Genomic DNA, 72,089 nt, shown 5'->3' on the forward strand with positions numbered 1-72,089 from the left:
GTGTTTGGTGCTTAGCGGTGGCATTCAGGCTGCATTTGAAGAAGTCTGGACCACCGCAGGCGCTCCCGGGAGGCAGCTGCGTGAACCTGGCTCTGGGCGCTTCCCACGTGGAGCCAGAGGGCAGGGGAGCTTCAGGGCACAGCGCAGAGTGGGGAAGGGTAGAGTGACATCTGGCAGGGCACATGGAAGATGTCCAGCCCAGCAGATCCTGTAGCTCCATGTCACAGGTGAGCAAGTGGAGGCATGAGAGACCACCTTATCTAACGCTGAGTACACTGTCAACAACCAGAGGCAGGATTTGAACTCAGGTACATCTGACTTCAAAGCTGGTGTTCTTGAATTGTCTTAGCCTTGACCTCCTTGCAGAAGTATTGACATCCATTTGACAGCACAGATATGCAGTTTAATTCCCATGGCACCTGCTCCATTTCAGCAACTAACCTTTGGGTCATGGTGGCGGGGGATCCAGAGTGTTGGAGAATGCTACTGTAAAGTGACAGGCTGGGTCCCAGGCTTGGTACAGAAAAAAGAGAATCCAAAAAGGTGCCAAGCATCTTTAAAATTAATGAAGGGTCTAGGAACCAGAAGATGAAAAAAAGAAATAATAATTATAATAATTGCATTTTGGTAAGTGCTAGTCAATATTGAAACACTTTACTTATGTTATCTGAATTTTCACAGCAGCTCATTGAAATGGGTATGATTTAATATCGTCCCTGGCACAGAGAGGTTCATTAACTTGCCTAAGTTCACACAGCCAAGAGAGTGACAGGCAGGATACAAAGCCGGGTATTTCCGACTTTAGAGTCTGTGCACAGACCCTTCACAAACCGTCTCTGAAAAATGTCAAGTAATCCTAAAGAAAAGACATAGACTCCCTAAAAATGAAATAAGACTCTTTAGGATTTTGGAGGTTTGTGCTTACTGCAAAATCACGTATCCCATAGCTATCTAGAGACGGCTTTTTCCAAGGTAACCATTCATTCTTTATGTCTCGTCAGTTTGCTTCCTTTCACTTTGTCTCCACAAACATACCCCAGACACTGTTGTTCGTTCTGGCCACTGTTCAAACCCACCTGTCTCCTATTCCTGGAACCGAGCAGTCATGCTCCTGGCACTTTGGGGCTAGCAGCAAAAAGACTGAGTTTCTTGAAGCAGGAATTTCAGGGTCCACTTAGACGTGCCCCCCCCCCCCGCCCCCAGTCTTCAATAACAGCATTTTCCTCCCAGTGGCTTCAAAACTTTGAATCTGGAAAATTTCATCTCTCATGGCATCTTTCTATTGTGGATGGGGACAGTCAACCCTGAGGCATACCTGGCTCTTAGTTCTTATTCGTATCAGCTCATTTATCCCCAGAAATAACCTGATGAGATGATACTATTGTTATCTCCAATTCACAGGTAAGGAAACAGGTTCTGGGAAGTTACTTTATCTCTTGTTCCCCGCTCACGGAAATGTTGGAAGCAGGCAGAATCTCTGTGAGTTGAGTTAGGGCTCATTACGGTTTACTGGAGCCCTGGGAAGTCCCATGATGCTGAATATTAACATGATCGTATCTCTGCGTGGGGGATGGTTGGTAGCCCTCACTCTTGGTGACGCCAAAATGCGTGGAACCACATTTAAATCACTTTACAAAGTCCCAGTCGTAGACCTAATGGTTTATGATCACAGTTTATAATACGTGGCCCTGTATTATATGAGATGGGAAAACTGACCCATATCACTTGGATCAGCAGCACAGCGCCTAGCCTGCCGTGATGCAAAACCACGTAACCTAAGACGGTCACCCCAGATGGGCAGTGATTTGTGGCTCCTGAACAGTAGCTTCAGTAGCAAGATGCACAAGCCACCGTGTGGTTGAGATTTGGCTTTTATTAAATCTCCACGTTCTTAGCAAATGGCCTTATCCTATCTGGAATCAACTCAGATATTGACCAAAATAACAGTGTTTCATTTTTATCTTTACTTTGTTATGGACAGAGGCAGAAACAAATCTATTCAGATAAACTGATTTACAAAGTCAGATTTAAGAAAAATTGAAAAGAAGTAACAACCTCCCATCCTTGAAATTCTCCTTCATGCAAAGTTAAATAACACTGTCTTACTGCCCTCATCTGATTATTTCTTTAGTATACGTTCCTGGAAGGAGTACTGTTGTGTCAAAGGATATGTTAGGAAGGCTTATGCAGTTGACATAAGCCTTTGAACAACAGGCTTGAAATGTGCAGGTGCACTTACAAGCAGATTTTTTATAGCACTGAAAATGTATTTTCTCTTCCTTATGGTTTTATTAATAACATTTTCTTTTCTCTAGCTTACTCTATTGTAAGAATACAGTATATAACGGACAGAAACCGTACAAAATATGTGTTAATTGACTGTTTTTGTGATTGGTAAGGCTTCCGATCAGCAGAAGGGGAGTCAAAAGTTATACTGGATTTTCCACTGTGGGGGTGGCGGGCGCTCCTCACCCGCAGTGTGCAGGGGTCAACTGTAATACAGTTCACCAAACTGTCCTCCAGAAAGGTGTCTCCCGGCATTTCAGAAGAGCTCTGCTTTCCCACCCTCACCCGTGCTGGTATTATCCAGATGTTTTTGAATTTTGCCCCTGGAACGTGTTCAAATTCTGCTTGGTCTATTTTTCTTTACTCAGCAGGTCTGCAATGCACACAATTGAGCCCCGCCTACCACTCTGATTCTATTCACACTAGCTCATCACAGCTCAGCTCCAGCTACAGGGGTCTCCTTGCATTTCCTTCAAAGTTTCCTATCTCCACACCATCTTTGCACATGCTGCTCCCTCCTCCTGGAATCTCTTTCCCCAGGCTCTGCCTGGCGGACTTGTACTTTTCCTTCAGCTCTGCACTTGACCATCTCTTTCTCAGGAATGCCATCCCTCTTTCTCACATGAAGATCAGACCTGTGTGAAGCGCCCTTCAAAGTACCTCTCAGGTGAAACTTAACCACTCTGTGATTTACTTATTAAGGTTCTATCTCCACGACTAAATTGTAGCTCTGTGAATCCATAGTGTTCTGTTATTGTTGTTACCTGTTGTGTTCTTAGCCTGTAAGTGCCTAGGGCATGCTAGACACCCAACAAATAATATTTGAATAAATGAATTAATGAATATTAACAAACAAATAGAACTTACCTTCAAGCTGCTGTTACACAGGGAGTATAAGTTAAACCTCACTAAATAGACTGATTGATGAAACCCTGAAGAGCCTTCTTAGCTCTCAGAGATTTTTTTCGTTTATAATCAGATGAGGGCACTCCCTTTAATTACTTGGAACCCTTCTGATTCCTCTCACTATATCCCTCCTTGACATTAATACCTAGATCCCATCCCCCAAATTTTTCCATTGCCCTTGCTCTGTAACCCAACCATGGACTTCCTTCCTAACACAATGAAAAATCCTGGGATCGCACTCCAGTGACCAGGGATGACCTCTTTCCAGAGTATTTGACCGTCTTCCTGGCTCAGATATAATCTGTCATAGCCTGGAGTCCAAATAAAGAAAACAATGGTCCGTGTGTAGACTGGTGAGTACTAGCACTAGCCAACAAACCAGCCCTCTCTTCTCCCCATCTCCTAAGTGATTTTCTGCCTGAGCAGTCACTTATCTGTCAAACCCTGAGCGTGGCTTCTGTAGAAAAAGAAGATGACTTAGATTTAGAAACAACCCAATGGCTTTTTCCATCATTTCTCCTATCAGAGTAGATCTACTCAACGCTGGACCACAATTCCAGCTCATTATATATTTGGTATAACCCAAGAACCAACCAGATTCAGGGGTTTATGTCAGGGGACTCAAACTGACTGCCCCTAGGTTGAATCCAACCCCATAAAAAGCTTATGTTTGTCCAGAACAGTGTGTAATCAAATGTGAATGTCTGCAGGCAGGGCATGTCCTCTCTAGCCTGTCATGGCGCCTCCACATCAATGCTGTCCTACAGAGCAGCAGGCACCCCCTTCTCACGCACACTGCCCATCAGGGAGCCCCTGGGATAGAACGCAGCAGATTATACTAATTTTCCCACTGCTGATAACAATGACCCCTCTTCCCACACGTTTTCCTTTATTTGTTATTGTGAGATCTTTTTACCTCTCCCTTTATTTTAAGAGGTCTTTATAATATTTTCTTTCTAGCCTTTCCTCCCACCTTTCATCATACATCCCCTTTCTACTGTTTACTTGGCCACAAAATCCAATTATTTTGGAACCTGGTTTTTGTAGAGAGGGCACCAGCTTGAATCATGAGACAAGGCTTTATTCTGGACTCTGTCCCTGATAACCTATGTGATGTTGGACAAGTCACCTTGGACCCCCAGCCCCCACATGCCCATCCCAAAGTTAAGAAACAGGAATAGATGACCTCACTTTCCTATCCACTGTCACATGTTACACTTCTGTGATTTTTGGGGGGGGGGGGATCACAATCCAAATAGAAAATGTCAGGAGAAGAGTAACATTCACTTCATTTACTCAACAGTTATTAGTTGAACAATGAGTAAGTACTGGGGATAGAGTGGTGAGTAATACAGATGAAGTCACTGCCTCTGCTAGAGGGAGGGATAAGCAAATAAACAGATTGTCAGATTGCGGTACATGCTATAAAGGGAATGAAGCATGGTCACTTCATAAAGAGCCACTGAGTCGTGACTAAGGAGGCCAGGGAGAGCATCTCTAAGGAGATGACATCTGAGCTGTGACCTGAGAGAGAGGAAGTGGTGAGCCACCCGAGGAACCTTCAAGGCAGAGGGAACAGCAAGCGCAAAGGCCACAAGGCACATTTGAGGCCGATGTGTCTGAAGAGTCCCAAGCAAAGGGATCAAAGGTACAAGAAAAGCAGAGGGAAGGAGAGGTCAGGTCATGAAGGGCCTTGCAGGCTCGGATGAGCGGGATGCTCTGACGGGTTGTAAGCAGCGCCGTGTCAAGGCTGCTGAGGGGGGTGTGAGTGGGAGGCTTGTCAGCACCCCAGGAGCTGCCTGGGGTCGTGCAGGTGGAGAAAGAAGCAAATCTGGTTCTGTTTTGGAGGAGGGCCGGGCAGGACTTGCTGACAGGCTGCAGGGATGCAGGTGGGCAGCGGGAATTCAAAATCACCCTTGGAATTTTGGATTGAGGGGCTGACTGGACACTGTGTCACAGAGCTGGTGGTTAGGAGATCCCCAGCCACAAGCATGAAGTCCAACAACCCTTCCAGTCTTACATCTCCCTGCTCACCTTATAGACACCAGTTAAGACAGCTTTGTTCTTCCATTCAGCACATAGTTATTAATTACCTACTACAGGCTACTTTTAAAGTAACGTGGCTGTTTGGTTAATTTTAGTATGGTTGGTTTAAACAGCTTAAATTGGAGCCCACTTAATCAGTAGTCTAAGTTACCAATGAAATGAATTCTTTTCTTAGCATTGGCAAGCTATTTGCAACCAAGGAAGATGCCTCAGCTTCGTACCAGCTGGGAGAAAATAGTTTTGGTTCTCAATTTGTAATATCCTAGAAATTCACGGGAGATAGCCAAGATGAGGCTTAGGAATGTCTTGCCCTTGTCAAACTCTGTCCAGCGGCACAGCTCACCTCCCCACTGAAAATCTCATTTGCTAGAGAGGAAAGGCACACATTCAGAGGATTCCTCTGGTATCTGTCATGGTGTCTGTTAGTAAGGGATGTCCTCGGTCTGGTCAGCTCCTTAGAACTGATTGTGGGCCCAGATCTGAGTATGCTCCACACAGTGGGGTTTTTTTTTTTAATTTTTTAAAAAGATGTATTTATTTATTTTAGAGAGAGAGTGCATGAGCGGGGAGAGGGGCAGAGGGAGGGAGAGAGAATTCTCAAGCAGACTCCCTGCTGAGCACGGAGTGGAACATCGGTGCTGGGAGGGGAGAGCTTGATCCTAGGACCCCTGAGATCATGACCTGAGCCAAAATCAAGAGTCATCCGCTTAACCCATTTAACCCAGATACCCCACGCACAGTGTTTTTAAATATTCAAACCTGCAGCTGAGATCATCACTTAGTAAAACCTCCAGTCATATGGAGTTATGCTGATGAATTATGTGAGACCCTTCCTAACTGGGGCAAAAGAAAAGTGAAGCCTGTTTAACTGGCTTGAAGGGAAAATAAATGAAATCTTGACCAACTCCTGACCAATTTGGGCCCTAAAACTCATAAATTTGGTTGTTTTATTCCACTCACGAACCCTGACTTGTTCAAGTGTATAAATATTTCTGCTCTCTTAGGATGATCATTTTAAGCGGCTTCAGATAAACAGGTGCAAAGTCATTTACTGAGCTTGGCTCTCTTCCAAATGGCAAAAGCCTCATCCAGACTTTGAACATTTTCAGCTGCCATTTGTGGATATTTCTGCTCATTTCCACATGAGAAAGGGTGGAATCCCAAGCTCATGTCCCAAGTTCACTCCCAGTATTGGTCCCTTGAATGGCTGCAGCTGTCCTGAAAGTCGTCTACTTTTCATGGCTTGAGTGGCTCACAAAGGCTTCCTCACACTCCAGATCCCACCTTCCAATATTCCCCAAATGATGGCTATTAGACCAGAGGTATAGGGCATCAGGTAGATGCTTTTTCCCATTGTAGGGAATTTTGCTGAGGCCAGGAAGAAATGGGAAAAGTCACTATCATATCCAGCAGCTGGAGTCAGCAACCTACCCACAGGGTTGATGGAGAAGCACCCATTCGAGAACTGGAAGTTCTGCTCCCTAACATACCCATCTCTACCCCCATTCGTTATAGGATAACCAGGTGGGAGAAGGGAAGGTGGTCTCCTCTTCCCCAAATGCTGGACAGGAAGGGAGTCTTGCCTCTCTTTTCCTCTGTTTAAATCGATCCGCCCCAGGCTGGTGGGGCTAAGGGGGGCAGTAGAGGGGCACCCTAGACACCCCCATTTGGCACAAGTATCCCTTGGAGGGAGGGGAACGTGGAAGGAGGGTCACTAGGTCTGGCTGCCTCTCTGACAGCCCTTCCGGGAGAGAGCCACCTGCGGACGAGGGCTTACTGCTCCTTCTGCCTGGAATCCTGCTTTATACACCGCTCCTTCTGGCCATTCATTGCTCAGTTGAGACATCATCTCTTCAAGGAGGCCTCTGCCCTCCAAATCTTATGCTCCAGAACAAGAGTAGTCATTCAGTTGGGGGGAAACATGGAGCATCCTGGAAAGTGCATCTAGGGTGTTCATTTTATTACCATAGAGATAGTCCTCAATAGCCTCAGTTGGAGGCCTAGAAAACATAGCTCTTAGAATATCGGGCTTCCGGGCGCCTGAGTGGCTCAGATGGTTAAGCGTCTGCCTTCGGCTCAGGCCATGATCCTGGAGTCCCGGGATCGAGTCCCACATCGGGCTCCTTGCTCAGCAGGGAGTCTGCTTCTCCCTCTCCTCCTCCTCCCTCTCATGCTCTTTATCTCTCATTCTTTCTCTCTCAAATAAATAAAAAAAAAAAAAGAATATCGGGCTTCCTCCCAGATAGTAATTCAGATAAAGGAAAGTACTTACAGATATTTCAGTTTGAAGATTCAAGTAATTTAAACACTAAAGAAAGTAGAGAGGATCATTAAACAATTCATAGGTCAGGACATCTCCATTCCTACCACCAGCGGTTTTGCATGTGGAGAGAAACAAGTGATATTTGCTGCCAAAAAAAATTTTCTTCTTACCGAGAAGCTGAAATCGCCTTTACCAGGATGAAATACTTCTTAATGCTTGTTATTTTGTGTAGACAAGTGAAATGTCTGGTGGGTTTTTTGTCTGACTCTTTAAGGACACTCTTGAGGCTAAAATTTGTACTTCGAAGATAAGCTTATGAGGCCCACCCTTCCAAGTGACATTGGCCTTGTGCTACTCTAACTTTAGTGTTTGGTGCCAATTAAAGATAAGACAAGTCCCACTGGAGAAGACCTTTTCCATAAACTCTATCATCTCTCAAGCACCTACACGTTGGTATTTTGATCATGTCACGTCACTGCATCCCACAAATGCTAATCATGTTCACGCATGGTTTCTACAGACAATTTAAAACAGTTTGGATATTACTTAGATTGTTTTATGTTGGCAGCAAGAAGTAAGCCATGCTCAGTCGGTAAAAGGCCCAGGAGTGCGGGTGTGGGGAAGAGTTTTATAGAATACATAGTTACAGAAGCCAGTTCAGTATGTATGTGCGAATACGGATTCGAAAATAAGGCACACCAGCATGTTCAAGTGTGAACCTTTCAACTGTACTTTGTGGTGTGAGTCAATATGATGTTCACTTCATATGATGCCTGCTCTGCAAGTAAGGCACATTTTAGTCCTTTTTTTTTCATTCATCAGCTTTTCCCCCCATATATTATTCTGTGTAGACTAAAAAAGTAATCACCAATGATAACGAGGATAAAGAACAGGAGCTAATCAGTTGCATGAGAGACTTAAAAAAAATGCTTAGGGCGCCTGGGTGGCTCAGTCGGTTAAGCGACTGCCTTCGGCTCAGGTCATGATCCTGGAGTCCCGGGATCGAGTCCCACATCGGGCTCCCTGCTCAGCGGGGAGTCTGCTTCTCCTTCTCCCTCTGCCGCTCCCCCTGCTTGTGCTCTCTCTCTCTCTCTGTCAAATAAAAAAAAAAAAATGCTTAGACTTTTGAGTGTGCCTCAGTTTTTCCATGACTGGTTTCTTGGTTTGGCCCTTCCTAATACACATTAATTCAGAATTTAGGTTCTGTATTGAGTGGTGTGATAGTCAATTCCTACTGACTGGGTGGACTATTACTTCAACGTTAGCATTTTGATTTCATTTGTAATACATGGGAGTCCAAAAGAAGACTTGGATGATACACACATGACTAATTTATTTAAAATATGTTTAGAAGCTACCAGATTCTTCAAAAAGCATTCCTAAGCTCATTGCAGATGAATGGGGAAAAGGTTGAGTATCAGACTCTGTACTCCTTGCATGACAGCCATGCAAGCATTTTGGTACAATGCAAACTACTAATTTGGCTGACGTTCCAGGTTAAACAAATTAGATTACTTGGTGCGGTCATTCTCAGTCATAAGCCTGGTGAAATCCTAGCCTACCCTGCGCTTCCTTATCCTCTTTTCCTCTGTTTTCTTTTTCTACACGGCATTGACCACTGTCTGGTATGTGATTTGCCTTTGTTTCTTACTTGTTATCTTTCTCCCCCCTCCCCCAGCATGCTCTCCAGGAGGGCAGGGACTTTTGCCTGTTTTGTTCATTGCTTCCCCTGCTCGTACAACAGTGCCTGGCCCTTAGCATTGGAGACAACCAATACATACTTGTTGAATTCATGAGGGAAAGAATGAACATGGGTTTCATCACCAGGGATAGGTTTAATACTGACTTATCCCACTTACTGGTTGTGACCTGGGAAAATTCTTATTTTTAAGTTGTAAGGAGCTTTTTATTTCTCTGATCACACACACACACACACACACATAATATATATGCTCATTATGAAATATTCAGAAATACAGAAAAAATATGGAAAATGGTAAAAAAAAAATAATAACTCCAACCTCCCAAAGTTAACATTTTTCTTATATAGCCTCTAACCACTGACCTTAGTTTTCATTCATGAGACATATAGTGGCCATTTGGTGGAACCGTTAGAGATAATGTGTAGAAAACAATCGCCCCTCGGTGCTATTCTTTATCTTGATGGAAGGCAAGCATGATACTCTTCCAGACACATAGGATACACTCTATTACTTTGAGACAAGTTCAAAAAGATTTAGCTCCAATTTCAGAGATTGATAAGAATTAATGTTATAGAAAATCGTCATCATCAGAGATCCCGTCCCAAGAGAGAATATCTAATGCTGTTGGTAATGCTAAGGTGGGAGGAAGAGGGTCCTCCTTTAAAAGATAAATACATATATTGGGAAACCTGGGTTGTTCGGTTGGTTAAGCATCTGCCTTCAGCTCAGGTCAGGATCCCAGGGTCCTGATCCAAGGGTCATCAGGCTCCTTGCTCAGCAGGGAGTTTGCTTCTCCCTCTGCCTGCCGCTCCCCCTGCTTGTGCTCTCTCCCTCTCTCTCTCTCTCTAATAAATAAATAAAATCTTTTTTAAAAAGATACATATGCAAATAAATTAAGCATATATTTTGAGATATGTACTCTGTGCCAGGCTCTGTGTTTACTGTTTTCAGGTATCTTTGCATTTTAGCTTCATAGTAACCATGTTACTATTATTATTCCCATTTTAAGGATGAAACGGAGGTGGAAAGAGATTTAGGCAGTAACCTGTCCAGGTCATAGGGCTTGAAAGTGAGGAAAACAGAATGTCAACCCTGGATCTGACTGCAGGGTCCTCGTTCGTAGAGCATTTCAGAACATCATCCAGTACGAACGTGTTACAGGCATATGGGGGTCTACGTGCAATGAAGAAGGATGCAAAATAGGGAGAATATTCAGAGGATCTGGAGGATATGGGTCATGATCAATAGGCATGAGCATTCTGTTCCATTCTGCTATCAACTTGTGAGGATTAATCGGTCAGTTGGCTTTTATTGATATGAATCTGCCCTTTAAATCCTGATCACAACTAGGTGAACTGATGAAAATACTGTTCCTCGAGGGGTGCCTGGGTGGCTCCGTCATTAAGTATCTGCCTTTGGCTCGGGTCATGGTCCCAGGGTCCTAGGATCGAGTCCCGAGTCGGGCTCCTTGCTCAGCAGAGAACCTGCTTCTCTCTGCCTGCCGCTCCTCCTGCTCATGCGCTCTCTCTCTTACAAATAAATAGAAAAAAGAAAGAAAGAAAGAAAAAATACTGTTCCTCAGACTCCTAAGTTCAGTTTCAGACTTTGGACTTAAAAAGACTTTACTGAGGTGCAGGTCCCTGCTGAGGCCAAGGCAGGACAGCTGCCCTAGCTCAGCAGCGATGTCCATGCCATTGATGAGACATTCTATATTCTCCAGCTGGTTTTTGCTACCTGGTAGAGAAATCAGAAAGATGGTTGGAAAATACATAGCTCTGATCAAAAAAACAATTTTATGCAGTGATCAGAATTTAATTCCTGATATGTCAGTTCACCCTTGGTAACATAATAGAAGGATCCTTTGATTGGCTGGGCATGCACAGGTCACCCTGATGACCAGTCTGATTAGAAGAGATCCCAGGAGAACTCCAAATGTTGCCTCCCCTTACTTTGCAGCCCGAGCCTACTTTCACCCTCAGGCCTCTGAACACACATCCGATTGATTTGCTTCCTGCTTCACCAACATTCCAGGATCCTTATTTCTAACATGAGTCCAGGACCCTGCCTTCAGTGTTTCATGGCTCCCTTTGCTTGAATGCATGCTATTAGTGCTCTTGACCTTGGGTCACACCTCATTGTACATAAATTCAGAACTTGGACTTCTTTTTTTGACATTGCTTAACCAGAAGGAAGGAATATTGTTGAAAGAAATAAAAGAACTTTGAGGTCAGACTGACTTGGACTCTAATGTGGGACTCTAAGCCCCACATTCGCTAGCCGTGCAGACATTGACTTCTTGTCCCCAGAACCAATTTTTTCTTTCCCTTGTGAAATGGAGAAAATACCTCTGATCCTGCTCACTTGTTGGGACTAGATGAAACACTGAGTGAGCAAAGGTCTGTGGCAGTGCTGAGACATTTTCGGCTCTCAGTAATCTTAGCCTTTTTTTTTCTCCGAGCTGCCTGCATGATTTTCTAGACCAGCAAACAACTGGTCTAGTTTTTACCCTTTTTTGGGTAAATATTTTAGACTTTTCTGTTCATTAACTACTCACTCAGGCCAGTAAAGCTCACTAGCTATGTAAATTGGCACAAGGGTTGTACATGAGCATTGCATTCCACAATCAAACTGCAACCCAATACTAGAATTACTATAATTCAGTCACTAAGAAGGTCTCTGACTCTTTCTGTTTCTCTTATAAGTCTTAGGCACAAATAAAAATTAAGCAGTTCCTTTCTACCTCATTCTGCTTTTAATTTAGAGGAAAATCTACAATGGCTCTGGGATGGCATCATTTATATAAGTTTTCTTTCTTTTTTAAAAGATTTTATTTATTCATTTGAGAGAGAGAGAGAGAGAGCGCGCACAAGCTGGGGGGAAGGGCAGAGGAAGAAGGAGAAGCAGACTCCCTGCCAAGCAGGGAGCCCGCTGTGGATGATGCAGCTCTCGATACCAGAACCCTGAGATCATGACCTGAGCCGAAGGCAAACGCTTAACCAACTAAGCCACCCGCGCACCCCTGTAAGTTTTCTAGTACTCACAGAATGACTCCTTTTTGTGGCAACACAGAAGTAAGGGAAAAAAAGCTACTCTAGGCATATTTTAACCATGAATCCAAAGTGGCTAGAAAAATAATCAGAGAAAGGAAAGCACGTCTCTATGCCTTTTAAGATTTATACGAACTTTTACAAAAAAAAACAAAAAACAAAACAACAGCAGCAGCAAAAAACCACAAGAGCTCACAGAAGAGTGTAACTTGACTTTTCAGCTTTAAGGAGCCTGCGCAGATGGAAGTCTGGTTGCGCAATGCCTCCTCCAGGCTCAGCTAAAAAGTAACCCTAGCTGATCTCTGAGATCAACGGCAACTAGCACAGCAATTCTTTCTTCCTTCCTGGTTATACAATTCATCACGGCTAGTGAACAATCCTGGAGATGTCACCTCAGCAAAGAAGAAAGATGATGTCTTAGGCTTAAAATAATGATAAATAGGAAGCAGGGCTGGCAGTATCATTGAAATTACCAAGCACCTACTCGATGCCATTTAACCTCTAAAAGAATCCTTCAGGATAGATTGTCCCCATTTTGCATTTAAAAATACGAAGGCTCAGGATGCCTGGGTGGCTCAGTCGGTTAGGTGTCTGCCTTCGGCTCAGGTCATGATCTCAGGGTCCTGGGATCGAGCCCCACATAGGGCTCCCTGCTCAGCGGGGAGCCTGCTTCTTCCTCTGCCTGCCTCTGTCCCTACTTGTGCTCTCTCTCTGACAAATAGATAAATAAAATCTTTTAAAAAAAACCAAAAATACGAAGGCTCAGAGAGTTTATAGTCTTCTGGCGAAATTCATCTAAACAGTGGGTATCAAGCTGGACTTGAAATCCTCAAATTCTCAGCTATAAATGATCATTCTGCTTGTACAATAAAGATGCCCCTTTCAAAGACAAGGAAAATAATTAAATAGCATAGTACCTTAGGAAATCCCACCCTCTCTTTACTTTGTTTTCTAATTAGAACTGATTTTACTTGATCATCAGCCTTCAAGCAAACAATGTCTTTAATTCGGTTGTGCCTAGTAAATTCTGTTTAAATAACTGTTTCAGCTACATTGTTATACAGGCTTTCCTGAACTAATCTGAAAACCTATCCACCTTTAAATTTATTTTCCCTATGATAAGTCCACGAAATTGCTGAGGAAACTCACTTATTAATACTCAGAGTAATGTTCAGTTACATATTATGGATTACCAATGTCAATGAGCAAATATTGCCAGAGTGTTACATAAAATATTAAAATTTCTGCATTACATTTACATCCATTCATTTTTATTAGACTTTTAATAGTTCTGAATGGCTGTGGCTTATGAGTAGGAAAGATAGGATAGAAAGTTAAGATCAATGTAAATCTCAGCCTTGCCTATACCAAGAAATCACCCAGGGAGCTTTTTTTTTTTTAAGATTTATTTATTTATTTTAGAGAAAGAGAGAAAGGGGAAGAGAATCTCAAGGAGGGAGAGGAAGGGAATCTCAAGCAAACTCCACATTGAGTGCAGAGCTGGATGCAGGGCTTGATCTCAAGACCCTGAGGTCATGATCTGAGCTGAAACCAAGAATCAGACGCTTAACCAACTGAACCACCTAGGCACCGCGACACCTGGGGAGCTTTAAAATGCACAGTGTCTGGGTCCAACGCTTAGAGATTCTGATATAATTTGGGTTGAAGCCTTGGTATCAGGTATCAAGCTTCCTGGGTAATTCTAAAAAGCAGCCAAAATTAAGAAGGAATAAAAAAAAGAAACAACAATAAAAAATACTCTGTAAAAAAAAAAAATACCAAGCAGCCAAAATTAAGAAGGAATAAAAAAAGAAACAACAGTAAAAAATACTCTGTAAAAAAAAAATACCCCATAGAAAGTATAACACTAGGAGTGGACCCTAATGTTAACTATGGACTTTGGGTGCTTACCATGTGTCAGTGTAGGTTTATCAATTGTAGTAAATGCACCACTCTGGTGGGGGCTGGTGATAAAGAGAGGTAGGCATTTGTGGGGGCAGGGGACGTAAGGAAAATCTCTGTACCTTCTTCTCAGTGTTGTTGTGAACCTAACTAAAACTGCTCTAAAAGAAAAGAAGTCTTTAATTTTAAAAAGCATACAAGATAAATATTTTGAAAAGAATTTCTTCTTTAATTTGGTTATAGGAAATGTCAATACATATGGAAATATGTCTAGGAAAATATATAGTCAAGATGATAATGTAAGCAGTTCTTTTAATTTTAAAGACTTTTTATGTGATACAGGAAAGCACACTTTTAAAAAGTCGTGCCTACATATGCCAGAACTTTCTAAGTGTCTTACATCTGCTATTTCATGTAACCAAAATCATACTTTAGGGAAAATGTATGGCTTGTAAGTGTATATACTGGAAAATAAGGAAAACTGAAAATAAATGATTCTAGCACAAAACTCAAGAAACCAAAAAATAACAAAGAAAAATCAAAGAAAAAGATAATGAAGGAAGGAAACAATGAAGATAAAGGCAGAAATCAATCAAATAGGAAACCTAAAGAAAAAATGAATAGCAATTAAAAATGAAAAGTTGAAGGATGCCTGGCTGGATTAGTCAGTAGAATGTGCAACTCTTGATCTCAGGGTCATGAGTTCAAGCCCCATGTTGGGCATAGAGCCTACTTAAATAAATAAATGTCTTTTAAAAAAAAAGAGAAGTAAAATTACTAAATCTAATCTGGCAAATAATCACACCAAAAAGAGATAATGTATAAGCAACATTAGGGATAAAATAGAGTCTATGGTTACAAATAAAGTAGGGAACAAAACAACTTGAAGACGATACCATAGTCAATAAATTTAAAAATCTATATAATGTTTCAGATAGTTTTCTAGAGAAACACGAATTAGGATTGGTTCAAAAAGGCTTAGGATACCTGACTAAAATAATAACCATAGAAGAAAACATAGAAGAAACTAATCATTTACCTGTAATAAGGACACTGTTTTCAAAATGAAAGATGTGTTGTGTTCTTTCCCTCTTTCCCTCCTAGGAAGGAGACTTATTCTTTTGTTGTTATTTTTTTAAGATTTTATTTCTTTATTCTAGAAAGAGAGAGAGAGGATGCAAGCAGGGGGAGGGGCAGAGGGAGAGGGAAAGAGAATCCTCAGGGAGACTCTGTGCTGAGTGCAGAGCCCAAAACAGGGCTCGACCTCATGACCCTGAGAGCATGACCTCAGCCACAACCAAAAGTCAGCTCCTTAACCAACTGAGCCACCCAGGTGCCCCTAGGAAGGAGACTTCTGAGAACCCCCACATCCAACTTCTGCTGCCATCTCATTAGCCCGAACTTAGTCACATGGCCACGAGAATTTGAAAAAGGTAATCTTTACCTGGAAAAGGAAAAGGAAAGGTAGAACAAAAGGACAAGGAGATATTGGGAGGTGGCTAGAAAGATCTACTGCAAGCAGCAACAATCAACTAGATAAAATAATGGGGAAAAGATATAGTTGGGTTTTTTTTTTTTTAAGATTTTATTTATTTATTTGAGAGAGAGAATGAGATAGAGAGCATGAGAGGGGGGAGGGTCAGAGAGAGAGGCAGACTCCCCGCTGAGCAGGGAGCCCGACGTGGGACTCGATCCCGGGACTCCAGGATCATGACCTGAGCCGAAGGCAGTCGCTCAACCAACTGAGCCACCCAGGCGCCCCGGGTTTTTTTTTTTTAAGACACAAATGTAACACGTCCAAGAAATGCATAATCATTGCATAAGAAAAAAAATCAAGTGTGTGCACCTGCAGGCCCAAGGGAATGTCAAAGTGGCTTTTGGGGAGGGAGCTTGGAGAGAGCTAGGACAGGCTGATGGCGGGAGGTGGGGAGGAGGGGGTGTAACATGTGTCTACATGAAGCCCTGCTGGGCCTTTAAAATACTTCGACATATGATGTGTGGGCCTCCCTTCATGATCTTGCTCCAGCCCTGGGTATGTTAAGGACAAATCTGGCCTGGGGATAAGCGTGGGGATTCCTATTTTATAAAATTAGGCCAAGGAAACCCTCCCTGTTAAGGTGAATGAGCAGAGAGCTGAGGGAAATCACATTTAAAGTCATACAGAAGAAGAAACAAATCAACCCAACCATACCCAAACCCCATATACGTTTATGTCAATGAAAGCCATGTGAGAAATGGTTTTTGAACAAATTCTTGGGAAATCTTGATTATGTCATGATCAAGTCAGCTTTTCAAATGGAATTATAAACCCCTAGCAAGAGTGACCCCGGCAGTGGCCTGAAACGGAGCAGCTGAGTGTGTGGTGAGGTCAGCAGCTATGTGTGGGGTGAGGGACAGAGGGCTCCATGACGCTGAACTATAATTGGCTGCTAGAAATCCCAGCAAGCTGGGCTGGCAGCATAAGAAGGGACTGAACTCAATAATCTCAGGAACAGAAGTGACATTCGCATTTCTGCCTATTAGTGAGAAGCACGTGGTTCTTTACAAAACAAACTTCCAGCAAAACGATTTTGGCATATTGAACACACTTACTCTTTTAAAAAGTACGTCAGTTAATTAAACCATGTGATTATAATTATGTGGCAGAAGCTATGCAAATATAAAAAGAATGAAAACTGACCCAAGTAAAATGATAATAGTTTCCCTTGGTTGTTGGGGTAATTTTTCTACATTTCTAATTTTTTCTCTCACATACTCAATAATTTAATACTTGAAAAAATAAACTAACAAATGAATTTGGTAAAATCAAAACTCTGTAGCTCCAAAGACAATCGATTAAATTTTTAGGCCTTATGAACCTGGTAAGATTGATAATTAGGACATAAACATTTATTTTTTTAATTTGTTTTTAGGAGATAAATATATTTAAATCAGCAGTTGTCCTGTATTGTCATAATCAATTAGAATGATGATTTGGAAAGAGATGTCACTATATGTATAGAGAGAGAGTTCACCCAGGAATAAACTTAACAAGAAATGTGCAAGATCTATGTTTGTGAAGAAATATTTTAAATATATATATATAAGTAGATATATATATATTATATGTATATATTATATATATATATATGGAGAGACATATCTTGTTTCTGCATGGAACACTAAATACCATAAAAATACTATAAAAATCCACATTAGTATATTAAAATACAATTTCGGTAAAAACAAAAAATTTCAGTTAGACTTTGCTTTAGAACCTGACATGGGAATTCTAAATTCATCTGGAAGAAAGTAGAGAAGAAATTTATTTTAAAAAGAAGAAAAACTAAAGAATAACAATAACAAGGAAAGAGTTGTCTTTCTAGAAGTCTTATAAAACTGCAGAAATTTTAAGAGCTTTTTTTAGAAAATAGTGATGCCTACGTTCTATCTCGGAACAAATAAGTCAGAATCTCAGGGGTTAGAACTGAGACACCCAAAGAAAGCATGGTCTGAGAACTTGTTAGAAATGCAGACTCTCAGGCCCCACCCCAGACCTACTCCATTAAAATATGCCTCTTCAGTCACATCCGCCAGGTGATTCATTTGCACATTAGATTGAGAAATGCTGACTATTTCATTTACTGACTCACAGTCCATTACGTAATGTCTGTAAACTCCACTTTCCTCAACTGTGACATAGGGAAAAATAATTATCTGTGAAAGCTAAGTGAGCTTGTGTGTATAAAGGGTCCAGTGTCCCACCAGGCACATAGAAGGGACTCAGTAAATGGTAACTCTTTCTGTGCTGGTCACTTCCAACTTTGCACCTCCAAAGTGGACGGCTCACCCAACCGACCTCCACTTACCAACTCACCAGAAAATCCTGTGCTCTCCATGCTGTCTATGAGACATACAGACCAATGTTCAGGATACATGAGCTAGTGGCTATTCTCCAGCGCACCCATGTGCTTCTGCTCCTGCAAGTTTAACTGTGTGTTTACCAAGAGGCAGCTGGGTGTGTTCCCAAACCTGTTTATGCCAGTAACACTTGTTATTGAATTACATACTTTAATTAAATACTATGTAAACCGATGAAATAGGAGTCCAAAAAAGAAAATTGTCTCTATGAAACACTAAATTGAAGGCTTTCAAAAGACCCAATAAATGCAAGTTTCTAAAAATGGGTATGGGTGAGATGACTATAGAAGACAAAAGAAATCATATACATGCATATAGCTATATTCAGGTTGCTTGGCAAAGTTTGTAAAATTTTCAGTCCAATATAAGGAAGCCAAAACCGATTTCACAGTTGATGTTTTGTGGGTGAGTTTAAGAAAGATCCATCCACCTGTGCTCACACAGAGGCCTTGGCTGTAGGTCAAAAGATTGGGGATGAGTATTTATTTATACGTTTCAAGTTAAAGTGTTTCCGGTATGGATGGGCATCTCTCTGAAAGATTTCCCAGGGGGTCTGGTCCCGGAGGGCTTGGCACTCAGCAAGGCCCAAAGAGACTGTCTCTGCCACAGCCTGTCCTTTGTACCCACCAAGTGTCCTGATTCTTTCCCTGTCCTTGTCTCAAGTCTCAGGCAGCTCTCTCAATCACTCTGGGTGAAATGTTCTGAGGTCACCTTTGGTCTTAAGGAAAGCCTTGTTTTAGTAATTAAAATAATCAGTTTAGTGTAATCATAAAATTCCTAATTTTTTCTCTTCTCCTCCCTAAGGCTTGATTTAGGCCAAGAAACTTGGGGTCTTGGGCGTCAGGAGCACAGGGGCCATCAGGGCAGGTTGATGTCCTTCCTCCTTCAGTGCCTCCGCTTACTAGCTGCCTTTCCATCCCCTCCAGGGTTGGGCCCAGGGCATGCAGGGTTAGACAAAGGGCACAGTCTTCCATGGACCGGTGCCTCTGTAATCTGGCACTGCTGCTCGTTGATCTTGGGTGTGCAGGCCCGACTCTCTCATGACGTATTTTCCCCTTTGAGACTCCCCACTGAAAACTGCATGATGAAAGCAGTAACTCTTCTACCTGTCTACTCTCACTGCCAACACTCAACCCTCAGGCTGCTGGTTTGAGGAACTCTTCAGAAGGCTTTGTTTTGGGTGGTCCTTCTTTTTATTTATTATTTATTTATTTATTTATTTTTAAAGATTTTATTTATTTGACAGAGAGAGACACAACGAGAGAGGGAACACAAGCGGGGGGAGTGGGAGAGGGAGAAGCAGGCTTCCTGCTGAGCAGGGAGCCCGATGTGGGGCTCGATCTCAGGACCCTGGGATCATGACCTGAGCTGAAAGTAGACGCTTAACGACTGAGCCACCCAGGCGCCCCTGGGTGGTCCTTCTTAAGAAGAGTCCAGGCCAGCTCCCTCACGTGAACCCACACAACCAACCAGAAAATCTCTCACCTCCTTGTCCCAGTGTTGGTGAAAGTGCAATTTGCTTCCTGTGTTATTATATAACTGCAGTACCAGCCACAAGAGCTTGCCTCTTTGACACCCAGGGTCTCCAAGTACCGTTTGTACAGGTTATAAACATTGTCATCCGTGTGGATGGCACCCCCTATAGTTGTGCAGTGTACAACCTGAACAGTCATCCTCAGAGTTCAGACACCAGTCCACTGAATTCCAGAGGACACAGATCAAGCTCCTCAAGTGACTCCCTCAAAGCCTTTCTCACTTGGATGGCAAAGCGACAAAGCACATCTCTCCCCACCCCCCACCCCCGACTAAGAAGAGAGGGAAATGTCATGGCTCTCCAAGAACTTTCTCCATAAGAATTTGCAAGAAGCAAATTTCCTTCAAGCCCTTCTGACTGAGGTGAAACTACATGGCCATTAGGTGGATAACGATGTCTTGTTAATGACCCTGACGCACCCAAAGACACTGCCGAGTCAGAGTCGTTTTTGTTTTGTTACCATGGGCAATGATGAAAAAAATTAGTTTCCAACGTTTAGATACTAGAATAGTGCATGTGAAGAGGTGATATTTTTTTTCTTATCTTAAAATTAGAATCTCTCTCGACATACCGGGCCTGAATTCCTGCAAGGCAACAGATAACTCAAACACTGTTTCTTGATACCCTGTGATAACAAACACATTTGAAAATGTAGGCCCTGAAGTTGTACAGCAGTGTCCAGTGGTAAGATGGGTCACACAGATAATGTAGGTTTGCTTAACTAACTTTAAAAAGATTATCCTAAAAGTAAAAGCTAAACTTGAAATTCTCTTTAAGGAATTTCCTAGACTGCATTGCAATCTCCTGCACCCATTGGAGAAACACACTCTAATGGAGTCCTTATCTGATTCACCCAGAAGATACCTCCAAATCCTTCCAGACCATGCCAAACGTTATCTCCTGTGCCAAAACATCACTAGCTTCCTCAGGCTGATTCCCTGTTCCCATTTTACTTAATTCTAGTTAGCTTGTAATCATCATTTGTGTCCACAATTGGACTGTGAGCAATCTGAGAAAAAAAAAAAAAAAAAGGTAATCATTTACAGGGTATTCCAAGCATCTGAACTATAATAGCCGATTAATGCTTATTTAATAGCGCATCATCCTTCAGGTCTCTGATTAAATATCATTTCTGTGAAGAAAGCATTCAACCTTTCCTTACTCAACTGACTTTACCAGAACCCCTGTTATGCCTCTCGAAATCTGGTGAACTTCTCTCGTTCACAGCAGCTGTTACAGTTGTAGTTCAGTGTTTGGTGGGAATTATTATTATTATGTTTGAAGATTTAATTTATTTATTAGAGAGAGAGGGAGAGAGCATGAGCAGATGGAGTGGCAGGCAGAGGGAGAAGCAGGCTCCCCGCTGAGCAGGGAGACTGACTCAGGGTTGGATCCCAGGACCCTGAGGTCATGACCTGAGACGCTTAACCGACTGAGCCACCCAGGTGCCCCTGGTGGGAACATTATTTTTTGTGATGACCTTCCTCCCCATATTCATGAGGTGGGACCTATATCTCTTGCTCTTCAATGTATTCAGCCGTCTGCCTTGTACAGTGTCCAGCAGCTATTCTCAAGTGGTTGGACAGCTCGTTCATAATCATCCAGACTCATGAGTATCCGGCATAACAGTTCTGCAGCTGCCCCGGGGCTCCTATTTGCTATCACCTATCTATGTCTGTATGCTCCCGGAGGGAGGGCCCAGGCCTTCTTTTGCTTACTGTTGTGGCTCCAGTCCAATGCCTAGTTCAGTGCCTGTGTGTATGGAGCACCACCTAGCACACCTCCCACTCCAGCCACTACCCCAGCCCCCAGTTCTGTGCAAGCATTCACCTACGTGGTGCAGGTATAATCTGTCGGACCTCACTGGGCCCACAGCGCATAGCTCTCCCTTCCTGCCCTGGTGCTTCTCTGGCCCAAGGTGTGGAATCCTGGGAGAACCCACTTGACTCACAAGAATACACAAGCCAGAGGCCAGGGCATTAATGACTGTGGGGCCACTCTTGGTCCGTGGGGACAGTTACGAGATCCACTTCAGAAAGCTTCTCAAGAGGTCCAGGGGGTTGGGGCCTAGCAGCTCACAGTGCTAGCCAACTTTTTAATGCATCCTTGTGCTGCTGTCTTCCCCTCTGTCCTTTTTCAGTCTCCTGGCCTCTCACTCCTCCCTGGAATCACTTCCCAAATAAACCTCTTGTCTCAGGCTCTGCTTTCAGGGAAATCCAGGCTAAGACATGATGCAATAATTTGTTGTTGAAAGAATGAATGAATAATTTTTGAGCTTCCAATTTTCTCTGCCTTTCTTCTACTTCACTCTTAACCTAATAGTGGTGATGACAATGCTATTATTCTTTTGAGATGGCCCCAAAACATGAATCTCCATATTTTAGCTAACATTAAATTCTGAGTACAAAAGGAGACTTACTAACGAGACTGCCTGTCTTTAATAATGATAATTTAATGATAATAGTGGGAAATTTTGTTTTGTTCTCTTCAATTTCTCCTTCGCTAGGACTTAATTTTGACAGGAGGTAAAAATGAGACCATAACCATTGTATGGCTTGCTTTTGTAATGAATACGCTTATAACATATATTACATATATTACAGTCTTATGTAAAATGTGAACATCAAAGGAAGAAGTGCTTTCACTTTTTACGAAAATAAGGCTAAGCCCCCATTAATTACCTCCTTAAGCTCCTTACCACCTCCCATTTTTATTGTTATTATGTTTTTTGCTATCATTGATTCTACATTAACATCGGTGTTCCTTTATCAAGGTGGTCACACTGTCCTCTCCCAGTACTGTGGATTTAACTAAGTCTATTTATCCCCAAACTTAGTGATCAGTGTGCACACTCCATATGCATCCTGCTGCCTACTGATGGCAGGATTCTGGGATTCCAACTCAGTTTCATCACAGCCACAGTTTCTGTGTTCTGGAGCAAGTTGCTGTATCTTGTTTCCGACTGACTTTTCAGAAACAGTAGAAGACAACATAATAAAACTTAGAAATCCTTAAGAATCCCTATATGCATTTTCCAAGGGTAGTCCCAAGAAAATAGTTTCTATGGTCAAATATATATGAAGAAAGGTTGCATGTTTATCCGCCTGGTAGAGACCAATAATGCACAATAGTGTTTTAAAGGCTCTAAGTCCTTCACTAAAAAAAAAAAAAAGTGGTAATTTATCTTTGCTGATAAATGAATAACTACCTGACTACTGAAATTTTTCTTTTATGTAACACCAATTTTTTTAAAGATTTTATTTATTCTTTGAGAGAGAGAGAGAGAGAATGAGCGTGAGTGGGGGGGAGGGGCAGAGGGAGAGGGAGAAGCAGACTTCCCATTGAGCAGGGAGCCCTTGAGGCCTGGCCCTATCCCAGGACCCTGAGATCATGACCTAAGCCGAACAGCAGACACTTAACTGACGGAGCCATCCAGGCGCCCTGTAACACCAATTTTAACAACCCTTGGAATGAATGTTCTACAGAACATACTTTGGGTTTTACACAAATAAAGATAACTAATTCTAGGCGAGCGGGAGGCAAGCAGATCTTCTTGGTGCAGTGGAGAATTCCCTGTCACTGTAAAAATGTAAATGGTTTGACAATTAGAAAATGGACCATGATATGAAGCTCTTCGTGGCAAATGGAATTGCCTACAGTGACTAGGTAGAAATGAGAAAACCAGCTGGGTTGGGTACCGGGCAACCCACATGTGGGCAATGGAACTGGCACTCCCAGGTGCGGTCACCACGGAGCATCAGCTACTCTCCCCATGTACACGCACAGGCCCGGTACTGCCAGATTGTATGATTGCTCATGAAACCGCCTTTCTATGGAAATTGTTCTATGGAACAATATATTGTTCTGTGAACACCCCTCTATTCAAAAATATTAGCTCAATAAAACAAAAAAATAAAAACACTGTAAAGGCCAAACAAAACACTTGGGCAGGCCAGATTTGGTCCATAGGACAATTGTCTTAAGTCCTCACAGTGATGTTCAGAAATGAGTGCCCCCACCCTCAATGATCTAAAACTGAGGATTTGGGAATTCCTGTGCCATGTTTTCAACAGTTGGCCTCCATCCCGATCAATTGGCCACCTCTTATTTTGCATGGCTTCTTGACTGCCTGGGAACCGACTTGATTGAAATATGTGACAAGAGAATGAAAATGCATTGAGTGAGAATGTGAAGGGACCTCCTATGGGGAAAGAATAAGGAATCTATATTGTCTGGGTTTCGATCATCTTATTCTTTCCAGCTGTTTTCCACATAGCATGGAGTCATTGCATCGCCATCAAGCTTTCAGAAGATAATTTTAATAAATTCTTCTGTTCAGAAATAGCTTTTATAATTTAAAGCTGTTTTAAGACAACATATAATCGATCCCAACTTGCATAAACACAAGCCACTATGGTTTCAAGATTTTATGATTGCTGGTCTTCTTTAAAACGGGGGTGGGGACAGGAATGAAAATGACTGATGAAACTTGACCAAAACGACATCATCTCTCTCCTTTCAGCTTCTTTAAATCTTGCATAATGATAGAGCTTTTGATCATGGTGAGGCAGAGAAGAAGCATTTTAACGGAAGAGCTGGGTGGGTGAAAAAGAAGAGCAGGGCAGAAGGAGTGCGTGGGGTTACCACTCATCTAGGGCACAGAGTGAAAGGCACTTTCCATCTTTTAATTACCTTTTGAAGGTAATTTGACAATGCAACTAATGAGAAACTAATCTTTGGCATCTTGTCTAATCTTGTTTAAATCTTGTTTAATTCCAGAGTTAGTGGGTCATTAATGCAAGCAAATGGGTCATTCCTAGAGTGACAGACTTTCTCGAGTGCTGACCAGGTACCAGGCATCATACTGGGTATGGAGATTAAAAAAAAAAGACACCACAAGGACCTTGTCCCCCAAGATGTCCCAGGTCAGGGAGGAGAAAACCACATTATTATAATGTGGTAAGTGAGTGCCACGAGAGACAGCTATATCCATGGCATCACAGGGACATGGAAGGAGTCACCTAACACAGCCTGGAGGTGGGTAGGAGATGGGAGGTGGACAGAGCAGGGAAGGAGTCTACAAGAAGAAGGTAATTGATAGGGAAACGCCATTCAACACTTGTTAATAAAGAAAGTTATATCATTTTAACTCAACATGGCCACAGGAACACTGTGGCCAGGAAGGCAAGTTCCTGAATAAGAGGCTTCTACATTTTAGATGGGTTGACTCTGTAATAGTGCCACACCAAATGAGTGTCAGTCCTCAGCTTTCATATGTAGATTGTTTTTATTATTCATTATCTAAAAGCAACCCTCAGTGACTGTACGCTTACAATCACTGGAGAAGCAGGCTGTGTGTGCTGAAAACTGTCAGACTTTTAGAAGTGCTTGCAATGCATATGTTTTCTCCTTTACAAGTGTGTCTTTATACCAAAACAGTACCTGCCACCTTTAAAATATAACAGAGCATGTGGCTTGTGAGTGTCCTCTTACGTCAAGAACCTCCTAACTATACTAAGCACAGTCCATGCACAATTGGCGTCCGCAGGTGCTGTTGAAATAGATTCACGAATTAGCTGCAGTTTCCATGAAAGTTTTTACTTCATTGACTGACCTCATGTTTCTTTTTAAAAGTAAGACTTTAATGGGACCTTTGAACACCTCTGTGCTGGTCTTACCTAGTCACTGTTGCCTGCTTAAAACCTATGTGTTTAAAACAGTGAACTAGACCCCTTCGTGTCACCTTGAAAAGACGATGGTTTATGTCCACTATCTGAAAATTCTTGGCATATGGACTCTCCTAGCTCTGGCCCTTCCATTTGTTTTAGAGAGTCACTAACAGCTCCTCTTTCAAAAATGACTACTCCCATAATAAAGATGAGAAACTATTGGTTGTCCCCTGTGACCAATCCCTGAGCCAGTCCTTCTTATAAAGACAAATAGATTAATACGGGTGTGACCCTGATGTCAGCTGACATCTCCAAGCCTCTGACTCCAAGTTACTGCTCTGTTGAGCTGTCCCTCACAGTTCATCTCCATAGCTCTCCTGTCATATTTGTTCTGCACCAACCTGGGTGACTTCTCATTGATTTCCACTGAAAACACCCACCCAGAATAATTATATATAGCGGCCTTTACTGAAACTTTTGTGCCATAGAGAGCATCTACGGGGCAGAAATGCGAACTGCTGAACATGGATCGTTAGGCACCTTTGTTGGTACAGGTCCCTAGGCCACCCTGCCATCAGAAATGGCTCCATCCTCACTGGCTCCCCCCGCCCGGACGAGCGCTCCCATCTTGTAACTCCGCCCTTCTCCCTCAAGACTCCCGCCATCTCCGTGCTCCCCCGTTTTCCAGGCCGCCCTCTCTCCATCTCTGTCCCTCGGGTCCCCTCATTTCATTAGACAGAGGAGCTGAGCTCCTGAGCCTGTCAGCGGACTCACCGAGGAAAGAAATCTACGGCAAGGCTCCCGTGCAGCTCACAGACTCACCGCTGCACCGCCAACGAGGCCAGAAAAAGGACGCGAACAGATAAAGACTCCGCAGCCGGAGCCAGAGCGAAGAGCCCCGGACACCACGGCTGCCCGCACAGAACAGTAGAAGCCACCGCCGGCAGCCCCCAGACCTCGGGTACGGATGCAGAGGCCGCCACCGGCCCCGCGGCCCGTGCTGCTGCTAACGGATGTTGCCGATGCTGCTCACCGGGGCCACCCCCGGGCCAGAAGGCCGGAACAGCTTCCTCTCTGCCCTGCTTCTGTGCATCGCTAGCTCCCAATTTCTAATGCGGGGTGCAGGCAGCTGATCAGTCAAACCCATGACGTATGCCCATCCCTGCCGTAGGCCACAAGAAGCCAGACAAAAGCATCCGGCGTTTTCGCTTCTACGGTGGAGACAGACTGCTTCCCACCCAACCTCATACAGTGGGAAGGTAAATACACAACCATCCGAAAGGGGTTCAGATGTCCAGCAGCCGGAAGTAAAAAGTGTCCGTGGCACTTTCCATTGCCTATTTGTCTCCTGGCCTTTCTCTGGCCAACCAAAGACTTACCTTGCCTTCTAGAACACAGAAACTGTCAGCTTTGTTCTCTGGAACGTTCCTGTCTTCTGCCCGAAATGAAATTGCGTATTTCAGGCAACCTAAATTTTAGAAGCATCAAGGCAGGTGCTCACACCCTTCTCAGGCTGCTGTTTAAGATGATATATCATGATTTATTTTTTCAGGTTCCATTTAAAGAAAAATTTGTAGACAATTTCTGTCCCTAAAGTTCAGTTTTTATTTTGAATAGTTTCTAGTAAGTCCTGGGATTGTAACAGAAGGAGTAATTATAAGGACAAGAGATACTCTGTTGACTCCCAGAGGCTGTGTCTTCCTTCCAAGTTTTCTTTATACCTGCACTAACCATACACCTGCATTGTCCGTATACTAAGTGTCTAATACTAACTACTGGGCACTTGAAATAGGGCAAATCCAAATTTCAGCACTTGAAATGTAGCAAAAGTATAAAAGACAAACCAGATTTGAAAGACTTAGTACTTACTTAGAATATAAAATAGCTCATCATTTTATATCAATTGTCTGTTGAAACTATATTATAGATATATTGAGTTCAGTAAAATATATTATTAAAATTCATTTCACCTGTTCCCTTTTTCCATTTTCTAATGCAACTCCTAGAAAATTTGAAGTTACATTAGTGACTTATATAATGCTTATATTAACTGATTTGCACTCTGAAATACACTTATAATTTTTTTAAATTTCATTTTAATTCCAGTATAGTTAACATACAGTGTATTAGCTTCAGGTGTACAGTATAGTGATTCAGCAATTCCATATATTACTTAGTCTCATCATGGTAAGTGTATTCTTAATCCCCTTCACCTATTTCACCCATTCCCCCACCCAACTGATAATCATCTGTTTGTACTCCATAGTTAAGAGATTGGGTTTTTGTTTTTTTGTTGGGTTTGGTTTTTGGGGGGTTTTTTGGTTTGTCTCTTTTTTTCCCCCTCTCATTTTTTTTTTTTTAATTTCTTAAATTCCACACATGAATGAAATCATTTGGTATTTTTCTTTCTCTTGACTGGTTTATTTCACTTAGCATTATTTTTTTTTTAAGATTTTATTTATTTATTTTGACAGAGAGAGAGAGACAGCGAGAGAGGGAACACAAGCGGGGGGGAGTGGGAGAGGGAGAAGCAGGCTTCCCGCCAAGCAGGCAGCCCAATGTGGGGCTTGATCCCAGGACCCTGGGATCATGACCTGAGCCAAACGCAGACGTTTAACGACTGAGCCACCCAGGCGCCCCTTCGCTTAGCATTATACTCTCCAGATCAATCCATGTTGTTTGCAAGGGGAAGGATTTCATTCTTTTTATGGCTGAATAATATTCCACTGTGTGTGTGTGTGTGTGTGTGTGTGTATAATTGTATATATATACACACCTATGCCACCTCTTCTTTATCCATTTATCTATCAATGCAAACTTGAGCTGCTTCCATAATTTGGTTATTATAGATAATGCTGCAATAAACATAGGGGTACATATATCCCTTTGAATTAGTGTTTTTGTATTCTTTAGGTAACTACTCAATAGTGACATTGCTGGATCATACGATTATTCTATTTTTAATTTTTTGAGGAACCTCCATACTGATTCCACAGTGGCTGCACCAGTTTGCACTCCCACCAACAGTGCACGAGGGTTCCTTTTTCTCCACATCTTTGCCAACACCTGTTGTTTCTTGTGTTTTTTATTTTAGCCACTCTGACAGGGATGAGGTGATATCTCAGTGTGGTTTTGATTTGCATTTCCCTGATGATGGGTGATGTGGAGCATCTTTTCATGTGTCTTCCTTGAAGAAATGCCTGTTCATATCTTCTGCCCATTTTTAATGGGATTATTTGTTTTTTGGGTGTTGAGCTATATCAGTTCTTTATATATTTTGGATACTAACCCTTTATTGGATATATCATTTGCAAATATCTTCTCCCATTCAGTGCCTTTTAGCTTTGTTGTATGTTTCCTGTGCTGTGCAGAAGCTTTTTATTTTGATGTAGTCCCAATAGTTTATTTTTGCTTTTATCTTCCTTGCCTCAGGAGACATACCTGGAAGTCGACATAGTCGATGTCAGATAAATTGCTGCCTGTGTTCCCTACTAAGATTTTTATGGTTTTAGGTCTCACATTTAGATCTTTAATCCATTGTGAGTTTATTTTTATGCTGTAAGAAAGTGGTCCAGTTCCATCATTTTGCCATGTGGCTGTCCCATTTTCCCAATACCATTTGTTGAAGAGACTGCCTTTTTCCCATTGTATATTCTTGCCTCCTTTGTTGAAGAGTAATTGAGCATATAATCATGGGTTTCTTTCTGGGCTTTATATTCTGTTCTATTGATTTATACATCTTATCCACAAAACATGAATCCTATCTGATAAAAATATTGTGAGGACTATGTTAGTTTGTAAGGAAAAGCACATGAAGTGTACTGTATCAGTTACCTATTGTTGCCTAAATTAGCAGCTTAAAACAATATACATTTATTGTCTCACAGTTTCAGTAGGTCAGAGATCCAAGCAGAGCTTAACTAGAGTCTCTCATTCATGAAATCAAAGTACTTCACAAAGTACTGCACAATTTGATTAGTTGAGAAGCAAACCTCACAGAACAGCTTCATGTCAGCCAAGGCGACAAACACCATGTATGACACATTCGAACTGACAGATTTTGACATGTTCAAAATACAACATTAGTGCACATTGGGGATCCCTGGTGCCAGAAAGAAGGGTGACAGGGGGGCAAAGCTAGTCCTTAGTAGTTTCACCCTCGTCAATTTTAACTGAAGCACTCTCTTGAGCTTTGGCCAACATACAACATTTGATGTCCATGCCAATGGCTTTGACCAGGGATGGCACACTGTGTTACCCACCTGTCTGTGCTTATCCAGGGTGTTCACAAGGGTTGATGTCTCATCTGAAGGCTCAACTGAGGAAGGATCCACTTTGCAAGTTCATGCAGGGATGGTTGGCAGGATCCCACATCTTTGGGGAATGTTGGACTAAGGGCCTCATTTCCTAGATGGCTGTTCCTTGCCTGAGTATTTCAGGTATGACACTGGGCTTCATTAAAGCCAGCAAGGGAGAAAGTCTGCCCTTAAGGTGGAAGTCAGAATCTTTTGTAATCTAGTCATAGAAATCATATCCCCTCGATGTTAAGGTATTCTATGTTTAGAATTAAGTTGCTGAAAGTTAAGAGATTATTTAATGCTATGAATCCCAGGGGACAGAGATCATTTAGAGGTCATTTTAGACACTACCTACCACAGGTACCTGGTACAGAATAAGTATGTGCTAGCTTTTGTCGTTTATGGCACTTATAGTCCATATAAGGGGTTGTTGAACTGTGAAGTGGAAGGGGAAATAGACAGCATCCTGGGAGCAAGTACGGTGACCTTAAGGCAGGAGAGAGATGTGGTATATTTGAGGCACTTGAAGAGGGCTGGTTTTGCTAGAGTATGAAGATACCATAGAGGAAATCAGGGATCAGGTGGCTGAAAGACACTGTAAGCCAGAAAAGGATTTGGGACTCTATTCTGAGGAAATGGAAAGCTATTGAACTTTCTGCAGGGAAGTTACATGATGAAATATGAAAATATCACTCTGGCTACATTGCATGAAAGATGGATTGGAGAGAAGCAAGAGTGGACATAGGAAGGCCATTTCGGGGGATTTCACAATGGTCCAGGTGAGAGGTAGTAATAGCTGGGACCAGAATGGTAGCAGGAGGTAAAATATTACAGATATATAATAACAGGACATGGTGAATAATGAGATGAGGAGACAGAGGTGCAGGGTGGAGAGGATGAGGCAAATGATGATACCAAGTCCACCCTTTAAGGAACTAGATGAGTAATGGCTTATATACTACCAAAGGGAATATCGTAGAAAGAGCATACTTTGAGGGAAAAGATGACTTGAGTCTTGGCAATAATGAATTTTAAGGACCCTGTAGAATATCTAGGATGTATGAGCTCATCTGCCAAATGCAGCTTTGAGAAGTGAAGAGAGTCTAGGACGGCTCTCAAGTCCTTTAACCTGCAAGAGTTGCGTAGAAGATCTTTTTCTAGAAAAGGAGAATGAGAAGAAATGACCAGAGCAACTGGAGAAAAGGGAAAACCAATAGGAAAAGAGAATTTGTAGTCAAAGTGATTGGTCAACTGTGTGAAGTAATTCAGAAAGGTCAGGCACTGGCAAATGTCCAAAAAAACGAGGTGACTCGGGGTTATTTATGACTTTGGCACAAGCACTTCCGTAGAAGGGCAAACAGGGGAGCTTAGTTGGATTGATTTGAGGAGAAAATGGGAAGCAACATGATAGAGGCTACAGATATAAATATGCACAATACATCTGAAAAGTTTGCCTTTGAAGAAGTGGAGAGAAATATGGCCTCATCTGGAGGAGAAGATGGACTAAATTAAAAGCTTTGTTTTGTTGCATTTGTTTTAAATAGACGAGTTTGCGTGCCATTAAACAGAGGTAGAAATTGGCTAGCAGAGACGGGGTTGGGTGGGGGGGTTAGAGGAGAGTAAGATGAACTGATACAGCAAGGTTCCTGAACAGGTGGTTATATCTGTAACCCAAAGTACCAGTGCAGGGGCTGGGTTTAGAAGGAGGGCTGTTCCATTTTAACAAGGCAAAGGAATAAAGGTTTTAGACTTCTTCCTGTTGGATTTGTAGATTTGGTATTAGAACATTGAATGTGTTCTGATAGAATGGCTTTTATTGCCTTTTTAAGAAATCCTTTCCCTTCAGGTGTTAGGTAGCCAAAGCATTCTAAATCCTTGCTACTCCAAGTGTGGCCTATAGACCAGCAATATCAGCACTACCTCTGAGCTTGTTAGAAAAACAGAATCTCAGGCCCCACCCCAGACCTACCTTATCAAAATTGATTTTTAACAAGGTTCCCAGGTAATTTCTGTTTACTTCTTGAAGGGCCTTTCCATAATCATATAATCATTATCATAAATACTGATCTAAAGCTGATTTTTATCATACTACTAAGAAGAGAGCTGAATGCCTTGGTCCTTGACTGGAATCAAGGAGGCGGAAACATGAAGGATCACTTGGGAGTGGCCCTCTGTTAGCTTTGTGTAAACCATACAGTGAAGAACTTCTTTAACTTCTGACACATTTGAAGCTGGAGATCTATGGGTGAAAACAAAGAATTTTTTTTAAAAACTCAAAATAGTTTTCCCTGCTAAAAAGCTGAATGGAATTTAAGCCTAAGTAGAACTAAGGTGCTAACCAGCGAGCTGAGAGGTGTGGGAGGACTAGAAGCCAATACATATGGAATCGTAGAGTCTTAGAGTTGGAAAGATATCAGGGATGATCCAGTGCACGTGCCCAGCCAGAACGAGAGTCCCTACCTCACCCAGTCATGTGGCTTCTTTTACCTCCCCTCCTCCACTCATAAGGAACTGGCGCCTTTTTCATCATTAGGACCCATTTTCATCATTAGAAACCAGTTGCTACCAGAGTTTTCTTTCCTTATTTTTAATATTTCCCTGGAATTTCCACCCATCGGGCCCAATTTCGGCCACGATAGGCTATAAGAATGTTCACTGAGGGCGCCTGGGTGGCTCAGTCGGTTGGGCGACTGCCTTCGGCTCAGGTCGTGATCCTGGAGTCCCGGGATCGAGTCCCGCATCGGGCTCCCCGCTCGGCAGGGAGTCTGCTTCTCCCTCTGACCCTCCCCCCTCTCATGCTCTCTATCTCATTCTCTCTCTCAAATGAATAAAAATCTTTAAAAAAAAAAAAAAAAGAATGTTCACTGAATCCCCTTGTTGCACAACAACCCCCAATACACTTGCCACAGGAGTTTCATCCATCCTAAGTCCTCTCTTGGTATATTCACAGCTTCTGAAGTTCTCTTTATTCCAACCACCTCCTTCAGGATGCAGAATAACTTCGCAGTGTGCCAATGGGCAAAGCGATGCCTAACACATCATCCGACTAATAGTTACAACATTAATTTTCCATGATCTATTTTTCCATTATTGCAGTATAATATCACTTTTAACTCTTAGCAGCCATTTCACACCCTTGGCATCTATTAAAAACTTGTGGCCAGTTGTAATCCTTTTATTTTTTTGTTTGTTTTCACATGGAGTGTTGCCAAAGTAGATATTTCTACACCTGCGTGTGTGCTAGAGTGTGTGTTAGCCTCAGATCTCTCTGTGGATCACTGGAGAGTCAAGGACTGGTCGCAAACCTGAGTCTGTGAAACTATACCATGACCCTAATCATGTTGATGCCACATGTGAGATATCAAAGAAAGCACCTTGTCCTCCTAAACACGTGCTCCTCTTCTAAAGAACAGCCTATTTATAAACTCGATCTTTTCAGAGGACCTGAGGTGACCAGGCGATTTACCTTTCTAGAAACTCATTTTTTATTCACAAACTTCCCTTCTTCTTACCAAGTATGTACCCTGAAATCCCTGCTTCCAACAATTCAATTCCCACCTAATTAATTTTCTTTTCCTCCCACCCAGGGTGACTGACTCTTGACTTTTTTTTTTTTTTTTTAAACAACTGAGCAGGCCAAGAAACCCAACCCCACTCCACCAACCAGAGCCCCGCCTCTGCCCCAGGAGGCCTGGAGTTGAAGGCCAAAGAGGGAGAGGGGACTGCAGCGCCCACTCTGTGGCAGGCTGGCTGGGGGAGCGTGGGCTCTGCTGCCTCATCCAGTTGGGACCGCCCAGGGTCGCTCCAGAAATTGCTGCTGCTGGGACTCATCAGGTGGCTGCTGGTGGCTCCCTACCACATTTTCCTTCTCCCTCTCCCTCTCTCTCCACAGATTGCTTCCCAAGAGGAGCCTGCTGCTGAAAACTCATCATCACACGTCCAGACGCCACACAGGAGGGTAAGGAGCTGGGGCCACGATCTCCAATCCCTGTCTTCTAGAATTGAGGGTGCATATGGGTGTGTGGGTGGGAGAGGGTGGAGGTGTCCGCAAGCTCGTGGTGGTGGAGCTATGTCGCTGACAGGCAGTCTACAGCCGGGCCACGTTGCTCATGTTCTGGATCTGAAATTGGGAGCCAGCACACATTCTCTCGAAATGTAAGGAATGCCAGAGATCAGGAGAATGTCATAGTAATAGAAATGCATGAGAGGGATGCCTTTAGAAAGTAAAATTACTTGTCATGTCCATTAATAAGTTTCCATCTCTAAAGCCTAATGCATGTTTTTATTCCTTCATTTTATAGAGAAAGGAGGGACAAAGTAAAATTTGCAGGTTTTGTTCACAAAGTTTGGAATTCCATCTTCATTTTTATAGGAACCATGTAAACATTTAGTACGTGATAATGTTTAGATGAAATACAATCAGTTTCAACTCAATTGGTAGCACAAAAATCAGAGAACGCCTCGAATTCCCAGAAATGTTCCTATTGGCAAAATAGAAACTCCCCCTATAAAAAGAACACGTGTTTTACTTAACCATAAAATGAGTTTTTGTTCTCGATGTGCACCCATGGCTATCCTGACCTCTGTTTTATGTTAGAAGTGAAACGGTGAAGTGGGAAACCCCCCTTAAGTTGGACTTAACTTAAAATGGCAAGCAGCAGAAGCTGGAGTGTTTCTATTCCTGGAGTCAGTGCTGATGAGCTGGGACAGATGCAGTGACTGGAATGTGACAGGACAGGGGGAAGGCGCAGCTGATTTGCCCCTTTGGCAAGGACACATTCTGGGATCCCAGCTCATTCTGGCATGAGAATGATAGTGACACTTGAGCGCACATGGCTTTTCAGCTTGCCCTGTGGAGAGGCTCTCCCAGGAGGCAAGGGGAGAAGGCGGCAGAAAAGAGAATGTTCTTAAATATAAAGCGGCAATTCTTTTCTATAATCAGTTGTAGGAGATTTTCATCTGAGAGCTGTGTCAGGCCAAGAGGAGCTTCTCTCTAGGGTAATTCTTTCACAGGGACTTGCCTGATCCTCAAAGAGAGTAGAATTACGTCACCATTTCTTGTCTGCACCATCTTCAGCCCAGTGGTTCTGGGTTTATTTTGGGTCAGGGGTCTTTTTCAGAACCTCGTGGAAACTCTAGGCCCACTCCACAGAAGAAGACACATAAACACACATGCATAACATGTTTCATAATATTCTAGAAATTTCCATGGAATTCATGGACTCACTTAAAACCCAAGCAGGGTAGCTAGATAAAATACGGAACACCCAGACTACATTTGAATTTCAGATAAACCACAAACCAATTTTTTGTATAAGTATGTCCCAAAATACTGTAGGAGATACACTTACTCTAAAATATGACTCATGGTTGATCTGAAGTTCCAATTTAACTGGACATCTTGTATTTTTATTGGCTAACTCTGGCAACCTAGACCCCGCTGCATGCCTCCCAGGTGAAGAATCCTGTCCCAGTTGGTGTATCTGTATCTGATAGAGTTGATCCTAGGATTCTGAAAAACCATATTGAGGGGAGAAAAGATTTAGGACCAGACTTTGACAATTCTGGCAGCAAAAGCCAGCTGTTTATTCTTAACACTGTGTCAAGTTTTAGAACTGAAAGGTACACATATCCTCATCTGACAGATGTTTAAACTGAATTTCTAATTCATTGATGTTTTGCCATAGGTCTATTAGATGGTTAAAGCAAAAAGAACACTAAAACCCAATTTCCAGTTCTGTGACAACCAAAGAGACATGAATCTGAAAAATTACATTTCCAACCACCCCCCAACACATAAACATACAAAAGACTAGGAAGAGAAAGAGCTATTTTCCTGAAATTTCAACAAAACCCAAACCAAAAATTTTAGCACTGGATCCTTGTGTCCTGTATCCAGCCTTGGTGAATGGAATTACAGTTAACTTTGTGCATAGTTTCTGTATACTTTATAGATAAAAGCCAGACATGAGCCTCTAGCTAAGTTGAACCATATGGAATTAATGTTTGTTTTTAAACAAAAATTGATAATTTCATATTCAACCCAACACTTAAAAGGAAGTGCTTGTGCTCTGATCAACAAATTCATGCAGGATCTCCTTGAACCTATTTCTATTTTTGGCTTACCCGAAAGTTTTCTATCTTTACTACCCATAACAGGATTAAGAAATCCACAGGTTCTGTTCATCCTCAGATTTGTTTTACATTCGAAAAGGCAATTCTCTTATTTCAGTGTTTGGAGTTACAAAGAACCATTTCATGTTCTCTATATCCAAATTTTTATTTGACAACCTCAGGTCTGTGTCACTCAGTCTCTGTCTTCTCATGCTGGAAAGAGCTAACTTTTTAACCTGCCACAGATTTTAACCTACCCTGGCTTTAAGGGAGGTGATTATGGGGATCAGGACTCAATCTGGGTTTGAGTCTTTGCTCCACTATGCATTGCACGCTGCTTGTGTGACCCTGGATATGTTTTTAAACTCTCTCTGAATCTTAATCTCTTCATTTGTAAAATGAACATAATATAACCATCTTTTCAGATTTCAGTGATGCTTAAATTAAAAAAAATAAACAAAGTCATGTAAAGTACTTAACCCAGGGCTCAGCACACACAGTAAGTTCTCAATTAATAAATTAATATAATTATTATTTTAATTAGAAATGGAGGTAACAGTTTACAATTAATACATAATATAGATTCATGCTCGGTGATTTATATTTAGGAATAATTATTAATGTACTTAAATTTGGTAAATACAAAAGACGATGAAAAATGCGATGGCTCACATGACTGCCCAGCTGTTTATTGGATGCCGAATGTATGATGACACTATCGTAATATAAATGACACGAGAGCCAAGATCTGTGGTGGACAATGGGAGGACAGTGTGGAGGTGCATCTCTGTTACCCTTCTATCTAGTTGCTCATGGGCAGCTCTTCCAGGAACCCAAGAGGCTGCTCTGGGTAATCCTGGATGGAGCAGAGAGGGAAGGAGGCTGTGGTGTCTGTGGTCAGAGAAAGAGAATTCTCTGGGTTTTCTGCACAGAATGAAGGGATAGTTTGGAAGCATAGGGAGCCTCCTATAACCCTCTGCACCCTGTGCAAAGTCTTTTCTTTCACCCAAAAAGGAAAGGGATGGGAAAGGATTTGCAGTGCCTCCAAATAGCTGCTCATCCCATTACACCACCTCCTCTGCCATAGCTGGTCCTCTCTCCAGCAAGTCTTACTATGGTAGGGGCTGTGTGAAAAGTGCAAGTTGTAGCTGTCTCAGGGAGTGTGTATAGTTCTTCCTTTCTTTGATCCCCCGGTGGGAGGGCTCCCCCGCCCTGCAGCTCCCTGGAGCTGGATGGGGAGGGAGAATCAAGTCTGTTGTGCTTTAAGAAAAACAGAGAAACAGTCTTGAAACTCTCCCGGCCATGGGCACCTCAGCAAGGCTGTGTGCTCCTCACCACGCAGACCATGACCCCAGTCAAAGCCCTGCCCAGGGAATGGTATCCATGGTGATTGCCCTGCTACCAAGCCTGGAGAATCCCTGAGCAGCTGGCCACAAGGCACTCACTCAGTTTTAAAAAAAGAAAAAGAAAAAAGCTTTAAAAAAATAATAACTAAAACCCTCATCCAACTCTGAATTAATATATAATTGAATCAATAGGAATGGGATGCTTTCAAAATTTATTACTTAATGTCTAGGTTATATCCTAGATTTGTCCAGCCTCAGAGGGATGACTGATCCTCAGGCTTCTCTGAGGGGGCTGTGGTGTCCTGATTGGAGGAACAGGGCACAGACTAAGAACACCTGGGCAGGTGGATATACAGTCTCACCTCCAAGGTGCACACCCAGGAAAAGGATGTAGTGGCAGCTCTAGTAAAGAAAGATTGAATTTGCGAGCATCTCTGGGAAAATATGGCCACTAGGAAGTGGAATGTGGTCTCTTAAACGGTCTCCTGTTTCTCTCCCTCCTCCTCCCCTAGAGCCAAAGAAGCCAGTTACCTCTACAAACTGATTTTGAGGGCTCTAAAATCCCTCTCTTATTTTAAAAATGTATGTATTAAAATATTATTTAAAGTGTTAGTAGGAGCACCTGGCTGGCTCAGTAGGTAGAGCATGTGACGCTTAATCTCAGGGTTGTGGGTTCAAGCCCCACATTGAGCGTAAAAATTACTGTAAAATACAATCTTTTAAAAAAATTAATAATATTAAAATCAAATTAATTGAATTAATTGATATTATTTAAAATAGCATTTAAAGAATAAAATGATATATCCATAATAAACAGCTAACCCTTGAACAACATGGGGGTTCAGGGCGCCAACCTCCTACATAATCAAAAATCTGCATATAACTTTTGACTCCCCCAAAACTGAACTACTGCCATACACAATTTACTGGGGAGACAAACTCTTTATGCAGAGATGATTAGGGTCCCACAGCATGTTAAGAGAATATTTGCAAACCTTGAGCTCACTGCAATAGCAACAGGAGGTGGCTCCAAAATTCTTATGTAGTATAGTATGGACTACAGTTACTTTTATGCAGTTATGACTTCATACTGTATCTTTACATTTGTTCACATTTCTCTCAACTATAAATGGTGCCATGCATGGTCTGTAAGTGTTTGTATGCCTAAGTTTTGATAAAATCTAACTTTTTATAATAGATTTGTGTGTATCTTATGGTAGTAAATGATAAAATAGACTAGTATCTATGTACATTTTATGCATTCATGACAGACCAAACTTTTTCTTAATTTTTCAGTATTTCTAGACTACATAGTTCATCTGTGTTTTCAAATTATTGCAAATCTCCCAAAAAATCTCCAATATACTTATTGTGGACCCACGCAGTTCAAACTTGTGCTGTTCAAGAGTCAACTGTATATATATATATATATATATACAGGAAATAAAAAGTGGCAACAGGAAATAAGAGAAGGAAGGCCTGGAAGAACTACGGATTTCACTAGGGCCTCAGATTGTCTTCTCCCTTCCTGGAGATTTCTTAATCCTTCTTGATCATAAAGGAATTTATTGAGTTCAAGCCCTTCCCAGCATCCAACATCCTTTATGTATTGGCCTAATAGGCCCGCCCACTGTCTCCCTCATGACTCAGCTAGCTGAGTCTGCGCATACCGTGCTGAGTCATGGCTCCCTGCTTCAGCATGAGGCATTTCCTCTACTTCTAATGACCTTCTCCCTCCCATACCCACTCCTCTTAAAAATCCTTTGTTTGGTACCAGGACCAGCAAGACTCCTATTATCTTCAAACCTTCCCATCCTAACACCACTTCATCTAAATGATCAGAGAACATACTCTGTATGACTTCAGTGCTTTTAAATTCATGGAGACATGTTTTGTGGTCCAGCATAGGGTCTATCTTGGTGTACCACGTACACTTGAGGAGAATTTTTATCCTGCATTTGTTGGGTGTAATGTTCTAGAAATATCAATTAAGTCAGGGTGATTAATAATGTTGTTCGATAATCTATACCTTTACTGATGTTTTTTTTTTTTTTTTTTTTTTTTTTTACTATGTTTTTCACAATATAGCGCTTCAGGACTTTTTAATGTAAATAAACATTTTTGATTAATTTTCAAAATAATGATACAAATTTAGCATTCTTCTTGGAATGGAAAATTTGCTTGGAGATTACTTCATTCTTTTTCTCTTTTTCAAAAGTGCATCTCGTAGTGCCAGCTGCTTTTCTCGGAAGGAACGCTTGTTTTTTGCCCGGACGTTATGGCTATATCGCATCATCATAAAGTTCTTCTGTTTTTTCTTCTCTTTATTTGTGGAACTGGAAAATGGGTTCATTTTGGTTTTCTTCCTCACAAATTCTTTTCGGTCTGTCTTTCCAGCCATTGCCGTTGCTAGTCTTGTCTCCTTGTCAGACTTTGGCTTCTTATGAAGGCGTTCAATGTCCCGAAGAGAAAGTAACTCACCCCTGGGCTCCTCATCACTATCGATTTCAATATATTTCCTCTTTTGGGCTTTCCCTGGGGCAGCATCGAGTTCTTTCCTCATTTGGGCCATGCGGATTTTCTGGAAGTCTTCCTGAGTTAAAACTCGGCTCGTGCTAATGGCTGCAGCTTTGGCTTTCCGCTCCTCCATGGGCATGCTGTTGAGCTTCTTGGATATTTCTTGCTGTTCTTCATCAGAAGAGTGGTGCACATCAACCCACTCACCATCGGCATCTGCCTCCTCACTGAGACTGGTACTTTCCCACCCATCTTCGTCGTTTTCAGCATCCTCTTCTTTTTCAACTTCTAGAACTTCTGCTCCTGGAATGTAATCTTTAGCATCTAATTCTCCATATTCTTGCACTCTTGCTTCTATGGAGGCCTCTGTAGGCTTACCCCGGAATTTCTTCTGCAACATCTTAGGATTCAGTGTTCGGAAGAGCTGAATCAAAGTTCTAGCAGACATCATCACATTCTTATCTCTGTGTGTTTTATACTGAGCCAGGTCTTGGAGAAGTTCTTCAGTCATGGCTAGAGGACATCGAGCTGTTATCTCTTTTATAGCATTGATTCCTACTGTCATGACCTCCCCAGAGTTCTTGTCGGTGACAAAATTGTTGGCCACAGTCATGAGCACTGACTGAATGATCTCTGGGGGTACTAAGTGATGAGATGCTTGGGCAGCAAACAGAAGGATCTTTGTTACTTCTCTTTGGTGGGGCTGCAGAAACCTTTGCACAAATGGATAGAAGTTAAAGAGAAAAAGCTCGTGAATTCCCACCAATCTGGAGATGAGGTTCATGAGCATCATTTTCACCTCAAACCTCTCTGTAGAGCTCTCTAGCTGCTTTAGTAGTTTTTCTGCAAAATCTTGGGGATCATGAATCAAATGAATAGCTGAAAAGTTAAAGACCTCTGGTTTTTTCTTCTTTTTTTGTTTCTTGAGCACTTTCATAGCCTTTTCCAACCTTTTCTTGTGTTTGGAGCTTTTCTTCCCTGTGGCATATTGCACTAGAAGGTCTCTTGCTGTTGGTCCTTCATCCTCAGATTCTGAGTCGCTGTCCTGTTTCTCCTCTTCATCTTTCCCAAGGAAAAATGTCAAAGCAGCAACTAATATCTTGGTGACCTTAGAGAAACATGCAGTTGTGATCACATTGACAGTTTTGGCATCATTCCAGATGTTTCTTCTGTAGAGTTCAATCATCACATCCAAAGATATCTTGGCTGCAGTTGCATTGCTGTCTCTTAACATGGTGTACATGAAATTCTGCAACACTATATTCACTTTATTGTTCTTGTGTTTTGCATTTATATTCTTGATATCAGTGACAATATGTGTGTATAAAGTCTTTCGCAGAAGCTTATCATGGCAACGCAGAAGTTCAAAGAAGAGTTCTAGCAAACTTGATGGGTTGATGAGATTCTTATTTCTCAGCAAGATCAAAGCTTTGCAAAATGTCATTCGAAGATCTGGATCCAAGACAGTGTGATTGTAGGAGAGAAGATCTTTCAGCTCTTGAGGAAAATTACTTAAATGTTCTGGATAGCAGTGACCAATCTGTGCCATAAACATCACCAGCTCTGCCAGTTCTTTGCTAGGTTTGTTTGGTTGTAATTTGAAAATCTCCACATTGGATTTGTAGTGATTATACTGCTGTAGAAACTCCTCGACGTAGGCTGGCGGATCCCGCTTGATCAGATTCTGTAACTGCGGCAGGTTGCTGGGCAGCTTGTTATTGTTTCTGTTAGACATGCTGGCTGCTGACTGGCTCCGCAGGGAACAGTTTTAAGAAACCCCACACCGCCGGCAACCACCAACCGTGTCGGCTAGGTGTTACTGATGTTTTTTGTCGAGAGACCGTTACTAACATTTTCAAATATAATTGAGGAATTGCCTATTTCTCCCTTTAATCCAGTCACATTGTTTTGCTTCACATAACTTTGAAGGTCTGTTATTTGCACATATGCATTTCTATTTGTTATATCCCATGATGATTGGAACTTCTAATCATTATGAAATTCCCTCTTCATCACTGGTAATTGTTTTTTTCTTGAAGTGTATTTCACCTGGATGTTAACATATCCACTCCAGTCTTCTTATGTCTCCTATTTCCATGGTAAATCTTTTTGTACGCACTTATTTTTTACCTATCTGTGTCTTTCTATTTATAGTGAATCTCTTGTAGACAGCATATATTTGGGTCTTGCCTTTCTTATCCATCCTGAAAACCTGTGTCTTTTAATTACAATGTTTAATACAATAAGTAATACAATTGGATTTAGGTGTACCATTAAATTATTTGGAGGGTTTTTTTTTTTTGTCTCCTCTAATTTTTGTCCCTCTGTTCCAACTTTGCTGCCCTCTTTTGAATTCCATTTAAATTTACCTATTGGTTTCTCAGCTATACTTTGCATTCTTTGAGTGGTTGTTTTAGGGCTCTACTGTCCATTACCAGTCATCAGTCAGATGTGGCTATTGAACACCTAAAGTGTAGCTGGTCCAAAATGAGCTGTGCTCATTTAATATAAATACACTTTGTGTTTTGAAGACTTAGGATTAAAAAATGTAAAATATCACATTAATAATTTTATACCAATTACATATAGACATTATAATATTCTGTAGATATTAGGTTGAATAAACTATATTATTAAAATTAATTTCACCTGTTTCTTTTTAACATTTTAATGTCATACTACTGGAAATTTTTTAATCGCATATGTGACTCATGTTATATTTCTATTGGCCAGCACTAATCTAGAGATTACAATATGCAAAGTTAAACTCTCACAGCTACAAAAGTTAGTATTTACCACTTTACATAAAATATAGAAACCTTGTAATTGTATAGATTCACTTACCATCACCCCATCCTTTATGCTGTAATTGTCATATGTGCTACATCTAGAAATGTTAGAAACCCCACAAGACAATGTTATCAGTTTTGCTTTGAAGAGTTATATGCATTTTAAAGAAGTTCAGAGGGGAAAAAAAGTCTTTTATATGCATCCAGATATTTATTATTTCTGATGCTCTTCATTCCTTCCTGAAGCTTTAAGTTTCCATTGAGTTTTCCCTTTTGAGATCTCTCTTTTCCAAAATTCCCAGCTCACTTTCCAGAGGATGTGGTTGCCACAAACTCTATCCTCTGCTTCTTCAATGCAGCGATACTTCCTGTTGGAGTTGTAGCTGCCCTGTAAAGTACCAATTGCAGTCTGCTCTTAGGTGAAAAACCACCAAAAAGCCCCCAAAAAAACAAAAAACAAAACCCACCAAAAACCCCCCAAAATCTTGCAGGCGTAGGGGGATTCATCCTATGCTATTTCTTTTTTCCAACTCTTGACTCCTCTACAAAATCATCCTGCTTTTTACACTCCCTATAGACCCTTGGTAGTTTCCCCCTACCTCTCCCCCTACCCCCACTAATCCATGCGCACCCCCTCACTCCCTAGAGCTCCTTCCTAAACTTAAGTGGTCTTTCAGAGGCTGGGGTCTTCCCAACAATACTATATGATATTCCTAAAGGCAGAGTGAGCTAGTCAGCAATTTATCAAACTTAATTAAGGATACCTGAGGATACCTCAATTAAGTCTGATATAGGAGAATAACAATGTAGAAAAAGAAGATTTGAAACTGGAAATCATATATTAGTGCTCCTACAGTTCACCTTTGGATTCTTTTGGAATTCCCTGCTGGTCCTTTGTCTCCTTAGCCCCATCATATTGCTGTGTTGTCGAGGCCAGATTCTCTCTTTTCCCCAGAAACCTCAGAATTACACCCTGTCCCAAGGACAAGAATGATTCGGTACAGTATACCAGTTGTTAAAATAGAGATCCTTCTGTACAGAGTTGGTAAATGGGCAAATAAACAGCCAAGTAGTTGCTGCCCTGACCTCCCCCTGAATCCCTCCCACCCCTCCATCCTTCTCTGAGAAGCCCCTGGGCCCCACTATTATCCAGCAACTGAAAACTTACCCAGAGTCCTCCAGGGAATCCTCTGGAACCCAGCTCCAGAACCTATGAATCCATACCGTTTAGTAGGTGCCCCGTTTTGTCAGTTGTTGAATATTTAAATACCACCCTGTGTGCTGCCAATGAAAACAGGAGTTGCCGCTTATCCACAGGGGAGACATTCCAAGCCCCCCGGGGTGATGCCTAAAACTGCAAACAGTACTGAAGCTTAGATATACTATGTTTTTTCCTATACATATATACCTGTGATAAAGTTTATTTTATAAATTAGACACAGTAAGAGATTAACAACAGTAACTAATAATAAAATAGGACAATTATAACAACATACTGTAATCAAAGGTGAACGTGGTCTCTCTCTCAAAATATCTTATTGTACTGTACTTACCCTTCTTGTGGGGATGTGAGATGATAAAATGCCTGCATGATAAGATGAAGTGAGGGGAATGATGTAGGCATTGTGACCATTGACCTTCTGATGATATGTCAGGAGGATCATTGATTGCTTCCTGACCACAGTTGACCATGGGTAACTGAAACTGAAGAAAGCGAAACCACAGATAAAAAGGGGACTACTGTAATCATTTAATGATAGATAAACAGAATATTTACCATTTCAGTCTAAAACATCCATGTTACTCCTCAAGTTCAGAATTTCCTTCAAAATAATGAGTGGTTATGAGCCCTACATCTACATGAGTAGAAACTTCTCCAAAGGGGTTCTTCTAGGAAAATAGACAAGACTTTTCCCAAAGACACATTGGTGCTTCTACTCCAGATGGTAGAAACTGATGCTTAAAAAAAATATATTCTGCTGTGCTTGCTAGTTACTTGTTACCATTTTGTACTTATCATGTCTTGTCTGTCTCCCATAACTTACATATTGTATGGCTCCATCATTTCCAGCACAGTGCTGCCTACACAGCAGGAGGTGTCTGATAACTGCTTGCTGAACAAAATTTTTTAAAATTTTCCCCAGAAAAGTCCATCACGGGGACACTTACCACCTAAGTCAAATGCATTTGAAGACTAAACTGATGGTGGGTTGAAAATCTATTTCATAAGGTAAGGTTGCATCTGGCATTGCTTGCAAGAAAGAATGAGGAAGGACAAATGTGCTGCAGTCTGTAAACCAAATATAAATATGAATATGACAATTTGAGCTTAATGAGGAAGACAAAAGCCCTGGCAAAGAGATAGATCTCTGTTTCCTACCTACTTGCTATGCTTCTTCCATGTGGAAAGGAATAAGGACAAACACAATAGAAAGGTTATGAAATTTTTAAACATACATTCCAGTAATTAAATTGAAGGGCCTTTCAAGGGAGATCAAAGCCAAGTTTTACCCTTCAGGATGAACTCAACAGTGTGACTTAAAAGAGACACATACATACACACACCCTTCAATAAACCATGAAACACCTAATACCTAAGTGTCCATCAGTAGGAAAAGAATAGCATGAGTTCTATATATCTTTAGTATGGGATACTATGCAACTATTAGAGAGAATAGTGTAAATTTATATGTGTCCTGATATGGGAGGAGGTACATTGTTACTGCTAGGTGAAAAAAGCAAACTGCTGAATAATAAAGCATAAACATGCTTTGATGTAAGTTCTCATAGAGTGGTATGCTGAAGCTGACTTGTACTGGCTCATGAGAACCAACTGTTACACCTTCAGGAATTTGACAAGCTGGTTGTTAAGCAGTAGAGAGCTTAAAATCAACTACAATAAGTGTATTTGCCCAAAGAAATCCACACCTTACAAATAAGGGCTCCCCCACTCTTAGAGAGCTGATTTATCAGCACACCACTGCTCAAAAATGTGCAGATACGAGTTTGTATAAGCATATCAAATTATCTGGAATAATATATACCAAACTGTGAATTGTTGAATTTACACATACTGATTTTATAATCTTAAAAATGAAAAAAAAAAAAAGAGTAATCTCACAAAAAAGTGAATACTACCATGCTGTAAGTAAAATCCATTGAAAAAGTCCAAGTATTACATTTTCTGATGACTATGCTCAATATTTTGAAAAATTCTAAAACAATTTAATCAATGATATTTTAAGGGCTATGCATGTATTTGCTAAACTTAATATATTTCAAGTCTGTTTAATACTAAAGCTGCTCAGAGCTACCTTAAAGGTTCAGACCACTTCATACAGGTTTAAAAACTGGTTCAAATATTGGGGTGCCTGGGTGGCTCAGTTGGTTAAGCATCCAACTCTTGGTTTTGGCTCAGGTCATGATCTCAGGGTCATGAGACTGAGCCTATGTTGGGCTCCACGCTGGGCATGGAGTCTGCTTAAGATTCTCTCTCTCCCCCTCCCTCTGCCCCTCCTCTGCTCACTCACACTCTCTCGCTCTCAAAACAAACAAATAAATAAAAAACTGGTTCAAATATTTATAACATTGATAGTGAAAAATGGTTATTATCCATATAAATATATCTTTATGAGGATATATCTCTATGAGCACATTCCTAGATTTAGATTTAATGTCAAAGCAAAGACTGTATCAATTATACTCCCATCAATAATGTATGGAGAGTACCACAGCAATATCTGTTATTGTGAATGTTAAAAAATATGTTAACCATCTGATATGCAGAATGTGTCCACAAAAAAATAAAAAAGATCTCTGTATTTCAGTTGACAGTTCCCTGATTATTAGTTTAGCTTTAAAAAAAGTATTTATCAACTATTTCTATTTTATTTTCTGTGAACAACCTAGTTACCTAGTCACAGTCTTTGATAATTTTTAATTGGATTACCTTTTCCTTATTAATTAATTATTGGAGCTCTGTAAACATGTCAGTTAACCTTTTATCTGTCAAGAATGTTACAAACATCTTTCACTATCAATTGCTTGTCTTTTAAATAGTTGATGTTGTTTTATAGAAGTTTTGGGGGGTTTGTTTTCTTGTCTTTTTGTTTTTTTGTATTCAGATACTTCAGTCTTTTCCCCTATGGCTTCTGGATTTTGGGTTATGCTTAAGAGGGCCTTTCCTACCCTAAAATTAAGACAAACAAACAAAAAACCTACTTTGTTCTAGTTCTTTTGTGTGTGTGTGTGTATGTGTGTGTGAGAGTGTGATTTAGAGATTTCATCCATCTGGAAGTTATTTTAGTGACTATGTAGAGTGGAAATCAGTTGAACAAATGTATTGCTACAAGTCCGTACCTATTGACTTTTAAATTCCACAGTTATTCTGATATATATACATTTTACATGGATTCCTGAATTTTAGTATTTTTTTGAGGAAAACTTCAGAGTTATAATTCACTTTTTCAGGAGAGTAAACTAAGCCCTTTAAATGTTGTTTAACTACTATTCTAGAATTGCTGTACAGCTAGATCAGAGAGTATTTGGTCACTTCCTCTGCATAAAATGACTTAGCAGTATAGCTATTGAGAGGTCTCGTTTGATAATATAAATCTTTCTAGAATTGTCTTCAGTGCTTGATGCGTCAATAAAATGTGCATTTAGTTTAATGTAAGTCTTTACATCCACTTTGAGTTTTAATCTACATTATGTCATTTAAAAACTATTGTGAAAAAGAACAGTTTCTCAATGTAGCATTTCAAAGTCCAAAGCACCGTTAAAATAAAATGTAATGTATGGTGATTAGCATAACATAATAAAAAAAAAAGTAAAAAAAATAAAACCATGCTTTTTTTTTTTTTTTAGCAAGTTCTTGCCTGTGACAGTGTGTTTGCCAACATGGCCCCCAAAAAGAAGACTGTCAGAAAGAGCAAAGGAGATATCAATGAGATGACCATAATCGTAGAAGATAGCCCCCTAAACAAACTAAATACTTTGAATGGGCTCCTAGAGGGAGGCAATGGCCTTAGCTGTATTTCTTCTGAATTAACAGATGCTTCTTATGGCCCCAACCTCTTGGAAGGCTTAAGTAAAATGAGGCAGGAGAACTTCCTTTGCGACCTAGTTATTGGCACCAAAACAAAGTCCTTTGACGTTCACAAGTCAGTGATGGCTTCGTGCAGTGAATACTTTTACAACATCCTAAAAAAAGACCCATCTACCCAAAGGGTGGATCTCAATGATATCTCACCACTGGGCCTGGCTACTGTCATCGCATACGCCTACACCGGAAAGCTGACGCTCTCTTTGTATACAATAGGAAGCATTATTTCTGCTGCTGTCTATCTTCAGATCCATACCCTTGTAAAGATGTGCAGTGATTTTCTGATCCGAGAGATGAGTGTTGAGAATTGCATGTACATTGCTAACATTGCGGAAACATACTCCCTGAAAAATGCAAAAGCAGCAGCCCAAAAATTTATCCGGGATAACTTCCTTGAATTTGCAGAATCAGATCAGTTTCTGAAACTTACATTTGAGCAAATTAATGAACTTCTTATAGATGATGACTTACAGTTGCCTTCTGAAATAGTAGCATTCCAGATTGCAATGAAATGGTTAGAATTTGACCAAAAGAGAGTGAAATACGCTGCAGATCTTCTGAGCAATATCCGCTTTGGTACCATCTCAGCACAAGACCTGGTCAACTATGTTCAGTCTGTACCAAGAATGATGCAAGATGCTGATTGTCACAAACTTCTTGTAGATGCTATGAATTACCACTTACTTCCATATCATCAAAACACATTGCAGTCTAGGCGCACGAGAATCCGCGGGGGCTGTCGAGTCCTTGTCACTGTTGGGGGACGTCCAGGCCTTACTGAGAAGTCCCTTAGTAGAGACATCCTGTACAGAGACCCTGAAAATGGATGGAGCAAGCTGACAGAAATGCCAGCCAAGAGTTTTAATCAGTGTGTGGCTGTGATGGACGGGTTTCTTTATGTGGCCGGTGGTGAAGACCAGAATGATGCAAGAAATCAAGCCAAGCATGCAGTCAGCAATTTTTGCAGGTATTTGATCCTTTATTAGGAACTGAAATGGTTCAATATTATGAGGAAATTGCTCTGACATAGAAGTAAATGAGTCCTGCCTGTTAGCTTAGTTCATTGGCTCAGTAAATCAATAATAATAATAATGCCACATTTCATATATACAATAGTCCACATTACATGAAGTATATGCTTATATAAAATGCACTCTATATTTCTGAATAAGCCTATGAAATGAGCCAGGAAGATGTGGTTATTCTGATTTTACATGTGAGAAATCTGATACCTAGACAAGTTGTACCACAAGTGAGTGGTACACATTCTCTCATTTATAGTAAGGTGCCCTTCACAGTACACTGTTTTTCTGAAAAGAAACTGGATACAGATTTAGTTTTTAACACTAAGTGGTAAGAAAGGTCAAAATAATACAAAATTTCTTTTAAGTGACTGTTACTAATGACTGTCAGATTCATAATTGGCAAATACAATGAGATCATTAAAAATGTGGCAGGTAATTAGTTCTAAATATTTTTTGAAGACTGAATACTATAAAAAATGTCAATATCTTTGATGCATGTAGAAACAGTAAAGGTATAATATATCCTTCAGAAAATGGAATTCAAATGCCATGTTGTTTTTGTATATTTATAATAAAAAACACTCTCATATATATGAAATGTCAGGAAGTCATGCTTATATCATGGTAGAAATACAAAGTCGAACATAACTAATGAGCAAGATCTTAAAATTTATAAAGTATCATGAAAATATTCTTTATTATTTCATTATATGTCTGTGTGTCATTTAAATGAATCCAAACGATTGACTTATTTTTGCCCTTTAATTTATAAGTATAGTTAAGTTTTGATTTGGAAGTTAAATGGGAGGAAAATGAACATCAAACTAATGCAGGGAGGTCTGTGTTTACAATACTTTGGAACTATGTGAACAGTTAAAACAGTTTTTCCTATGACTGCTTATTTTCCTCCTGCTGATAACTCTGTTAAGTATTCAAGTAACTGTTTTTGCAGTATTGATTTCAGTGGTTATGGTATAATAACTGTAATATAGAACACTGAAAATATATATCTCTAAGCTAAAAAATCTTACCTACTAATAAGTGCTAGAAAATAGAGAAATATCAAATTAAGCCTCTGGTGATGCTTTTGGACACGAGTTCCATTGATCTCATTCTAAACAGAAGACTTGGTTGAGTGACTTAGCTTTACTGTTGCAGTGATCAGGTCAGGTGTATCCATGAGAACATGTTTGCGAGACATGGAGAAATCCAATTAGCCAACTCCTATCTTAATTAAGCAGTAAGAACGAGCCAGGAATGGCTGGTGTCTGAAGATGTGTGGAACTGACTTAAATGTGGCAGTGTTCCCTTTCTGATTGCCACGAATACCCAGCTTCCACCGCCTCCCCGCAAGCGCATCTCATAAGCCCTCCCCGATGATGGACAGTGTGGAGTATAGAAGAAGAGGGACTGACAGTTTGGTCTCTGTGGGGACTTCTCCAAGAGGCCCGATAAAGGCAGTGGTTTTATAAACGGGACTAGGGGGAGTCACAATGCCCGTCTTGTCTTTATCAAGTGTCACACTTACTGGCTGAGAAACAAACACCAGCCTCCAGGTGCGGAGCTGCGCTCTGTGCGTAGCGTAGCCTCCTTGCATCAAGAGGGTCACAGTTTCCACGCTATGGTTTGTGGAGTCACGTGGGTTCCCTGGCTGCCGCCAACAAGGCTGTCACACTTGCTCTGCCATTTTCAGATACGATCCCCGCTTCAACACCTGGATACACCTGGCCAACATGAACCAGAAGCGCACGCACTTCAGCCTGAGCGTGTTCAACGGGCTCCTTTACGCCGTGGGCGGCCGCAATACCGAGGGCAGCCTGGCCTCGCTCGAGTGCTACGTGCCCTCCACCAATCAGTGGCAGCCCAAGACGCCCCTGGAGGTGGCGCGCTGCTGCCACGCCAGCGCGGTCACCGACGGCCGCGTGCTGGTGACCGGCGGGTACATCGGCAGCGCGTACTCGCGCTCCGTGTGCGCGTACGACCCGACCGGCGACTCGTGGCAGGAGCTGCCGGGCCTGAGCACGCCCCGAGGCTGGCACTGCGCGGTCACGCTGGGCGACAGGGTGTACGTGATGGGGGGCAGCCAGCTGGGGCCGCGCGGGGAGCGCGTGGACGTGCTGACGGTGGAGTGCTACAGCCCGGCCACCGGCCAGTGGAGCTACGCGGCGCCGCTGCTGGTGGGCGTGAGCACGGCGGGCGCCTCGGCGCTGCACGGCCGCGCCTACCTGCTGGGGGGCTGGAACGAGGGCGAGAAGAAGTACAAGAAGTGCATCCAGTGCTTCAGCCCGGAGCTCAACGAGTGGACCGAGGACGACGAGTTGCCCGAGGCCACCGTGGGCGTGTCCTGTTGCACCCTCTCGATGCCCAACAGCGTGACCCGGGAATCCCGAGCCAGCTCGGTGTCCTCGGTGCCAGTCAGTATCTGAACCCAGGTAGATGCGGGGACGCAGGAAGGGCGAATAGGCGTTCGTGGGTTACCTTTCGGTTAGCGAAAAGGAAAATATATAACATTTACTACAGTGATTGTATCTTACACTATATCGAGGCGTATGTCTTGGTAGTTTTAAATTCCTGGTGTGGCGGGCGTAATCTACCTCTGTGTCTTTTATTTATTTTCTTTTTTTTTTTTTTTAAGCCGAATACAGGGCCCTGGCCAACAAAGAAAAGAAAGCATTTATTTCAGCGGCCACTGGGTGGCAGACAGAATTCGTTGTAGGCACTTTTCCACCGGGGCATGTTCCCTTCATGGATAGCGGTTACACCCACATTTGAGATTTTTCTTCTACCCTTTAGTACACATGAAGCTTATGTGAGTAAGCAATTTCATGCCCGAAAATTTATCTTCTTCTCTCGTCTTTTTCTTTAGGAAGTTAAAAGTATTTATTTATAGCTTTTATTTTAAAATGGAAGTCCATCTATATCCGTAAAGACTTAATTCTACATTTAAATGCAGTTTCTTTTTCCACACATGAGAGTAAAGAATATTGAAAGGCGTCCCATGATAGTCATAAAGCTTAAAACAAAGTTTGACTGGAAAGTAACAGGGATTCCGCCCTGGGACTGTCACACTGATCCCTCTGGTTTATCCCTTATTCTCTTCCTCTGTGCCTCAGTCCCCAGGGTATTTGCTATGAAAAAAACTGCTCTCAAAGAAGGAACTACTAGTCATTTAGCTTATGGTGTAAATTTAGGTCATTTTGTTGTTTCTCCTAGAAGTATCTGCACTTTAACCTTTGTCCCCTATTAAAGGAATTGTGAGTATCATGGGAGCCTTACTCTGATCCTAAAAACTACACCAAGATGCAACCTTGACCCTGATATAAGCCCCAAGAAGAACACCAAATAAGACTATGGCCATAAGGACCATTAACTTAAAGCTTATATAGCCCAAAGGTTATGCATCTGATGCCGATAATTTGATTTCCCCCATTTTTTATATGGATGAGAATGAAGAGAACATTTGGAATTCTTGGGTTTGGCAATAACAGGATAAACGGCTTCTCCTGTTAGTAAATGTCACTGTTTCCAATTTCATAGCAATCCTCCTGATTTCTTAATTAAAACTCTAACACATTCATTTCACATGGAAATATCAATGCCCATTCTGTTCTATATGTTTTAACGTCATCTGCTCCAAATTAGCTTTGCAAATGAAAGTGTATCCACCTGATACCATTTTTCTTACATATTTGCCAAGTTTTGGAACAAGGGAATGATTGTAGTAAATGATACATATTTTCCTTTCTTATAATTTATCACTTTATTCTTTGGTGGTTTATTTGTTTTGGAGACGTGGCCTATCAATTATGGGTTATGTGCAATTGGGTTTTGAAAAATAAAACTATTTAAATGGTTAACCATGAGATATGTGGAAATCTAACTGGGTTTTCATTAATCCCATTTCTCCTACCTTGTGTAGATAGGTTATTGCTAGAGTTACAATATTTATATTTAAAATATCTTATTTGAACTGTGAAAAGTGGTTCATATAGTACACTTTGTGGAACAATTTTGTATCATTGCCCCTCATGAAAAGTTCAATCTCTGCGTATTTAATGGTACCACTTGGTAAAGCGTACAACACTGTAAGCTGAGAACAAGGCATTATTAATGTAAAAACACTGGGCTGTTTCCTCCCACACACAGAGAACATTCGGAGCTTCTCCAGGTAGGGAGCAGATCTAACGGCACCTACTCCCTTGATTCCTTCTCTGTCCACACTGGAAAATTAAGCTGTCTGAGAAAGTAGTTCATGGAGCAAGTTAAATCATTGAGCCCCTTGAGCTATCACTGTACAAACTATACATAACTTTTGTCCTTGCAGCATCATTGGTAAAATAAACTTTTCATGTTTAATTATTTTGGCCACAACTGACAAAACCTATGTGAGGGTGACTATGACATCTTTTAGTTTGGTATAAATGTATATTCTTGTACAATTGAGCAGCCTGTAGTATGTTATAAATTTTGAGAGAAAAATAGGTGATTTATTACGGATCACAGGTCATAAGTGGGCATAATCTCTGATGTACACTAGTAGATGTGTCTCCCACTGAGATCCTAGGGGTTTTGTGAAGTGGAGGGCCTAAGGCTTGGAATGAAATAGGAATCAATCAGTTGTAATATTTTATCTTGGAAGAATGAGGAGAGATTGAAACTAGAGGATTTTTCAGCCTTCAGAGCTTGGTAAGAGGTTGTACACAGACTTGGCAGTGGCTTTCTAGACATAAGACTGAAGACATGTTAGAGCTGAATAAATCATTTGAAATGACCATGTAACGTATTTTCGACATGGTTTATCTGAAGACTCTGAAAACACACCCGTCTGGGCTTATCAGGTTCCTGGGTGTATTGCTGTTCTATCTTCTGTTTCAACAGTTAGGTCAATAAATAAAGACCGTATGAATTTCGAATACTGGAATTTCTGGCATAGCAAATTGGTAGGGAGCATGGAACATAAGGATGGGTGAAGGTGTTATATCCTGGGACATCCCTCCCTGACAACTGAAAGACATGGAGGTCTATAGAATCAAAATAATGTGTTGGAGCCATCGCTCCTAGAAAATGTGACAGTTTGTCCATGTTTCCCAGCTGGAAAACGACTTCATTTTTAATGTGTTTTAAGCTTACATTCAGCTACACTCCCAGCCTCAGGATCCAACCCTGGACCTCCTTTTATTTTTCTTAAAAAAAAAAAAAAAAAAGACGTATTATTTTTGTAATCACAAAGTCCTGTGATTAAATAAAAGCATCAGTTCAGTCCATCAGAGCAGTAGCAGGTTACCCAGCAGCTGAAATGATAAGCTCTCTTTTTCTGAATGGGCCAGAGACCTGATGTGCAAGTCTCGAGGAAGCAAGACTTTAATGTAGTCTGTCTGCTTTTAGTTAGACTCTTGGTGCTCCGCTGTTGTCCCTGACGCACTAGTTGCTTTCAGTGGCATTGGATGAGTTTTGTGTTTACTTCCTCTGGTGTAAGACTGGCCTAGGATAGAAAGTCAGTGATGGTACAGATTAACATAATTCTAATCAATGGTAGTGGGGTGTTACGAGTGAAGAGGTGTAATTGGGGAAAGAAGGAAGTGAGAAAGTACTGAATGGTTCTGATTTAAGGCAGAGTAGCAATTATAATAAGTGTATTTTACAAACATGCATGTAACTAGAGGCTTCCCTGGAAATACGTAAGTGTTAAAAGGTCAATTTTTTGCTGGTTATCTTGGCCAAATATCTTCAGAAATCGATGCAAGATACTAGATAAAAGAAACTAGAATCACTTCGTTTAATTTTTTCCCTGAGTTACAAAGAAACACGTTTATGTAATCTTCTTTGAAGGACTCTTCTGCATTCTTTTCTGAATGAATGTTCTCTGAATGAGCTCTGTCCTCATCCGAGCCACTGATGAATACGTTCTCTAGCACAAGGCAGCATTACAAGGAATTATTTTTCAGTATGTCTCTTCATAGCAGTAAAAACTACGGCACAATTACCTAAACACTCCTCCTTGGTAATTATAAGAATTAAAGAATCTAAAACATTAAAGATTTACCCTGCAGCACATTCAGAGGGTAAAGACCATCAAAATTACCCTCCCAGAGAATTTGATATAAAATACTTGTCTTGGACACTCCTTAAAAAACAAAAGCAAAAACAAAAACAAAAAAAAAACCTTTGCATTTATTCAGCAAATTCTGGCAAAACAAATTCTTTGCTTAAAACATTCTGGTATTATATAAGGAACAACAAACTAAAATGTATGTGGTATCTGTATCCTCATCACTATCAATAAAGCTGTATTCAGTAAGAGCTTAGTCAATGATCAAATGTGGGTAGTTTTGAAGTGTCCTTTGTATGAGGATTGGGGTGTTTGGTTTTTTCCTCTAGTTAGTTTTCATGATGATTCACCTCAACAAAACACAACAACAACAAAAGAAATGACAAATAATTGAAGAGCTGTTCCAATAGCTTGCAGACTAGTAAAAGAAAAATGTATAAAACATCAATAATGACTTGCTTGTAGCTCAGACAAAAGCCTACATTTGGTCTATCTCAGCCCTGACCACTTAGAAATCATAGATTAAGTGTGGTGGTTTCTAGCCTCCTTCTCACCCTGACCACAGCCAGCCCGGCACGGACTTGGGTTCATCATCATTTTCAATGAAACTACATTTTAGGAAATGAAATTGTATTGCTGCCCCAGCAAACCCTCACAGCCCTACTCTTCCACCTTGCCTTCCAAATGAGCAAAGGAAATGTAACCAACATAAGATGCTCAATCTTTGATCTGATCTAGTAGTTAAAGAATAACACTCAGTTGAGGCGGTCATTTCTAGAAAATTCTAAATGGCAGCAATTACTTGTTCTTAAACTTCTCCAAGCTTTGTAACTTTGTGATGAATTATTCTTTATACCAATGCCAATCTTCCACTCAGTTTCAGACCAGACATGTTCCTTAAAGAGTGGTGAGGAAGGGAGGCACTTTCCCCCAACGTTTGAACAAATACAGTAGCCTCTGGTTATATGGCTTATTTTCTTATCCCTTTCAGAGAAACACCTTTTAAAGTCAGGCTGATTCATCTTGGAGAAATGACCATTCAGATTTTGCCTCAATATTCAGTCAGAGCTATAGAAGCAATGTTCAAAAAAGACCTTTTTTTTTTAAAGATTTTATTTATTTATTTGTCAGAGAGAGAGAGCGAGCAGGAACACAAACAGGGGGAGCTGCAGGCAGAGGGAGAAGCAGGCTCCCCACTGAGCAAGAAGCCTGATGTGGGACTAGATCCCAGGACCTTGGGATCATGACCCGAGCCGAAGGCAGATGCTTAACCGACTGAGCCACCCAGGCGTCCCCAAAAAACACCTTTTAAAATTACTATTTCTCTCACCCAGATGGGGTGATATGTCAAAATGGAAGAAACAAGACTATGATTTTGTAACAAACATTTCTCTGTACCCCAGCCCCACCTCCACCATTGCAACATGTACCCACAGGAGGGAAGTGTCCTGTGATATGAATGGAGGACTTAACGTCTTTGTGTCTGGCTGTTTTTGCTTTGTGCTCACATTTAGGTTATCACCATAGGCTCTGCATTCAGAAATTCTTTTTCCATCTTGGAGACATCACTACCATCAATTAGAGGGGGAAACTGAGCAGGATGCATTTTTAGTAAGCCAAGTATGAAGCGACCTATGTCAATTCTGCCTATATCACTTTGGCCAGAAATAGGCATATGGCCATACCTCGATGCAAGGGAGCTGGAGGAAGAGACTTCAAGTGAGTCCAAGAGGAAGAAAGGATTTCATATAGCATCATCTCTGCACATTGAGTGATTACATTTTGGAAACCACTGCTCCCATCTTCCTTCCTGGTTGCCCAGGGAGCAAAGAGCTTCCTAGGCAAACTGCCTCCCCTCAACCTCTGGATCTGCCTTCTCCTCTTTCCCTTTCCTGGCTCATAAGACTTGCACTCAACTCCTCTAGTGTATCTTGCCTTTTCCCTTCTGAAGGATAAGCCCAGACAACTCTTGCAGCCTTTTCTCAATTCAGGCCTCTTACAGGTCTACAGCATACATTAAATGTATTTGGTAAGCCTTGAGTGTTGGTATAAATCTGGTTCCCACAAACCATCAGGGGAATCTGTCCAGTATCAGAATCACCCCCTCATCCCTCCCTCCTTGGGTCTCCCTGTCCCTCTACTTCTAGAGTACTCTAAACTCTTCTTGTTTTTTACCTCTTCTAAAACAATATTGACTATAAATCATACATCTGTGACTAAATTCCTCTCATTCCAGCCATAGGAGGAGGTTCCCAATGCACGATGGTCTGTGAGAACAGACACGTTATGGAGAGTCTAAAAAGAGGAAAATGCAAGGATCTATTCTTAATCACCATAAGAAGAGAGGATTCCTTGGAGAGAGAGAGAAGGGAAATGAAATGGCTGTAAGCTGACCCCCAAGTCTTCTTCCCTAACCATTTTTTTTCTTCCCAAACCTTTATGCAACCTTTCCATTTGTTGCAGAGTCCCAAGTTGAGAAGTGTTTTATTCTATCACAGTTTTGCATAACAAAGGAAATATGTATGCAAAAAGAATTCTTTCCTTGTGTAGCAAATGTTCATTGAACATAACCATGTACCAAGCACACTGTTGAAATACCGTCGTGAAAAGGTGCTGTGTTTCCCCAGGGCAAGTGAAGAACCAGAATTCCCAGCACACTCACGTTCAGGCAGAGCCAACCCAACAAAGTGCAATTACATTCACAGGCATTTACTTCTTGCCAAGTTTTGTGCTCTCTAGTGCGGAAGAGAAAGATAAGCCCAACTTACCACCTGCCCTCAGCTTAATGGTAGAACTTTTTCTAATTGACTCCATTTGGAGTTTATTCTTTTGTTTTCCAACCCCATGCATCTGATCCTGCTCGGTCTTTCTCTGCCCTGCTCTGTGCTCTAGGAGGCTGACCCCCAGGGACTGCATCCTGTGGACTCAGACCCTTTGGTCCATAGGTTGTATTTACCCAGTGGAAGACCTCAGGAGAAAGTAGAGGGCAGAGGAGAGTGCTTGGGGCATTTCTTTCCTGTCCTTTCTGGGCTTCAGCACTGCGCTCAGGCCAAGCCAGAAACTCTGCAACTTCAGCTCCTACTGGGCAGGCCCTCCCCCCGCCCCACTCACCTCACCACCCTGGGATCAGGACCTGAGCCAAAGGCAGATGCTTAACCCACTGAGCCACCCAGGTGCCCCATTTCTTTAAATACTTCTTGAGGGCAGCCATGTTCCTGGCCACATGGAGGAACCTGAAACGTTTGGAGCCTACCCATTGACACCCAGAGAACTTCTTCCAATTCAGGAATAAGAGATAGAAGGAGGGACCCCGGGGAGCAGGGCACTTGCAGCCCAAACCCTGGCGTCCTTCAAAACCCCCAGACCCACCTCCATCAGTGGTTCTCTCATTTCTCTCAAGGTTAATGATACTGAGGACAAGGCAGAGTCCTGGGTGATAGACAGTAAGGCTCTGGGCCTGAGTTGACCAGAGATACTAGAAGAGTGAGATGTTGTATTAAAAAGATAAAAAGTGGCAAATTTGGCGGAAAGGGGAATTTGCCTGTTGTTCTTCGGAGACACAACATGGAGGCACACTTCTGAAGGTGATGTGGGGGACTGCAGACCAACCACGCGCAACCTTGGGAGTCGTGCTCTGATGGTTGCAGGGCCATTGGAAGAGAGTCTCCCCATGGAATGCTTGCACTGAATGGGGACAGACTGGCTCCAGCAAAAATCCATGAAATATGAAGACATGTCAGCTCCCCCTTGATTTTTCCTGAATTTTTCCAGTTGAAATCCAGCTCAGTAAGTTAGTACCTTTGGTAAAGCCCTCTGCCCCTGCCTGCACTCACCAAACACAAAAGAGAGAGGGAGCCTTCAGGGGTGGGAGGTCCCTGTGATCTCCGTGGGCAGACCAGAGTTCTGGGCTGCAGAAGGAAACGTTAAATCAGAATAGTGAGCCTCCCCCAGGGTTGGGGGTATGTGAGCGCTCTACTGCGGCGTGCGCCCCCATTAAGCCCTGACATGTGGGGACTGGGGTCTGGAGCAGCACTGATTTGATGCCTCCCGGGTTTGCTGCTGGGATTTTGCTGTAGGTTTGCAGGTAGAGCCGAGAGAGAGGCCAGTGCTCACAGGCTGGTCTTCTCTGGCTGCATCAGCCTTTTCCATTCTGCACCCACCTTGCCGCACCCCCCCTTCCTCCCCGCGGTGCACCATACAAACAATTTGCTTGGGCAGAGCAAAGTTAGATAGCACTGTTGTACAAAACCTGGCCTCCTCCTCTCCCTCTCCCACTAGTGGTCTGTCCTGGATGCAGGCAGGGGTTTGGGTCAGAGGTGGAACAGTCTGCGGGGTTCTGCGCCAGTAGTCGTGGCTCATCGGACACCGGCAACCAGAGGTGGCGCTGCAGCACCCTTTGGAGCTGGCACAACAATGACCTTCCAGCAGTCCTGAGTAACTGTCGGGAAGCTGGAAACAATGCCCAATTCTCCTTGGGTCTCCTGGTGATTCTGGTATTTGCTTTTTTTTTTTTTTTTAGGGTTCTTTTTTTTTTTTAATTTTATTATGTTATGTTAGTCACCATACAGTACATCATTAGTTTTTGATGTGGTGATCCACGATCCATTGTTTTCATATAACACCCAGTGCTCCATGCAGTACGTGCCCTCCTTAATACCCATCACCGGGCTAACCCATCCTCCCACTCCCCTCCCCTCCAAAACCCTCAATCTGTTTCTCGGAGTCCATAGTCTCTCATGGTTCATCTCTCCCTCCAATTCCCCCCTCCAAATTTTTCCCTTCCTTCTCCTAATGTCCTCCACACTATTCCTTATGTTCCACAAATAAGTGAAACCATATGATAATTGACTTTCTCTGCTTGACTTATTTCACTTAGCATAATCTCCTCCAGTCCCATCCATGTTGATGTAAAAGTTGGGTATTCATCCTTTTTGGTGGTTGAGTAATATTCCATTGTATATACGGACCACATCTTCTTTATCCATTCATCTGTTGAAGGGCATCTTGGCTCTTTCCACAGTTTGGCTATTGCGGACATTGCTGCTAGGAACATTGGGGTGCATATGGCCCTTCTTTTCACTACATCTGTGTCTTTGGGGTAAATACCCAGGAGTGCAATTGCTGGGTCATAGGGTAGCTCTATTTGTAATTTTTTGAGGAACCTCCACACTGTTTTCCAAAGTGGCTGTACCAACTTGCATTCCCACCAACATTGTAAGAGGGTTCCCCTTTCTCCACAACCTCTCCAACATTTGTTGTTTCTTTCCCTGTCCATTTTTGCCATTCTAACTGGTGTAAGGTGGTATCTCAATGTAGTTTTGATTTGAATTTCCCTGATGGCTAATGATGATGAACATTTATTCATGTGTCTGTTAGCCATTTATATGTCTTCTTCAGAGAAGTGTCTTTTCCTATCTTCTGCCCACTTTTTGACTTGATTATTTATTTTTGGGGGTGCCTGGGTGGCTCAGTTGTTAAGCGTCTGCCTTCGGCTCAGGTCATGATCCCAGGGTCCTGGGATCGAGCCCTGCATCGGGCTCCCTGCTCAGCGGGGAGCCTGCTTCTCCCTCTCCCACTCCCTCTTCTTGTGTTCCCTCTCTCACTGTGTTTCTCTCTGTCAAATAAATAAAGTCTTTTAAAAAATTAAAAAAAAAAAAGAGTCCATGTACTTTAAAGAGGAGGAAAAGAGCTAGGCAAAAGACTTTCTGCCAAGGGTGCAAGAATATGGTGAAGTCGGTGAGACCACGGGAATGCTTACAAGCCCAAGAAGGCCTCCAGTCACCACCAGCCGAGGTGAGTCCTCAATGTTACAAGCACCATGTTTGGCGGCACTTGACAAAAATCTGAACAAGTTCATCTCTTCCCTCAAGGATACGGGAGACCTTCCTGACAAATAATAGAAAAGTGAGACACCTCCATTTTCATTTCATTTCACGGAGCAATAAAGGCTCATCTTCAAGGGCAAACCCATGACCGCTTGCAGATGAATCAAAATCCCTCCAATCCCTAAAAACTGACATCAGAAATGTCTTAAAGGCTCTTGATTTCATCTCAGTCATGACCTCAGGGTCCTGGGATCGAGCCCCATGTCGGGCTCCATGCTCAGCACAGAGTCTGCTTAGGTTTCTCTCCCCCTCTTCCTCTACCCCTCCCACGCTTGCGAGCATGTGTGCTCACACTCGCTCTCAAATAAATACATAAATCTCTTTTTTAAAAAAGAACATGTTATGAAATTTTGCAGAAAATCAAGGAGGTAATTTACCTCAGAAGTAGAGAAAAAACTTCTTAAAATGTAGGGCAGCATTGGCAGCATAAACTAGAAGCACGACTCCCAACAGGAAGATGGCTGGAGACCCAGGGAAAGAATTGCAACACGCAGCTTCCTTCTTTGAATGCTGGTTTGATCATCTCCTATGGGGGAAAAAAAAAAAGCTCAAGAGAGGTGGGTGGCGGCTTTGCCAACTGAGAGAAAGCACAACAAGCCAGGAACAGGGAATAGCCAAACATGCAAAAGTTGGCTGAAGCAGAGTTTAAATTCTAGTTTTCCCAAGTGGCCTCATAGCGGGCTGATTAATGTCCACAGCCTAATGTCTAGATCCTGTGCCTACATCATGTTACATGGCAGAAGAGATTTAACAGATGTCATTAAGGTGATGGAGCTTGAGGTGAGGAGACGAGCCTGGATTAATCTAATCACCTGAGCCCTTAAAGTGAGAAATCTCTCCAGCTGCAAGGTGGTATCTCAATGTGGTTTTGATCTGAATTTCGTATTCCTGCAGAGATGCAGGAGAAGGGGAATTCGAGGAGCTTTCCAGGGTGCGAAGGATTGACTGCGCTGTTGCTGTCTCTGAGGCTGAGGTATCCATGGGCAAAGATTGAAGAAAGGCCTCTAGAAGCCACACCCAGCCCCCAGCTGGTGGTTAGCAAGGCGATGCGGCCCTCGGGCCTACGGCTGCAAGGCACTGGATTTTGCCAAGGACAACCTGAATGAGAGTGGAATGAGCGAGTCTCCAGAAGAGCCCATCCCGTCAACACCACCATGACAGCCTGGGGAAATCTGGAGCAGAGAAACCAGCCGAGCTAACCCACACTTCTAACTTGCAGAACTCAAAGGCAATAAGTGTGTGTTGCTTTAAGGCACTGAGTTGGGTTCATTTGTTCAGCAATGGAAGAAAAACTAAAGCCCCTGCTATTCAATGAGCAGCTCTGACACAGGCCCAAGAGAATCAGGGCATCCCCTGATCCTCAGGTCCCCAGGGGAAGAGTAGGGTTAAGTTGGGAGGACCCTGGAAACCTGGGTCATGTGCAGGTTTGATTCAACTTTAAAAGTACCTGACCCCTGCGTAGCCAAAGCCACTGGCAATATGCCCGTGTTCTCTCTCTTTAAAAGTCATTTTGATGTATCTCTTTTTAGCTTAACTACTATGATGATGCCACATTTACTGTTAGTGAGGGCTGATAGAATGGTAATTCCTAAGGTAGTGTTTTTCAGATACAGATGGTTGTTCTATAATTCTGGTGCATACATCATTTCCACTTCAGTGGCCCTGTAGAATATACATGATGTATTTTGCTCAAAGAAAAATGTCCATTATAACTTAAATGATGATTGAACTTTAACACAACCAAATGGAGACATTCAGAAGAATAAAGACCATTTCTTTCTCCTCCGAGCTGCTATTAGAAATCAGTAAAAGTTGGGACTCCTGGGTGACTCAGTCAGTTAAGCATCTGCCTTCAGCTCAGGTCATGATCCCAGGATCCTGGGATCGAGTCCTGTATCGGGCTCCTTGCTCAGCGGGGAGCCTGCTTCTCCCTCTGCCTGCCACGAACTCTCTCTCTCTCTCTCTCTCTGACAAATAAAGTATTAAAAAAGAAAGAAATCAGTAAAAGTAAGTTAATATTACCTCAAAATGTTTTGACTGGTTTTTAAAACAACACATACACACAACCCCAAATGGCAGCATCATCTCCAGCTAAACTTAGTAATATTTTTATTATTAATTCATAGGTTAGGGGATTTGACATTTTGCAACCATTTGTTTCTTATTTTTCTATTTCTTTTTAACTTTTATTTCATTTTTGATATTCCTTACTGTTTAAATGTTTCTGAACTTTATGCCATCAAAATAAGTTTTCCTTTTATGAAAAAAATAAAGATCCTTCTCGAGCATTTCCTATGTCTAGCAACCTGCTAGGTGCTGTAGACCAAGATGGCTCACCCTTGTCTCACTGCCCCTGGGGGTTGGGGGGCCGGGAGGAGAAGTCTGGGGAGGCAGACATGCACACGAATTGTTGCTGTATGCAGGATACATGTAATTACAGGGGTAGGTATGCAGCCTCATGGGATTGCTGCAAGGGTGACAGATTCTTACCCAGAAGGGTCAAAGCAAAAGAGGCAAACTTGGAGCTGAATTTTTAAGAAGATTTTGGAATTCAGTGTGACTGGGGATTACATATTATGCTCAAAGACCTTTATCAAGTCTATGTATGCTCTTGCCTGTCTTGAATTTTGCCAAGAAATTTAGCAAGGGTTGACCCCAAAATGCCTCTTCTGTCGTCTTTGGAAAGGAGTCTAAACTGAGAATTGGAAGACTGGAATTTTATACCTAGACCCAGCGTCTGCTACACAAATGGTTTGGGTCTCGGTTTTCGCAAAAATGACAATTGATCATAACCGTCCTGCTTACTTCATAGGACAATTATAAAGACTGAATTAGTTCACGTATGTGAAAACATCAAGTCCCTCTACAAATTAATCGAGGTCACACCATTTCTGTTCTGAGTTGCCGGCGGCCAATATTAATTACTATTATGTATCAAAAGAGACAGTAATCAGAGTAACAAAAATGTCTGATGCCTTAGAGTTTCATAGCACCTTTCCTCTGAAGCTTGGCACCTCTGTTCCCTCCTTAGGCCTTCTCATATCTTTCCGGGATAAGCTGGGGCCTGCGTCATTACCCCACACTTGCAGAAGAATGGGGAAGATGACGTAGGAGGCCCAAGATCAACAGGCAGAATCAAGACTTGAGCCCCAGCTTTTGCCTCATCAGACCATTTCCCGGTACGCATAGCGCGCAGGGCACCAGGCAGGAATGACCGCGGTGCCTTCTCACGAATTATTTCAATAATCACCCAGAACAGATAAAGATATATTTATTTTAAGTACAGATGCTCAGCAGTAAAGTTTATTCTCTTCGATCTTCAACTGGAATTAAAACACACACACACACACAAACATGCCTTTAAAACTTAAAAGGAGAAAGCCCTACCTGACTACCTCTCCTCTTTGTCCCGCAGGCTCCACCCATTCCAGGCACCTCCCCATCTCCACCTGTGGAAAATCCCCCATCCCTAAGCTCAGGTGCAGTGCCATTCTCTGATCCCAGCTGCCAGAAACATCTCCCTCTCTCGAAATCCCTGCGCTTAGACTAGTGGGTGAGAACCCAAGCTCCCAAGGCCGTCTGTTGTTGGGGTCTGAATCCCAGCCCTGATGCTTATGAGCAGCCTCTCTGCCTCTGATCCCTTATCTGTCAGTGGGACACTGGTGGTGACACTAAAAAACAAGCAAAAACAACAAAAAGCATGGTCATTACAAGGTTATTAAAAAGATTAACAAGGGGCACCTGGGTGTCGCAACTGGTTAAGCATCTTGACTCTTGATTTCAGCTCAGGTCATGATCTCAGGTTCATGAAATCGAGCCCCATGTCGGGCTCTTGGGCTCTGCACTGGGGGTGGAGCCTGCTTAAGATTTTCTCTCCCTCTCCCTCTGCCCCTCCCTGTCCCCCCCATCCCCCCTCACTCCCGTTGTGTGTACACACTCTCTCTCCAAAAAAAATAATAATAATAAGATAATGCATGTAGAGCATTAATGACACACAGCAATACCCAATAAATATTAGCTGTCCCATTCTCATCTGTTCTTTTGCAGGTTTTTCATCTGCAAAGGGGATAGGAACTGATTCCATAGCACCCCTCGCCTAGTGCATAAGAGAACATCCCAGCTCTGCTATTTATGAGCTCTGTGGGCTTAGCCTGTCATTTAATTTCTGTGTCTCACTTCCTCATCTGTAAAATGGGGAGAAGATGGAAATTAAGAGCAATAATGTCTATATATCTTAGCCATTATTTGGTGTTTAAGCGTCTATACTAAAATTATATTAAAGAGGTAAGGCTCTGATGTCACAGTGTTTCTCAGACTGTATTTTCTGACCTATAGAGTTGAAATCATAGATCAAAATTAGGAGAGAGAGAGAGAAAATGCAATGTGAGGATGTTCAGGGCTGGAAAGACAGCTGCAGGCAGTCTTATGAGATATACTCTCCACGAGAGACAAGAGCCCCCAACTCTGCGATTGGGAAAGGGCCACCACCTCCTCCCTGATGAAGGGGAGAAGACGGAGGAGATGGGGGAGAGCAGAGCAAGGAGGGGAGAAATAAGGGAACAAGGAAGCTGAACAAGAGTGGTGGCAGGGACGCCTGGGTGGCTCAATCTGTTGAGCAGCTGCTTTTGGCCCAGGTCGTGGTCCCAGGGTCCTGGGATCGAGTCCCACATCGGGCTCCTTGCTCAGCGGGGAGCCTGCTTCTCCCTCTCTGTCCCTCTGCTTGTACTCTGTCAAATGAAATCTTAAAAAAAAAAAAAAGAGTGGTGGCAGAGGGAAAGAGAAGGGAGAGGAGAGGGAGACAGAGACAGGAGAGGACAAGGGGAAGAGAGAGATTTGTGAATAAGGAAGCCGGAACCTAGTGACCACGCGTTGGAATGATACAACCCCTAGAGGTGTGGACATTCCCAGGGGTGGTCGTTTGTTCCAACAACTGAAGTTCAGACGTGGTAGATACCGGGGAACGCGTAAGATGATCCCCCAACCAAATAGTCCCACATCCTACTTAACTGTCCTATTAATTCAGATAGGTGACAAATTCAGACTCAAGTCTATTTCCCACATTAATGTAATGTTTTTTCTTGGTTTTGATATAGGCTGAATATCTCAGCAATGCCACTAAATTTGAGGGGTGGGATGCCTGGGTGGCATAGTTGGTTAAGCCTCTGCCTTCAGCTCAGGTCATGATCCCAGGGTCCTTGGATCGAGCCCCGCATCGGACTCCCTGCTCAGTTGGGAGCCTGCTTCTCCCTCTCCCTCTGCCTTCCACTCCCCCTGCCTGTGTTCTCTCTCTCTCCTTCTGATAAATAGATAAAATCTTTCCAAAGATAAAAAAAAAAATTGCAAATTTTTGGGAAAAAAATTTGAAGGGAAATTGTATGCCACTTTGTTGACAACTTTTTTTTTTTTATCAGGGGAAGATTACATGCTGTTTTACTAATTACTTAGATTACTCACCGCTGGGAGACTCTCACTTCAGAAGTAAGGCCACTCTTGATATGTAAGTCACACCTCACCCTTTTATCAGTGCATACTTGCACATTCAGGTGCAAGCATTTGACTCCATCATTATGACTTTATTAGAGTTGGTGCTGAGCAATAAATATACTATTTAATTTCTACTTACTTTCCTTTGTTTTTTTCTTTATGATTCAGTTGGGGCATTACACTGGGAGTTTTTAATTATGTATAGAAGTATGTTATATTACCTATGAAAGTCATTTTACAATAAAAGAGTTTTAATAAAAAAATTGTTATAGGCAAGGGGTGTTGGGACCAATGGGATTAAACCCCTGTCCTAGAAGCAGTTCTGACCCCTCCATTCCCTAATCCTTTCTCCTCTTGACCACTTCAACATTAGGAGCCACTGGCCTGCAGGAGCTCCCCCAGGAGAAGCATTGGACTCTGGCTCTCTCTTTCTTGGGCCTCTGATACCTCACCCCAAATGTGTGTTGTGTATGGAAGTATGTAGACCTGCAATCAATCACTATCACTATCACTAAATCTATTGTATAATAACATGATACAAAAATAGAACATTTAATTTTGAAACGTTGTGATATTTCCAGTTAGTGGGCCTAGTTGGAGAAAATATGATTGCTTAAAAATGGTGCCCATGTGGCCTAGATCATTCAAAGGTCAAGAGACATCTGTAACATCGTCCAATCACCAATGCTCTAGAGCTGAATTCCAGAGGCTCTCATTCAGTCCCCTTCCTGCAAAGACGATCCTGCAACCTTGGGCAAGTACATAGATCCAAAGTTTGCATTAGCTGAAAAGGACATAAAAACACTGATTTTCAGTGAGGAAAACAGGACAACATTAAGATCCAGGATGGGAGTATTTCCCAGGTAGAAAAGAAACAGAGTAATGGTTAAAGAAAAGACTTTGCAACCAGACCACCTGGCTTCATAATCTTAGCCCTGTGACCTCGGGTAAGTTTGACTTATCATTGCCATAAATTGGTTCCTTAGCTGTAAAGGGAGGAAAGCAATAGCACTGCCCCTTAGGGTCCTTAAAAGACTAAAAACGTTATCTGCCATCAAGCATGTAGAGAAGTGTTTGGCCATGGGACTCACTCAAGAACTGTTAGCCCTTAGACTTCTGTGTGGAAACGTTCCTTCCTGCATCGCAGAATGACTTTAGCCATGCTTGCTTGCGATTCTGCTCTACCAGGTACGTGGCGTTCTTTATAACCATGTCATCAAGTACAGATCAAATTAGAGGGGAAAGCTCTAAAGGGAAACAAAGACACCAGAGAATTCCTCTTTGACGGGCGCAGCCGAAGACAAAAGGAGTTATGTGATCACTAGCCATATATTCAGAAGAGTTTAGACAATACAGTGCTTTGTTATACTTCATGAGTTCATAGGACCCAAAGAAGCTAATACAGGAGAACAATAGCTGACATATCAGGTTTTTCAATCACACTATCAGTTGCTGACAGTTTGCCAAACTGCCTTTGGCCTGGCTCCGAATTCACATCACGAAAAGAGGGAAAGTATTAAAATGATCACTTCCATTGGACTTTGAAAGTCCCAGGTTATCTGCAAGATCCCTCAAAATAAAATCAGAATGTAGCCTCTGCATATGATGATGGAATTACTAAGCTTACTTGACTACCGAGGTATCTAGATAGTGAGGAGGAGGACATTTAACAAACATGAGCAGAGGGGAGCGCGCTACAGAATTTGAGTTATTTGATGTCGGCCCACAGTTGGCATATTAGTTTTCTAGGACTGCCGTAACAAATTACCACAAACTGAGCAGTTTAAAACAATAGAAGTGTGTGCTTTCAACAGTTCTGAAGGCTAGAAGTCCAAAATCAAGGTGCCAACAAGGTAGGATTTAAACAACCAAAACCCTGAGTAATCATAATCATCCCCATGCCAAAAGTCAGTACCATGAACAATTAGAACCCTAGACCTGATGGAAATGAAGACTGAATCCCAGTCCAGTATAGCCCTTCTAGGGCTCAGAGTAGGGTATAAAAATCCTCTTCTTCTACTTTTTGTAACTACTTTTTAGTGTTGGGATGAAATCTGGTACAGCTTCTCCCTGCTATCGTGATTCTTGTACCTTGTCCCTCTCTCTGCCTGGGTCACCATACCGTGGGAGGGTATGCTCAAATAGTGCTGGAGACACCATGCCCTTCTCAGGGTTCCCCGAGAGTACCCCACACACCAGCGCTCTATAAAAAGTAACTGCCACTTTATCCCAGGGGCTGAGACTTCTCTCCAGGGCCCTGCACCCCTTCCGCAGGCCTCTTGCTTTGATCTGGTGCACCCACATTCTCAATCCAAACTGTGCCTCTCTGGCCAGCCCCTATGGAAGAATGTCTCAGTCCAACTGTCTGCCTGGCTTCCCATCAGATCATCTTTGACTCCAGGCCCTGCTGCAGAAGTGCCAGACCTGATCTCTCCCAGTCTGCTCTGACCTCATCTTTTTCCCCCTGAGGGCACAATGTCCAATCCCTGACACTAAGCCACAGGGGCTTCCACATAACATATTGGCTGGCCCCTTTTTGCTGAATCTGTTTTTCCATGACAATTTCTGGGTTAACTTGTCTTAGAACATACCAGAACTTGAAAGGTCTGCTAATCCTTTTCGCTCTAAGAGAATGAAGAAATTAGTATCTATCTATCTATCTATCTAATCTATCATCTATCTATAGTACATTAGTGTATGTAGTATTTATATAAATAGCATGTGTGCTTCATTGTCAGGCACACTTAGAAGTGAAAAGCATCTAATGTGTGTTATTTTATCAGGGTCTGAGCCCGCAATTGTAGTTTCTTCAGGGCTACATGGTATTCAGAGAGCTTCTGGAACCAAGCATTTACTTCTTTTTTTTTTTTTAATTTTTTACTGTTATGTTAATCACCACACATTACATCATTAGTTTTTTATGTAGTGTTCCATGATTCATTGTTTGTGCATAATACCCAGTGCTCCATACAGAACGTGCCCTCTTTAATGCCCATCACCAGGCTAACCCATCCTCCCACCCCCCTCCCCTCTAGAACCCTCAGTTTGTTTTTCAGAGTCCATCGTCTCTCATGGTTCATCTCCCCCTCCGATTTCCCCCCTTCATTCTCCCCCCCCGCTATCTTCTTCTTTTTATTTTTTAACATATAATATATTATTTGTTTCAAAGGTACAGGTCTGTGATTCAACAGTCTTGCACAATTCACAGCGCTCACCATAGCACATACCCTCCCCGGTGTCTATCACCCAGCCACCCCCTCCCCCCCCCCCCCCCCCCACTCCAGCAACCCTCAGTTTGTTTCCTGAGATTAAGAATTCCTCATATCAATGAGGTCATATGGTACATGTCTTTCTCTGATTGAGTTATTTCGCTCAGCATAACACCCTCCAGTTCCATCCACGTCGTTGCAAATGGCAAGATCTCATTACTTTTGATGGCTGCAATGTGGTGTATATATATACAAGCATTTACTTCTAAGAACAGGATTCATCTTTAGGATGCTGAAACTCTAGTCTTATCTAGTATCTCTTTTTACTGTTGCTCAATTCCTGTTTTCAGGTGGAGAAGAAAGGCTTGGAAAATTTGCCTTTAAGTAGAATGAGAAGGAAAGACTGCCTGTATTTATTTTTCTTATTTTATTTTTAAGCCACTGAAACTCAGTTTGGCCAATAGATAGGTGATCCTTGAACCCTCACCAGCTTTCTCTAAAACAAGCATTTTTCATCTTCCTAACAGAATATCTTTTATAGTTTCTCGTGTGCAGCAAGAAAATACTAGCACAGAAGGAAACGCTAAGGGCAAGAGGCAGTCTGTTAATCTAGTATGACTCCACTGGGGCCATCTATTTTCATGTCTTGCTAAATTATCCATGATAATGATGTGCTGAGTGTTTACTGCTCATTTCTTGAGCTTCGGGTCCCTCCATGACTGGTTTCTTGCCCTTTGAGCTCTTCTACCAGCTGGCCTTGGGAGACAGGGCTACATGAAAGCATGTGATAGAAATCAGGAAGCAAAGGTGCTGGTTCTCCAGCAAGAGCCAGACTGGAAACAGGCCTATTTCAAAGATCGTGCGGGACAAACCCATGTGGTCCTGTTCCTGATACTTCCTGTCTGGTGTCTGGTAGCAAGGTGGGATGGATAATAATTAATGGGCCTGTAGGGACCAGACCAATAACTTGGTAGCCACTGGGAAATTTCAGACAGCGGGCATGGCTCCAGATACGAGATAATATGTTATCTTTAGACTCATTTAGAATAGCTGGAGCTGGAGCTGGGCCCACACAGCTTCAGGTAAAGGACCTCCCAGGGACATTTTGTCCAATGCAAAGTGCAGAAGATTCCTTATGTCTTTATTTGCTTTATTGTTGTCCTTATCACACAATATCATAAATGTTTATATCCCCCATTTAAACTCTGAGGTCCTTAAGGGTTTTGATCATATAATTTTCATGTTGAAGTCCCCAATGCCTACTGATCAATCAATTAATTCATCAATCAACCCATCAAGTTTAGGTTAAAAAAGAACACTGTATTTACACCCTTCAATTAGACCAAACAGGTGAGATACTAATGAGGCTTTAGGGACTCCTCCTGTGTGGATTAAAGGTGGTATCTTCCTCTCCCCTACCTCATTCTCTGAGGTCATTCACAAATGGACTGGGAATATTGGTCCCACTGTTGCCTTAAAACTAAAAGGCTCTGGATATGCGGTCCTGGCAGAACACGGAGGACTAATGAAATTTCTGCCCCGCCCCTTTCTGCCAGGGGGCATGAACTCCCTCCAAGCCGAGATGGAGGGATTCACCCAAATGCTTGCTGTAATCTATTGCATATCCTCTCCTAGGATGGCAGAAGATTACTTCCATATCTCTGTGTTTCTGAATGTCCTATCTTTATTGAATCTGACCAAAGGGCATCTCTTGATCTTTTAGTGCTGACAGCATTGACCATTGTAGTACTTCCAGTGTTGCCCGGACCAAACCCTCTGCAAGTGTGCATGACTCATCACGTCCCATCTTCTGGAGGTTACAGGAGTATGAATAGTACAGTAGGGTCATAGCCATGGCAATAGAGGTGACCAACCTGCCATTACCCAAGAACAAAGACCACTGCAAGTTCTTTCCATTCTTTATCCTCCTGAATACTCAATTTATATCATTTCTGTAAATGAATCTAAATTTGCCTTTCTGTTCCTTAATCTTAGTCCTTCACTCGAGATTCAACAACCTTTATGTAGCTCTTTACAACCCACTGGTTCACCATCTGAGTCTGACCTTCTGGACTTGGGCAGAGCTCTGGTCAAATATTTGGTACAACAATAAAGACTTTCAAACTTTCAAAGAATAAGAACCAGAACCACACAGCCAACCCCAATAAGTCTCCATGTCTCTCAGAAGTAACAACCATTTAGATGTTAAAAGACTAACAGAGATACCTTACGCTCCACAGCCCCCTGCTTAAACTGACTATAAGAAGGGGGTGGAAAACAGAGAAGGGAATGGAGGGGAACCAACTAGAAGGTATGCTGGCTCGAAGCCACATACCTTGTGGGGGAAACAAATTCTTTGACCACTCCCACCATGACTCCCAAACTTTTTGGAATCTTGACCATCCAGTCTTGATATGACAGCCTCCAATTCTGCACATGCATGAAAAGGAAATGCAATTCATTTAATGTTTTTAAATGACTGTGAATTAACAAGACTTTTATCGCAAGCATTTTGCAGCATGCTTTGTAACAACTCGCAAAACATTGGCTAAGAGGAACGCTGCTTTTTAAAATAAAATTGAGCCGTTGTGTGGCTGTTACAACCCTGTAGTCACGTCATGAGGTGAGCCTTCCTACAACAGTCCTAGGAAATAGCAGGTGCAGTTGGAACCTCAATCAGGGAGACAGTGAAAGCCAGATAGAGGTCCCAGGAGGTCCAGATACAGTTCCTGCAAATGAACTCCAGGACATAACCTCAGATCCTTCCGGTGAATCCTCCTTTACTTGAGCTACTTTCAGTTGCTTTCAATCCTTACAAACAAGTGATGCTTGCCTAGATCCTGCTGAATTGGCATGTAGAAAAAGGATATGTAGAGAGCAGTAAAAACCCTTGGCAGGCCCATGCCCTGCCTCCCTCTGACCATCAGAGCACAGCGCCTTGTGGGGAGTGGAAGGGAGACACCAAGGTTGCCTCAGCATCTGGAGTTACCGATGTGCTGCCCAGTTTTGCTAT

At 42.1% G+C, this 72,089-nt stretch overlaps 2 protein-coding genes across 3 annotated transcripts; one reads left to right on the forward strand and one right to left on the reverse strand.

Moving 5' to 3' along the window:
• The first annotated feature begins 33,485 nt into the window (after window positions 1-33,485).
• On the forward strand, window positions 33,486-50,875 carry KLHL31 (kelch like family member 31). Its single transcript, XM_021691999.2, has 3 exons — window positions 33,486-33,512; window positions 47,187-48,391; window positions 50,143-50,875. Exons 2-3 carry the CDS (start codon window positions 47,220-47,222, stop codon window positions 50,873-50,875), a joined length of 1,905 nt encoding a protein of 634 aa, XP_021547674.1. The 5' UTR covers window positions 33,486-33,512; window positions 47,187-47,219.
• Window positions 39,100-41,335, reverse strand: LOC110582067 (protein SDA1 homolog). Of its 2 annotated transcripts, XM_044917375.1 has the most exons (2): window positions 40,971-41,335; window positions 39,100-40,859 (listed from the first exon to the last, which is right to left on the reverse strand). In XM_044917375.1, the coding sequence occupies exons 1-2, from the start codon at window positions 41,264-41,266 to the stop codon at window positions 39,203-39,205; spliced, it is 1,953 nt and encodes a 650-aa protein (XP_044773310.1). In that variant the 5' UTR covers window positions 41,267-41,335; the 3' UTR covers window positions 39,100-39,202. The 2 variants fall into 2 exon arrangements, with proteins under 2 accessions (XP_044773310.1, XP_021547673.1); XM_021691998.1 differs by having other exon boundaries at window positions 39,100-41,335.
• Window positions 50,876-72,089: the final 21,214 nt, after the last annotated feature.

The sequence above is a fragment of the Neomonachus schauinslandi genome, chromosome 8 (assembly GCF_002201575.2).
Source record: "Neomonachus schauinslandi chromosome 8, ASM220157v2, whole genome shotgun sequence".
NCBI lineage: Eukaryota > Metazoa > Chordata > Mammalia > Carnivora > Phocidae > Neomonachus > Neomonachus schauinslandi.

Bases quoted from the DNA above. Each gene is read 5' to 3' on its own strand.
- LOC110582067 (XM_021691998.1), bottom strand. From the start codon at position 41,266: ATGTCTAACAGAAACAATAACAAGCTGCCCAGCAACCTGCCGCAGTTA.
- KLHL31 (XM_021691999.2), top strand. From the start codon at position 47,220: ATGGCCCCCAAAAAGAAGACTGTCAGAAAGAGCAAAGGAGATATCAAT. The intron at 48,392-50,142 runs GTATTTGATCCT...TGCCATTTTCAG, and splicing joins GCAGTCAGCAATTTTTGCAG to ATACGATCCCCGCTTCAACA.